Genomic DNA, 72,089 nt, shown 5'->3' with positions numbered 1-72,089 from the left:
GGCGAAACCTTGGGAACTAGTGATCACCAGTCAGTGTGGTTTAATATAAGAACTGTGAAAGAGTCCCACCACACAAAAACAAAAAAGTTTTAGATTTTAGAAAAACAGACTTTTCAAAAATGAAATTAGTCATAAATGAGTCCTTATCAGACTGGAACGGATTACATGGAGTCCAGGAGAAATGGGACTACTTAAAAGGTGCATTATTGAAGGCAACAGAAAATTGCATTAGACTTGTCAGTAAAAGCAAAAAAAGGAGGAGACCACTGTGGTACTCAGCAGAAGTGGCCCAAATCATTAAAAAAAAAAAAGCTAGCATTTTGTAATTATAAAAAAAACCAGAGCAATGAAGATAAGGAAATCTACAAGATTAGGCAGAGAGAGGCCAAGCAAGTTATAATAACTTCTAAAGCGCAGGCAGAAGAAAAACTAGCTCAGTCTTTGAAAAAAGGGGATAAGACATTCTTCAGATATATAAATGAAAAAAGGAAATTAAAACAAGGAATAACTAAATTAAAAACAAAGGACGGAAGGTATGTAGAAGAGAATAAAGGGCTAGCCGACTGCCTTAATGAATACTTCTGTTCAGTTTTTACAAAAGAAAAAGGAGAAGGACCTCCACTAGAAAGAATGACTAATAAATCGTTTGATGCATGTATCTTTACAGAGGAAGATGTTCTAAGTTTGCTGTCTAAGGTGAAGACAAATAAGTCACAGGGGCCTGATGAGATACACCCAAAATTATTAAAAGAGCTTAGTGGTGAGCTGGCAAAACCGTTAACAGATTTATTTAACCAATCATTAGTAACAGGAGTCGTCCCGGAAGATTGGAAATTGGCTAATGTCGTGCCCATTCACAAGAAAGGTAGTAGGGAGGAATCGAGCAACTATAGACCAGTGAGTCTGACATCAATAGTAGGCAAATTAATGGAAACCCTATTAAAGGATAGGATTGTGGAACATCTAAAATCCCATGGATTGCAAGATGAAAAACAACATGGGTTTACTTCAGGGAGATCATGTCAAACAAATCTTATAGATTTTTTTGACTGGGTGAATAAAATAATAGACGGTGGAGGTGCAGTAGACATCACATATCTAGATTTTAGTAAGGCTTTTGACACTGTCCCACATAGAAGACTTATCAATAAACTGCAGTCATTGAGCATGGACTCCCATATTGTTGAGTGGATTAGGCAGTGGCTGAGTGACAGACAACAGAGGGTGGTAGTCAATGGAGAACATTCAAAACAAGGTCATGTTAACAGTGGGGTTCCACAGGGATCTGTACTGGGACCGATTTTGTTTAATATCTTCATAAGTGATATTGCAAAAAGCCTCGCTGGTAAGGTTTGTCTTTTTGCTGATGACACAAAGATAGGTAACAGGGTTGATGTTCCTGGAGGGAAACGCCAAATGGAAAAGGATTTAGGAAAACTAGAAGAATGGTCAGAACTCTGGAAACTGAAATTTAATGTGGATAAGTGCAAGATAATGCACCTGGGGCGTAAAAACCCAAGGGCAGAATATAGAATATTTGACACAGTCCTGACCTCAGTATCTGAGGAAAGGGATTTAGGAGTAATTATTTCAGAAGACTTAAAGGTGGGAAGACAATGTAATAGCGCAGCACGAAATGCCAGCAGAATGCTTGGATGTATAGGGAGAGGTATAAGCAGTAGAAAGAGTGAAGTGCTTATGCCGCTGTACAGAACACTGGTGAGACCTCACTTTGAGTATTGTGCGCAGTACTGGAGGCCATATCTCCAGAAGGATATAGATACTCTAGAGAGAGTTCAGAGAAGAGCTACTAAACTAGTACATGGATTGCAGGATAAAACTTACCAGGAAAGGTTAAAGGACCTTAATATGTATAGCTTGGAAGAAAGAAGAGACAGAGGGGATATGATAGAAACTTTTAAATACATAAAGGGAATCAACTCGGTAAAGGAAGAGAGCATATTTAAAAGAAGAAAAACTACCACAAGAGGACAGTTTTAAATTAGAGGGGCAAAGGTTTAAAAGTAATATAAGGAAGTATTACTTTACTGAGAGAGTAGTGGATGCATGGAATAGCCTTCCTGCAGAAGTGGTAGCTGCAAATACAGTGAAGGGGTTTAAGCATGCATGGGATAGGCACAAGGCCATCCTTCATATAAGATAGGGCCGGGTGCTATCCATAGTATTCAGTATATTGGGCAGACTAGATGGGCCAAATGGTTCTTATCTGCCGACACATTCTATGTTTCTATGTTTCTAAATACAAGCTTTAAATACTGCAATTATATTCTGGGTTTGATAAAACACCCATTTTCTTTTGCAAGACCCAAAATCTGGGGCCTTTGTTGCATTTGCCACAGTGAAATACAAGCTTTAAATATTGCAATTATATTCTGGGTTTTATAAAACACCCATTTTTGCAGGATCCTACATCTAAGGCCTTTGCTGCATTTGTCACAGACAAATACAAGCGTTAGATACTGAAATTATGTTCTTTTATTTTAAAAAAATAATAATAATTTTTTGAGCAAGACCCTACATCTGGGGCCTTTGCTGCATTTGTCACAATCAAATACAAGCTTTAAATACTGCATTTATAATATGGGTTTAAAAAACACCCATTTTTTGCAAGACCCTACATCTGGGGTCTATGCTGCATTTGTCACAGTAAAATACAAGCTTTAAATAATGCTATTATATTCTGGGTTTTAAAAAAACACCTATTTTTTTGCCATTCCCTACATGTGGGGTCTATGCTGCATTTGTCACAGTGAAATACAGGCTTTAAATACTGCAATTATATTCTCTGTCTAAAAAAATACAAATTTTTTGCAAGGCCCTACATCTGGTGCCTTTGATGCATTTGTCACAGTAAAAAACAAGCTTTAACCACTTAAGGACCACAGGTCTATACCCCCCTAGTGACCAGGCCCTTTTTTTACAAATCGGCACTTCACAACTTTAACGGTTTATTGCTCAGTCATGCAACTTGGCACCCAAATGAATTTTACCTCCTTTTCTTCTCACAAATAAAGCTTTCTTTTGGTCGTTTTTGATTGCTGCTGAGATTTTTCATTTTTCTGATATTAATCAAAATAGACCACAATTTTCAAAAAAAAGAGTGTATTTTTAACTTTTTCTGGTAAAATTGTTCAAATATAATTACATTTCTATACAAGTTTGTGTCAGAATTTATTGTGCTACATGTCTTTGATCTAAAATCCAATAAGTGTATATTTACTGGTTTGCACAAAAGTTATAGCGTTTACGTCTGCATTTTTAAGCAGCTCTGACTTTCTGAGCACCTGCCATGTTTCTTGAGGTGCTAGAATGCCAGGATAGTATAAATATCAGAAAAAAGACACCCCAAAGTATTCGCGGAGGGGCATGGTGAGTTTATGTATGATTAAAAAAAAAATTCACAAGTTAGCGGAAAATGACACTTTGTGAGGAAAAAAAATAAATAATAAACTTTCCATTTCTGCTAACTTCTGGCAAAAAAAAAAACTCCCACGGACTCACTATGCCCCTCAGTGAATACCTTGGGGTGTCTACCTTCCAAAATGGGGTCATTTGTGAGGTGTGTTTACTGTTCTGACATTTTGGGCACGGATAAATTTTGAGCAACCCTGTAAAGCCTAAAGGTACTCGTTGGACTTTCGGCCCATTTACGCACCTAGGCTGCAAAAAGTGTCACACATGTGCTATCGCCGTACTCAGAAGAAGTAGGGCAATGTGTTTTGGGGTGTATTTTTACATATACCCATGCTAGGTGAGAGAAATATCTCTGTAAATTGACAACTTTGTATAAAATTTCTTAAAAAGTTGTCATTTACAGAGATATTTCTCACACACAGTATGGGTATATGTAAAAATACACCCCAAAACACATTGCCCTACTTCTTCTGAGTACGGAAATACCACATGTGTGACACTTTTTTGCAGCCTAGGTGCACAAAGGGGCCCAAATTCCAATGAGTACCTTTAGGATTTCACAGGGCATTTTTACGCATTTGGATTCCAAACTACTTCTCACGCTTTAGGGCGACTAAAATGCCAGGCACAAGTTAGCGGAAATTTTTTTTTTTTTTTTTACAAAGTCTCAGATTCCACTAACTTGTGACAAAAAATAACATTTTACATGAACTTACCACACCCCTCACGGAATACCTTGGGGTGTCTTCTTTCTAAAATGGGGTCACTTGTGGGGTATTTATTCTGCCCTGGCATTTTAGGGGCCCTAAAGCATGAGAAGTAGTTTGGAATCCAAATGCGTAAAAATGCTCTGTGAAATCCTAAAAGTACTCATTGGAATTTGGGCCCCTTTGCGCACCTAGGCTGCAAAAAAGTGTCACACATGTGGTATCACCGTACTCAGGAGAAGTTGGGCAATGTGTTTTGGGGTCTATTTTTACATATACCCATGCTGGGTGAGAGCAATATCTCTGTAAATTGACAACATTCTATAAAAAAATGGAAAAAGTTTTCATTTGCAGAGATATTTCTCACACACAGTATGGGTATATGTAAAAATACACCCCAAAACACATTGCCCTACTTCTCCTGAGTACGGCGATACCACATGAGTGACACTTTTTTGCAGCCAAGATGCGCAAAGGGGCCAATGAGTACCTTTTAGGAGGGCATTTTTAGGCATTTGGATTCCAGACTTCTTCTCACGCTTTAGGGCCCCTAAAATGCCAGGGCAGTATAAATACCCCACATGTGACCCATTTTGGAAATAAGACACCCCAAGGTATTCCGTGAGGGACATGGCGAGTTCATAGAAGATTATTTTTTTTGGCACAAGTTAGTGGAAATTGATTTTATTTTTATTTCTCACAAAGTCTCCCTTTCCGCTAACTTGTGACAAAAATTTCAATCTTTCATGGACTCAATATGCCCCTCAGCGAATACCTTGGGGTGTCTTCTTTCTAAAATGGCGTCATTTGTGGGGTGTTTGTACTGCCCTGGCATTTGAGGGTCTCCGCAATCATTACATGTATGGCAAGCAGTAGGAGTTTCTGCTATTCTGCTAGCCTCTGGGCTGAAAGAAAAAATGAACGGCACAGATTTCTTCATTCGCATCGATCAATGTGGATGAAAAAATCTCTGCCAAAAAATGTGCAAAAAAAAAAAAGAGGGGAAAGGACATAGGAGTGCTTGAGAAGTAAAGCTGCGATCGCTAATAAAGATCCAAAAAGCTCAAAAGTGATCTTTATAGCGGCGCAGCGATTTTACTGTGTTTTTGCTGTGATCAGAAAAAAAAATTCTGTCACTGCGGTGGGGCAGACGGAACGCAAGTGTGCGCACAAGATCAGGCCTGATCGGGCGAACACTGCGTTTTTTGTAGAGCCTAAGGTGACCCTAATGTAGTGATATAGATCTGATTGCGATCAGTCTTGATCACTTACAGATACTATATAGTACTAGTGCTGATTAGCGACAGCGATGATGCTAATCAGCGACTAATCAGTGACTGCGGTGCGGTGGGCTGGGCGCTAACTACCTAACAAGTAGCTAACTATCTGGCAGTGATAAGGGACCCTTAGGCCCCATTCACACGTCCGCAATTCTGTTCTAGATTTTGCGGAACGGAATTGCGGACCCATTCATTTCTATGGGGACAGACTTTGTCCCCTTTTTTTACAAATCGGCACTTCACAACTTTAACGGTTTATTGTTCGGTCATGCAACTTGGCACCCAAATGAATTTTACCTCTTTTTCTTCTCACAAATACAGCTTTCTTTTGGTGGTTTTTGATTGCTGCTGAGATTTTTTGTTTTTCTGATATTAATCAAAATAGACCGGAATTTTCAAAAAAAATGTGTATTCTTAACTTTTTCTGGTAAAATTGTTCAAATATAATTACATTTCTATACAAGTTTGTGTCAGAATTTATTGTGCTACATGTCTTTGATAAAAAAAAATCTAATAAGTGTATATTTATTGGTTTGTGCAAAAGTTATAGCATTTACAAACTATGGTACAAAAATGTGAATTTCCGCATTTTGAAGCAGCTCTGGCTTTCTGAGCACCTGCCATGTTTCTTGAGGTGCTAGAATGCCAGGATAGTATAAATACCCCCCAAATGACCCCATTTTAGAAAAAAGACACCCCAAAGTATTCGCGGAGGGGCATGGTGAGTTTATGTATGATAAAAATTTTTTTTCACAAGTTAGCGGTAAATGACACTCTGTGAGGAAAAAAATTAATAATAAAGTTTCCATTTCTGCTAACTTCTGGCAAAAAAAAATAAAAAATCTCCCATGGACTCACTATGCCCCTCAGTGAATACCTTGGGGTGTCTACTTTCCGAAATGGGGTCATTTGTGGGATGTGTTTACTGTTATGGCATTTTGGGTGGGGGTAAGTTGTGAGCAACCCTGTAAAGCCTAAAGGTACTCGTTGGACTTTCGGCCCCTTTACGCACCTAGGCTGCAAAAAGTGTCACACATGTGGTATCGCCGTACTCAGAAGAAGTAGGGCAATGTGTTTTGGGGTGTATTTTTTCATATACCTATGCTAGGTGAGAGAAATATCTCTGTAAATTGACAACTTTGTATAAAAAAATTAAAAAAGTTGTCATTTACAGAGATATTTCTCACACACAGTATGGGTATATGTAAAAATACACCCCAAAACACATTGCCCCACTTCTTCTGAGTACGGCAATACCACGTGTGACTTTTTTTGCAGCCTAGGTGCACAAAGGGGCCCAAATTCAAATGAGTACCTTTAGGATTTCACAGGGCATTTTTACGCATTTGGATTCCAAACTACGCTTTAGGGCCACTAAAATGCCAGGGCAGTATAAATACCCCACAAGTGACCCCATTTTGGAATGAAGACACCCCAAGATATTCCGTGAGGGGCATGGCAAGTTCATAGATTTTTTTTTTTGGCACAAGTTAGTTTTTTTCTTACAAAGTCTCATATTCCACTAACTTGTGACAAAAAATAAAATTTTACATGAACTTACCATACCCCTCACGGAATACCTTGGGGTGTCTTCTTTCTAAAATGGGGTCACTTGTGGGGTATTTATTCTGCCCTGGCATTTTAGGGGCCCTAAAGCGTGAGAAGTAGTTTGGAATCCAAATGCGTAAAAATGCACTGTGAAATCCTAAAAGTACTCATTGGAATTTGGGCCCCTTTGATAAGGGACCCTTAGGCCCCATTCACACGTCCGCAATTCTGTTCTACATTTTGCGGAACGGAATTGCGGACCCATTCATTTCTATGGGGACAGACTTTGTCCCGCTCGGACCCGGAATTGCGGATCTGCACTTCCGGGTCCGCACTTCCGTTCCGCAAAAATATAGAACATGTCCTATTCTTGTCCGCAATTGCGGACAAGAAAAGGCATTTTCTATATAGTTCTGGCAATGTGCGTATCCGCAAAACGTGGATCCGCAAAACACATACGGACGTCTGAACGGAGCCTTACAGGGGGGTGATAAATGACAGGGGAGTGACAGGGGGGTGATCAGGGGGTCTATATGGGGAGATCAGGGGTTAATAAGGGGTTAATAAGTGACAGGGTGTGTGTGTGTAGAGTAGTGTGGTGCTACTTACAGAGCTAGCTGTGTCCTCTGGTGGTGGATCCAAGCAAAAGGGAACACCAGAGGTAGCAGGTATATCAGACACTGTTAACAAAACAGCGTCTAATATACCTTTCTGATATTTTTTAAACATCTACAGCCTGCCAGCGAATGATCAGCGCTGGCAGGCTGTAGTTTAACTTCAGAGCTACGCGCCGCAGTGAACGCTCGCGCGCGTTCACGCGAAATCTCGGGTCTCAGGGAATGACGCCAATAGGCGTCGCTGAGACCTGAGAGTGCTGCCGTCCGGACGCCTATCGGCGTTACCGTCGCGGCAAGAGGTTAAATACTGCAATTATTATCTGGGTTTAACCGCCTCCAGACCGCCTAACGCAGGATCGCGTTCCGGAGGCGGCAGCCCTGCGCACAGTCACGCATATATGCGTAATCTCGCGAGACGCGAGATTTTCGCTCAAAGCCGGCCCGCGCATGCTCATCGCGGGTCGGCAAAAGTTAGAGGGGGGTCACGTCATCAGCTTGCCAGCCAATGATCGTTGCTGGCAAGCTGATGATTTTAAAAAAATCGAATCAGAAGGCAGATAACACATTATATTTGTAAATATGATGTGTTAAATGGCTTCTCTGCTCCTCTGCTGGTCCTTTTCGTCGGTTGGTTCCAGCAGAGGAGCAGACATCACAGTGAGTACACACAAACAGTACACTTAGCCCCAGATCACCCCCCATCACCCCAATTAACCCCTTGATCACCCCTTGCTCGCCCCTGTCAATCACCTAGTGAAAGGAAAAAAGTGATCAGTGTAAACTGTCACTTTTTTTTTTCACTGGTATTGACTGATAGGTTTTAGGATAGTTTAGGTCCCTTGGTTAGGTAGTTTAGCGATCGTTTAGCGCCCAGCCCACCGCACCGCAGTCACTGATTCGCTGATTAGCGTATCGCTAATCAGCATTTGTACTTTTATAGTATCTGTAAGTGATCAAAACTGATCACAGTGAGATCTATAATTGTATTAGTGTCACCTTAGTTCACCCTCCACCCAAAACGCAGTGTTTGCCCGATCAGGCCTGATCGGTCGCCCACACGTGCGTTCACCCACACCCGCCCCGCCGCAGTGACAAAAAATATATTTTTTTGATCACTGCACAATCACTTTCCAAGCTCTGCGGCGATAAAAAAATCTGTTTGATATTTTTTATCAATCGCAGCGGCCTCCGGTACTTCGCTAGCCTCCCATTTGTAAGACAGGCTTGCTTTTTTTCTTGGGTAGTCTCAGGGAATACCCCTAAATTTAGTAGTCCAAATGTCAAACAGGGGGTATTCTTCTGAAGAGGCCTACAGGCTTCTGACCCAGTCGGATGAGGAATTGGAACCCTCATCTGACGAATCTAGCGGGTCAGAATATGAACCTGTAGAAAGCAGTGGCAGTCTGACCCAAAGTTCGGACGAGGAGGTTGAGGTCCCTGATAGCACCAGGCGTACCCAGCCCCGTGTCGCTAGACCACAGGTTGCGCAGGATCCGCTTCAAGAGCAGCAGAGTGGGGCTGGCGCTGTCGGATCACGTGGTGAGGCATACACCAGCAGCGCAGCCTTCCCTGGACCTAGTACCAGCACTGCCGTACAACATGGTGAAGTGGCGAGCACCAGAAGGGCAGTTGAAGCTGGTACGGTGGCACGTGCAATAGTTACCCTGTCGCAGCCACCGCACAGACAGGCCCGTAGACCCCCTAGAGTCCCTGAGGTGCTGGCAAATCCTGATTGGCAGTCCCCAACTTCAGCCGCACCTGTAGTTCCCCCTTTCACCGCCCAGTCTGGAGTTCGGCTTGAGACAGCTCAGATCGGTTCGGCCCTGGGATTTTTTTGAGCTGTTCTTGACTGCGGAGCTCTTGGACTTAGTCGTGGCAGAAACAAATCGGTATGCCACTCAATTTATATCCGCCAACCCGGGAAGCTTTTATGCCCAGCCTTTCCGGTGGAAACCAGTCCAAGTTTCCGAATTAAAAAAATTTCTGGGCCTTCTCCTGAACATGGGTCTAACCAAAAAGCATGAATTGCAGTCATATTGGTACACGAACCCGATTCATCACATGCCCATGTTCTCTGCTGCTATGTCCAGGGCACAATTTGAGGCCATCCTGCATTTCCTGCACTTTAGCGACAACACCACCTCCCGTCCCAGAGGCCACCCAGCTTTTGACCGGCTCCACAAAATTCTGCCCCTCATAGACCACTTTAGCATCAAATTTGCAGATTTGTATACCCCTGAGCAAAACATCTGGATAGACGAGTCCCTTATACATTTTACCGGGCGCCTTGACTTCAAACAATACATCCCAAGCAAGCGCGCCCGGTATGGGGTCAAATTGTATAAGCTCTGTGAAAGGGCCACAGGCTATACGCATAAATTTCGAGTCTATGAGTTTAAAGATCAGACCCTGGAGTCGGTCGGTTGCCCTGACTACCTGGGGAGCAGTGGGAAGACAGTCTGGGACTTGGTGTCACCCTTATTTGGCAAGGGGTACCATCTTTATGTAAACAATTTCTACACAAGTGTGGCCCTCTTCAGGCATTTGTTCCTAGAACAGATTGGCTGCTGTGGCACCGCGCGAACTAGTCACGTGGGCTTCCCCCAATGGCTCGTTACCACCCGTCTTGCAAGGGGGGAGAGGGCTGCCTTGTGTAACGAAGAACTGCTCGCGGTGAAATGGAGAGACAAGCGTGACGTTTACATGTTCTCCTCCATTCACGCAGACACGACAATACAAATTGAGCAAGCAACCCATGTCATTGAAAAGCCCCTCTGTGTCCACGACTATAATTTGCTCATGGGAGGGGTGGACTTCAATGACGCTGGTATAAGAAGGTGTCTGTATATTTAATTCAATTGGCTGCATATAATAGTTTTGTTCTCTACAGTAAAGCTGGGAGAACACGATCCTTCCTCAAATTTCAGGAAGAGGTTCCGTGGCCCCATCCACCAGTGTAGTTAGCCGTCTACACGAGCGACATTTCCCCAATGTCGTTGCCGGTACCTCAACCCAACCATCACCCCGAAAAAGATGTTGTGTCTGTAGCAGGAGTGGAATAAGGCGTTACACCTGCTATTTCTGTCCTGACTGCCCTGACCACCCTGCCCTATGCTTTGGAGAGTATTTCCGGAAGTACCACACACAGGTACACTTAGCATAGGGATTGCATCTCACAGGACAGGCACACAGGGCTATTAGGGCCCTATCACTCACAGCTGCTGCAAATCTCTCCTTTCACCTGGGATAAAGTGCATAATGTACTTCGCCACATCTTTGGGCGATTTGCGCTTTGCACATTGTCCCACATTGTCCCATGGGAACGTTCAGTTCAAAAAGTTAAATAAAGTTTATATGTTCCATTCAAAAGTTATTATAAAGTTAATAAAACTTATTGCGTTGTGGCCTGGTTTTTTCTTTTTTGTTTTGTTTTTTTTACCTTCCAGGTGGACCAACCGATCGACTAGCTGCAGCACTGATGTGCATTCTGACAGAAGCATTGCGCTGCTGTCAGATTACACACAAGTCGGTGTATGCGGCGCTGCAAGACGAGATTTCTCCTCTGCAGTAAAAGATACGTTTGCCGAGGCATATGAGCTGAGAAGGCGGCGGTGTTCATATGCTTTGGCAAACACTTTGTATATATAAAAAAAAATCCCGGCAATGATTTATTCATCCACATCGATTGATGTAAATGGAGAAATCGGGTTTGCCAGGGCATACGAGCTAAGTGGGTATGGATGTTGGGCGGAGCTCCTATGTCCTGGCAGAAGCCTTTCCAATCCTTTTTTTTTTTGGGCAGAGATTTTTTAATCCACATTGATCGATGCGAATGAAGAAATCTGTGCCGTTCATTTTTTCTTTCAGCCCAGAGGCTGAATGAAAAAAATTAATCTCATTACCCGTATGCTCAATATAAGGAGAATAGCAGAAACTCCTAATGCTGGCCATACATGTAATGATTGCGGAGACCCTCAAATGCCAGGGCAGTACAAACACCCCACAAATAACACCATTTTGGAAATAAGACACCCCAAGGTATACGCTGAGGGGCATATTGAGTCCATGAAAGATTGAAATTTTTGTCTCAAGTTAGCGGAAAGGGAGACTTTGTGAGAAAAAACCCAAAAAATAAATTTCCGCCAAATTTTTTTTTTCTATGAACTCACCATGCCCCTCATTGAATACCTTGGGGTGTCTTCTTTCCAAAATGGGGTCACATGTGGGGTATTTATACTGCCCTGGCTTTTTAGGGGCCCTAAAGCGTGAGAAGAAGTCTGGGATCCAAATGTCTAAAAATGCCCTCCTAAAAGGAATTTGGGCACCTTTGCGCATCTAGGCTGCAAAAAAGTGTCACACATGTGGTATCGCCGTACTCAGGAGAAGTTGGGGAATGTGTTTTGGGGTGTCATTTTACATATACCCATGCTGGGTGAGATAAATATCTTGGTCAAATGCCAACTTTGTATAAAAAAATGGGAAAAGTTGTCTTTTGCCAAGATATTTCTCTCACCCAGCATGGGTATATGTAAAATGACACCCCAAAACACATTGCCCAACTTCTCCTGAGTACGGCAATACCACATGTGTGACACTTTTTTGCAGCCTAAGTGGGCAAAGGGGCCCACATTCCAAAGAGCACCTTTAGGATTTCACCGGCCATTTTTTACAGATTTTGATTTCAAACTACTTACCACACATTAGGGCCCCTAAAATGCCAGGGCAGTATAACTACCCCACAAGTGACCCCATTTTGGAAAGAAGACACCCCAAGGTATTTTGTGATGTGCATAGTGAGTTCATGGAAGTTTTTATTTTTTGTCACGAGTTAGTGGAATATGAGACTTTGTAAGAAAAAAAAAAACATTTTCCGCTAACATGTGACAAAAAATAAAAAGTTCTATGAACTCACTATGCCCATCAGCGAATACCTCAGGGTGTCTACTTTCCGAAATGGGGTCATTTGTGGGGTGTTTGTACTGTCTGGGCATTGTAGAACCTCAGGAAACATGACAGGTGCTCAGAAAGTCAGAGCTGCTTCAAAAAGCGGAAATTCACATTTTTGTACCATAGTTTGTAAACGCTATAACTTTTATCCAAACCGGTTTTTTTTTTACCCAATTTTTCTTTTACCAAAGACATGTAGAAAAATAAATTTAGAGAAAAATTTATATATGGATGTCGTTTTTTTTGCAAAATTTTACAACTGAAAGTGAAAAATTTCATTTTTTTGCAAAAAAATCGTTACATTTCGATTAATAACAAAAAAAGTAAAAATGTCAGCAGCAATGTAATACCACCAAATGAAAGCTCTATTAGTGAGAAGAAAAGGAGGTAAAATTCATTTGGGTGGTAAGTTGCATGACCGAGCAATAAACGGTGAAAATAGTGTAGTGCAGAAGTGTAAAAAGTGGCCTGGTCAATTTTTTTTCACAATTTTAAATCTTTGCTGCATTTGTTACAGTGGAATGCAAGCTTTAAATACTGCAATTATATTCTGGGTTTAAAAAAAAAATTTCTTTGCAAGACCCTACATCTGGGGCCTTTGCTGCATTTGCCAAAGTGAAATACAAGCTTTAAATACTGCAATTATATTCTGGGTTTAATAAAACACCCATTTTTGCAACACTCTACATCTGGGCCTTTGCTGCATTTGTCACAGTGAAATACAAGTGCTAGAAACTGCCATTATATTCTGGGTTTAATAAAACACCCATTTTTTGCAAGACCCTACATATGGGGATTTTGCTGCATTTGTCACAGTGAAATGCAAGCTTTAAATACTGTCATTATATTCTGGGTTTAAAAAAACACCTATTTTTTACAATACCCTATATCTGGGATCTTTGCTGCATTTGTCAGAGTGAAATACAAGCTTTGACTACTGCAATTACCGTATATTCTGGGTTTAAAAAAACACCAATTTTTTACAATACTCTATATCTGGGGATTTTGTTGCATTTGTCACAGTGAAATACAAGCTGTGAATACTGCAATTATTTTCTGGGCTTAAAAAAACACCAATTGTTTGCAAGACCCTATATCTGAGGCCTTTGCTGCATTTGTCACAGTGAAATACAAGCTTTAAATACTGCAATTATTTTCTGGGTTTAAAAAAACACAATTGTTTGCAAGACCCTACATCTGGGGTCTTTGCAGCATTTGTCACAGTGAAATGCCATCTTTAAATATTGCAATTATATTCTGGGTTGAAAAAACACCCTTTTTTTGCAAAACCCTACATCTGGGGTCTTTGATGCATTTGTCACAGTGAAATACAAGCTTTAAATACCGCATTTATAATCTGGGTTTAAAAAACACCCATTTTTTGCAAGACCCTACATCTGGGGCCTTTGCTACATTTGTCACAATCAAATACAAGCGTTAGATACTGTTATATTCTGGGTTTTAAAAAGAACAACCATTTTTTGCAATACGCTACATCTGGGGATTTTGCTGCATTTGTCACAGTGAAATGCAAGCTTTAAATAATGCAATTATATTCTGGGTTTAAAAAACACCCTTTTTTTGCAAAACCCTACATCTGGGGTCTTTGCTGCATTTGTCACAGGGAAATACACGCTTTAAATACTGCATTTATAATCTGGGTTTAAAAAACACCCATTTTTTGCAAGACCCTACATTTGGGGTCTATGCTGCGTTTGTCACAGGGAAATACAAGCTTTAAATAATGCTAATATATTCTGGGTTTAAAAATCACCTCTTTTTTTGCAAGACTCTACATCTGGGGTCTATGCTGCATTTGTCACAGTGAAATACAAGCTTTAAATACTGCAATTATATTCTGTGATTAAAAAAATAAAAAATTTTTGCAAGGCCCTACATCTGGTGCCTTTGCTGCATTTGTCACAGTGAAATACAAGCTTTAAATAATGCAATAATATTCTGGGTTTAAAAAACACCCTTTTTTTTTGCAAAACCCTACATCTGGGGTCTTTGCTGCATTTGTCACAGTGAAATACAAGATTTAAATACTGCATTTATAATCTGGGTTTAAAAAACACCCATTTTTTTGCAAGACCCTACATCTGGGGTCTTTGCTGCATTTGTCACAGTGAAATACAAGATTTAAATACTGCATTTATAATCTGGGTTTAAAAAACACCCATTTTTTACAAGACCCTACATCTGGGGTCTATGTTGCATTTGTCACAGGGAAATACAAGCTTTAAATAATGCTATTATATTTTGTGTTTTAAAAAATACAAATTTCTTGCAAGGCCCTACATCTAGTGCCTTTGCTACATTTGTCATAGTGAAATACAAGCTTTAAAAACTGCAATTATATTATAGGTTTAAAAAAAATTCAGTTTTTCTGCAATACCCTACATCTGGGGTCTTTGTTGAGTTTGTCACAGTGAAATACAAGCATTTAATACAAGCAATTATATTCTGGGTTTAATAAAACACCCATTTTTGCATGATCCTACATCTAAGGCCTTTGCTGCATTTGTCACAGACAAATACAAGCTTTAGATATTGAAATTATATTCTATTATAAAAAAAAAAAACATTTTGAGCAAGACCCTACATCTGATGGGGTCATTTGTGGGGTGTTTGTACTGTCTGGGCATTGTAGAACCTCAGGAAACATGACAGGTGCTCAGAAAGTCAGAGCTGCTTCAAAAAGCGGAAATTCACATTTTTGTACCATAGTTTGTAAACGCTATAACTTTTATCCAAACCGGTTTTTTTTTACCCAATTTTTCTTTTACCAAAGACATGTAGAAAAATAAATTTAGAGAAAAATTTATATATGGATGTCGTTTTTTTTGCAAAATTTTACAACTGAAAGTGAAAAATTTCATTTTTTTGCAAAAAAATCGTTACATTTCGATTAATAACAAAAAAAGTAAAAATGTCAGCAGCAATGTAATACCACCAAATGAAAGCTCTATTAGTGAGAAGAAAAGGAGGTAAAATTCATTTGGGTGGTAAGTTGCATGACCGAGCAATAAACGGTGAAAATAGTGTAGTGCAGAAGTGTAAAAAGTGGCCTGGTCAATTTTTTTTCACAATTTTAAATCTTTGCTGCATTTGTTACAGTGGAATGCAAGCTTTAAATACTGCAATTATATTCTGGGTTTAAAAAAAAAAATTCTTTGCAAGACCCTACATCTGGGGCCTTTGCTGCATTTGCCAAAGTGAAATACAAGCTTTAAATACTGCAATTATATTCTGGGTTTAATAAAACACCCATTTTTGCAACACTCTACATCTGGGCCTTTGCTGCATTTGTCACAGTGAAATACAAGTGCTAGAAACTGCCATTATATTCTGGGTTTAATAAAACACCCATTTTTTGCAAGACCCTACATATGGGGATTTTGCTGCATTTGTCACAGTGAAATGCAAGCTTTAAATACTGTCATTATATTCTGGGTTTAAAAAAACACCTATTTTTTACAATACCCTATATCTGGGATCTTTGCTGCATTTGTCAGAGTGAAATACAAGCTTTGACTACTGCAATTACCGTATATTCTGGGTTTAAAAAAACACCAATTTTTTACAATACTCTATATCTGGGGATTTTGTTGCATTTGTCACAGTGAAATACAAGCTGTGAATACTGCAATTATTTTCTGGGATTAAAAAAACACCAATTGTTTGCAAGACCCTATATCTGAGGCCTTTGCTGCATTTGTCACAGTGAAATACAAGCTTTAAATACTGCAATTATTTTCTGGGTTTAAAAAAACACAATTGTTTGCAAGACCCTACATCTGGGGTCTTTGCAGCATTTGTCACAGTGAAATGCCATCTTTAAATAATGCAATTATATTCTGGGTTGAAAAAACACCCTTTTTTTGCAAAACCCTACATCTGGGGTCTTTGATGCATTTGTCACAGTGAAATACAAGCTTTAAATACCGCATTTATAATCTGGGTTTAAAAAACACCCATTTTTTGCAAGACCCTACATCTGGGGCCTTTGCTACATTTGTCACAATCAAATACAAGCGTTAGATACTGTTATATTCTGGGTTTTAAAAAGAACAACCATTTTTTGCAATACGCTACATCTGGGGATTTTGCTGCATTTGTCACAGTGAAATGCAAGCTTTAAATAATGCAATTATATTCTGGGTTTAAAAAACACCCTTTTTTTGCAAAACCCTACATCTGGGGTCTTTGCTGCATTTGTCACAGGGAAATACACGCTTTAAATACTGCATTTATAATCTGGGTTTAAAAAACACCCATTTTTTGCAAGACCCTACATTTGGGGTCTATGCTGCGTTTGTCACAGGGAAATACAAGCTTTAAATAATGCTAATATATTCTGGGTTTAAAAATCACCTCTTTTTTTGCAAGACTCTACATCTGGGGTCTATGCTGCATTTGTCACAGTGAAATACAAGCTTTAAATACTGCAATTATATTCTGTGATTAAAAAAATAAAAAAATTTTGCAAGGCCCTACATCTGGTGCCTTTGCTGCATTTGTCACAGTGAAATACAAGCTTTAAATAATGCAATAATATTCTGGGTTTAAAAAACACCCTTTTTTTTTGCAAAACCCTACATCTGGGGTCTTTGCTGCATTTGTCACAGTGAAATACAAGATTTAAATACTGCATTTATAATCTGGGTTTAAAAAACACCCATTTTTTTGCAAGACCCTACATCTGGGGTCTTTGCTGCATTTGTCACAGTGAAATACAAGATTTAAATACTGCATTTATAATCTGGGTTTAAAAAACACCCATTTTTTACAAGACCCTACATCTGGGGTCTATGTTGCATTTGTCACAGGGAAATACAAGCTTTAAATAATGCTATTATATTTTGTGTTTTAAAAAATACAAATTTCTTGCAAGGCCCTACATCTAGTGCCTTTGCTACATTTGTCATAGTGAAATACAAGCTTTAAAAACTGCAATTATATTATAGGTTTAAAAAAAATTCAGTTTTTCTGCAATACCCTACATCTGGGGTCTTTGTTGAGTTTGTCACAGTGAAATACAAGCATTTAATACAAGCAATTATATTCTGGGTTTAATAAAACACCCATTTTTGCATGATCCTACATCTAAGGCCTTTGCTGCATTTGTCACAGACAAATACAAGCTTTAGATATTGAAATTATATTCTATTATAAAAAAAAAAAACATTTTGAGCAAGACCCTACATCTGGGGCCTTTGCTACATTTGTCACAATAAAATACAAGCGTTAGATACTGCTGTTATATTCTGGGTTTTAAAAAGAACACCCATTTTTTGCAATACGCTACATCTGGGGATTTTGCTGCATTTGTCACAGTGAAATGCAAGCTTTAAATAATGCAATTATATTCTGGGTTTAAAAAACACCCTTTTTTTTGCAAAACCCTACATCTGGGGTCTTTGCTGCATTTGTCACAGGGAAATACAAACTTTAAATACTGCATTTATAATCTGGGTTTAAAAACACCCATTTTTTGCAAGACCCTACATCTGGGGTCTATGCTGCGTTTGTCAAAGGGAAATACAAGCTTTAAATAATGCTAATATATTCTGGGTTTAAAAAACACCCATTTTTTGCAAGAACCTACATCTGGTGCCCTTGATGCATTTGTCACAGTGAAATACAAGCTTTAACTACTGCTCTTATATTCTGAGTTTAAAGAAACACCAATTTTTTGCAAGACTCTACATCTGGGGCCTTTGCTGTATTTGTCACAGTAAAATCTAAGCTTTAAATATTGCATTTATATTCTAGGTTTAAGAAAACACCCTTTTTTTTGCAAGACCCTACATCTGCGGCCTTTGCTGCATTTGTCACAGTGAAATACAAGCTTTAAATACTGCAATTATTTTCTGGGTTTAAAAAAACACCAATTGTTTGCAAGACCCTACTGTCACGGCTGAGGATGGGAAAAAACCTCAGCCGTGCGATGCCAGAAGATGTTAGTGGCTGCTCGGCCAGGACAACAGAATTAGGGAGCAGGTCACCTCCTATCGCGTCCCTAATCTAACCCTGACTCCTAACCATATGAGCCAACCCTGATGGTGGGAGGGCTCATACACCGGAACCTAATATTCCTACTCGCCCTCAGGATTGCCCTGAAACAAGGAGCACGGTAAGACGACCTGTTCCTTCTGGACACGGAGGAACAGGAGTCTCACTGGCCAAGCTGCAAGGAGATGGGGTACATAAACAGACTACTCTTGTTCACACCTACCTGCCCCAGCCTTGCTGACTGGATCCTGTGCTCACAAGCTGATGTCCAGACCAAACATAAATGGACATAGCAAACACACATGCACACACAGGAACCCAGATCCATACCTGCATTAAACATGAAAGGAAAACAACATCAACTTAACATCACATATAAACATTTATGACCACAAGGGTGGCTCTCACTGGCAGATGGTATAAGGGACCAGGAGGATGCCTCCAGCTTACAAACAAGGCTGGAGTACCCCTCGGACATCAGGTCTCAACTGAGGCTATATAGCCCAAAGTGGCCACACACACACAGACACACAGTGGAAAGGGAATTAACCCTTCCAACACCAAGGAGGGAAGTGAAACCACTTAAAGGGAAAGTGCATACATAACTAAACCTCATACACAACAAACTGGGAAAGTGCCCACATAAATATCACACCGCACCAGTTACCGCTGGCAACGGCATGCGTGGCGATCATGTCCTGGGAATCAGCCAGCAGGCCGAGACACTGCCACACACGCACACTATACTACACGTTGCCACGGGCAACCACACGTGACGTAAGGTGTAACAGTGCACACCATACAAACCAAACCAGGAGCTACCGCATGCACTTGGCAGCGAGCTGTCTAGCAACCGCTCAGGATGCTATACCGCCAAACACAATCTTGTTGCCAGTGGCAACCACACGTGAGGCAACAAACAAGTAGCTCTCACCATGTAGTTGACCACTACCAAACCGCAGGCAACCACATGCGGGTCCAGAGTCACGACCATGACCATGGTCGTGGCACCTACATCTGGGGTCTTTGCTGCATTTGTCACAGTGAAATGCATCTTTAAATAATGCAATTATATTCTGGGTTGAAAAAACACCCTTTTTTTTTTGCAAAACCCTACATCTGGGGTCTTTGCTACATTTGTCACAGTGAAATACAAGCTTTAAATACTGCATTTATAATCTGGGTTTAAAAAACACCAATTTTTTGCAAGACTTTACATCTGGAGTCTATGCTGCATTTGTCACAGGGAAATACAAGCTTTAAATAATGCAATTATATTCTGGGTTTAAAAAAATACCCTTTTTTTGCAAATCCCTATATCTGGCGTCTTTGCTGCATTTGTCACAGTGAAATACAAGCTTTAACTACTGAATTTATAATCTGGGTTTAAAAAACACTCATTTTTTGCAAGACCCTTCATCTGGGGGCTTTACTGCCTTTGTGACAGTCAAATACAAGCGTTAGACACTGCTGTTATATTCTGAGTTTAAAGAAACACTAATTTTTTGCAAGACTCTACATCTGGGGCCTTTGCTGTATTTGTCACAGTAAAATATAAGCTTTAAATACTGCATTTATATTCTAGGTTTAAGAAAACACCAATTTTTTTGCAAGACCCTACATCTGGGGCCGTTGCTGCATTTGTCACAGTGAAATACATGCATTAAATACTGCAATTATATTCTGGTTTTAAAAAAACACAAATTTTTTTGCAAGACCCTACATCTGGGGCCTTTGCTACATTTGTCATAGTGAAATACAAGCTTTAAAAACTGCAATTATATTATAGGTTTAAAAAAACACCAGTTTTTTGCAATACCCTACATCTGAGGTCTATGCTGCATTTGTCACAGGGAAATACAAGCTTTAAATAATGCTATTATATTCTGTGTTTTTAAAAATAAAATATTTTTGCAAGGCCCTACATCTGGTGCCTTTGCTACATTTGTCATAGTGAAATACAAGCTTTAAAAAGTGCAATTATATTATAGGTTTAAAAAATGCCGGTTTTTTGCAATACCCTACATCTGGGGTCTTTGTTGAATTTGTCACAGTGAAATACAAGCATTAACCGCTTCACATGCGCCCATAGGATATAAACGTCCTATGGGTGATCGTCTATCTCCTAATGCACGTTTTAAAACGTCTTTTAAGAAACAGCAGCTGCACGCTAATCGTGCAGCTGCTGATCGGGTTGCCCGCTGTCAGTGACAGCAGGGCAACCCTAAGACAAGGCAGGGACAGTTCCCAGGTGTCCCTGCCTTCACGATCGCTGCAGACACAGCGCTCACCGAGCGCTGGATTGCTGCTGTACAGCCTCTCTAGGGGTGCATTTGTCCTGTAACTGGGGCTACTATGTCAGCCCCAGTTACAGGAGAAATCAACAGTGAAAAAAAAATGAAAAAGTGAAGCAAATGTCCCCCAGAGGTCTTGTATGACCTTATGGGGGACGAAAAGTGTAAAATAAAAATAAAATAAAGGGTTGAAAAAATAAAATAAAAAAAAGTTTCACATGTAAAAAAAAAAAAAATCCCAAGTAAGGAATAAAAAAAAAAAAATTTAAAATAGAATAAAATAAAATAGACATATTTAGTATTGCCGCGTCCGTAAAAACCAGCTATATAAAAATATCACATGACCTAACCCCTCGGGTGAACACCGTAAAAAAAAAAAAAAAAAACTGTGTCAAAACAAGCAATTTTTGTCACCTTGCATCACAAAAGGTGCAACACCAAGTGATCAAAAACGCGTATGTCCCACAAAATGGTACCAATAAAACCGTCACCTCATCCCGCAAAAAATGAGCCCCTACATAAGAAAATCTCTCAAAAAATAAAAAAACTATAGCTCTCAGAACATGGACACATTAAAACATAATTTTTTGGTTTCAAAAATGCTATTATTGTGTAAAACTTTAATAAATGAGAAAAAGTATACATATTAGGTATCGCCACGTCCGTAACAATCTGCTCTATAAAAATGTCACTTGACTGAACCCCTCAGGTGAACGCTGTAAAAATAAATAAATTGAAACTGTGCTAAAACAACCAATTTTTTGGTCACCTTGCCCCATAAAGTGTTATAATGAATGATCAAAAAATCATATGTACCCAAAAATAGTACCAATAAAACTGGCACCTTATCCCCTAGTTTCCAAAATGGGGTCACTTCTTGGGAGTTTCTACTGTAAGGGTGCATCAGGGGGCTTCAAATGGGACATGGCATCTAAAAACCATGTGGAGTTCCTTTTCTTCTGCGCCCTGCCGTGTGCCCATACAGCAGTTTATGACCACATGTGGGGTGTTTCTGTAAACCGCAGAATCTGGGTAATAAATATTGAGTTTTGTTTGGCTGTTAACCATCGATGTGTTAAAGAAAAAAATTGATTAAAATGGAAAATCTGCCAAAAAAGTGAAATTTAAAAATTTGATCTCCATTTTCCTTTAATTCTTGTGGAACGCCTAAAGGGTTAACAAAGTTTGTAAATTCGGTTTTGAATACCTTGAGGGGTGTAGTTTCTACAATGGGGTCATTTATGGGGGTATCCACTATGTAGGCCCCACAAAGTGACTTCATACCTGAACTAGTCCTTAAAAAGTGGGTTTTGGCAATTTTCTTATAAATTTGAAGAATTGCTTCTAAACTTCTAAGCCTTCTAACGTCCTAAAAAAATAAAATGACATTTCCAAAATGATGCCAACATAAAGTAGACATATGTGGAATGTTAAATAATAAATATTTTATGAGGTATCACTTTCTGTTTTAAAAGCAGAGAAATTGAAATTTAGAAAATTGCGAATTTTTCAAATTTTTGGGTAAATTTGGGATTTTTTCATAAATAAAGGTAAAATATTTTGACTCAAATTTATGACTATCATGAAGTACAATGTGTCACGAGAAAACAATCTCTGAATGACTTGGATAAATAAAGGCGTTCCAAAGTTATTACCACATAAAGTGGGATATGTCAGTTTTGCAAAATTTGGCCTGGTCAGGAAGGGGGCAAAGGGCCCAGATGGGAAGTGGTTAAATTCTGCAATTAATAAATAAATTTCTGCAATTAATAAATACATTTTTGCATGATCCTACATTTAAGGCCTTTGCTGCATTTGTCACAGACAAATACAAGCGTTAGATGTTAGATACTGAAATTATATTCTATTATTAAAAAAAAAAACATTTTGAGCAAGACCCTACATCTGCAGCCTTTGCTACATTTGTCACAATCAAATACAAGCGTTAGATACTGCTGTTATATTCTGGGTTTTAAAAAGAACACCCATTTTTTGCAATACGCTACATCTGGGGATTTTGCTGCATTTGTCACAGTGAAATGCAAGCTTTAAATAATGCAATTATATTCTTGGTTTAAAAAACACCCTTTTTTTGCAAAACCCTACATCTGGGGTCTTTGCTGCATTTGTCACAGGGAAATACAAGCTTTAAATACTGCAATTATATTCTGTGATAAAAAAAAAAAAAAAAAAAAACAAGGCCCTACATCTGGTGCCCTTGCTGAATTTTTCACAGTGAAATACAACGTCACGGTCTCAGCATGGCAAGAGTCCTATCACAACGCTAACTATGGTGTGAACACGGTCTGAAGGTGATGAAATCCAGCTCACAGCCAAGCTTCCACACAACCGCATAGCAGGACAACTAATGTAATGTGAATAAAGCAAGACTGTAAGCCACACCCATATCAGACCGTGTGATGGAGGTTACCAGGTGCAAAAGAATGTTTAAATGCCAGGTAAAGGCACATGCAATACATATAAAATAAAATCACATAAATATAGTGGCAAATATGGGGGAACTGCTCAAACCCCAAACACTGTAGCGTGTTTCTCATTGGGGGAGCAGTCCCACCGCATGTGGACCGCAGCAAACGACCATCCCCAGCATGATGGGCTCCGATGTGTTCCTGACAGGAATATATTGGCAAAAGTCTCAGCTTTTAATATCTGCTTGTATGACTAGCTAGCATAGTCAGTTGCATATCCGTTTGGTGCATTTTTTTCTGTGATTGATATAATTATATTTTCATCCGCACAATGCTCCGTTTTGTGTAGGATGCCTTTGTGGTGCATGTGGACCGCGCTGGCATCCTCCATTGTACGCATTTTTTGCTGGGGATGGTCGTTTGCTGTGGTCCACATGCGGTGGGACTGCTCCCCCAATGAGAAACACGCTACAGTGTTTGGGGTTTGAGCAGTTCCCCCATATTTGCCACTATATTTCTGTGATTTTGTTTTATATGTATTGAATGTGCATTTACCTGGCATTTAAACATTCTTTTGCACCTGGTAACTTCCATCACACGTTCTGATATGGGTGTGGCTTACAGTCTTGCTTTATTCACATTACATTAGTTGCCCTGCTATGCGGTTGTGTGGAAGCTTGGCTGTGAGCTGGATTTCATCACCTTCAGACCGTGTTAACACCATAGTTAGCGTAGTGGTAGGACCCTTGCCATGCTGAGAGACCGTGACGTGGTGCATGATGGGCTCCGATGTGTTCCTGACAGGAATATATTGGCAAAAGTCTCAGCTTTTAATATCTGCTTGTATGACTAGCTAGTATAGTCAGTGGCACATCCGTTGGGTGCATTTTTTTCTGTGATTTATATAATTATATTTTCATCCGCACAATGCTCCGTTTTGTGTAGGATGCCTTTGTGGTGCATGTGGACCGCGCCGGCATCCTCCATTGTACGCATTTTTTGCTGGGGATGGTCGTTTGCTGTGGTCCACATGCGGTGGGACTGCTCCCCAATGAGAAACACGCTACAGTGTTTGGGGTTTGAGCAGTTCCCCCATATTTGCCACTATATTTCTGTGATTTTGTTTTATATGTATTGAATGTGCCTTTACTTGGCATTTAAACATTCTTTTGCACCTGGTAATCTCCATCACACGGTCTGATATGGGTGTGGCTTACAGTCTTGCTTTATTCACATTGCATTAGCTGTCCTGCTATGCGGTTGTGTGGAAGCTTGTCTGTGAGCTGGATTTCATCACGTTCAGACCGTGTTCACACCATAGTTAGCGTAGTGGTAGGACCCTTGCCATGTTGAGAGACCGTGACATGGTGCATGATGGGCTCTGATGTGTTCCTGACAGGAATATATTGGCAAAAGTCTCAGCTTTTAAAATCTGCTTGTATGACTAGCTAGTATAGTCAGTGGCATATCCGTTTGGTGCATTTTTTTCTGTGATTTATATAATTATATTTTCATCCGCACAATGCTCCGCTTTGTGTAGGATGCCTTTGTGGTGCATGTGGACCGCGCCGGCATCCTCCATTGTACACATTTTTTGCTGGGGATGGTCGTTTGCTGCGGTCCACATGTGGTGGGACTGCTCCCCCAATGAGAAACAAGCTACAGTGTTTGGGATTTCGCCCATATTTGCCAATATATTTCTGTGATTTTGTTTTATATACAGTGAAATACAAGCTTTAAATACTGCAATTATATTCTGGGTTTAAAAAACACCAATTTTTTGCAAGACCCTACATCTGGTGCCCTTGCTGTATTTGTCACAGTGAAATACAAGCTTTAAATATTGCAATTATATTCTGTTTTAAAAAAAACACCTATTTTTTGCAAGACCCTAAACTTGGGGTCTTTGCTGCATTTGTCATAGTGAAATAAAAGCTTTAACTACTGCATTTATAATCTGGGTTTAAAAAACACCATTTTTTTTGCAAGACCCTACATCTGGGGGCTTTGCTGCATTTGTCACAGTCAAATACAAGCGTTAGATACTGCTGTTATATTCTGAGTTTAAAGAAACACCAATTTTTTGCAAGACCCTACATCAGGGCCTTTGCTGCATTTGTCACAGTAAAATACAAGCTTTAAATACTGCATTTATATTCTAGGTTTAAGAAAACACCAGTTTTTTTGCAAGATTTTAAATCTGGGGCCTTTGCTATATTTCTCAAAGTGAAATACAAGCTTTAAATATTGCAATTATATTCTGGGTTTAAAAAAACACCTATTTTTTTGCAAGACCCTATATCTGGGGCCTTTGCTGCATTTGTCACAGTGAAATACAAGCTTTAAATATTGCAATTATATTCTGTTTTAAAAAAAACACCTATTTTTTGCAAGACCCTAAACTTGGGGTCTTTGCTGCATTTGTCATAGTGAAATAAAAGCTTTAACTACTGCATTTATAATCTGGGTTTAAAAAACACCATTTTTTTTGCAAGACCCTACATCTGGGGGCTTTGCTGCATTTGTCACAGTCAAATACAAGCGTTAGATACTGCTGTTATATTCTGAGTTTAAAGAAACACCAATTTTTTGCAAGACCCTACATCAGGGCCTTTGCTGCATTTGTCACAGTAAAATACAAGCTTTAAATACTGCATTTATATTCTAGGTTTAAGAAAACACCAGTTTTTTTGCAAGATTTTAAATCTGGGGCCTTTGCTATATTTCTCAAAGTGAAATACAAGCTTTAAATATTGCAATTATATTCTGGGTTTAAAAAAACACCTATTTTTTTGCAAGACCCTATATCTGGGGCCTTTGCTGCATTTGTCACAGTGAAATACAAGCTTTAACCACCTCAGCCCCTATAGCTTAAACACCCATAACCTCTTCACGACCGCAATCTGTATATATACGTGATAGCTGCACATACCCCGTGCAGCTACCACGTGTATAGACGTCATGGCAGCTCTTTAATCCAAGCGCTGCAAAGCGCTTGGATTAAAGCTTCTGCCCGTGTCCTGCTGCTGTCACGGACAGCATACAGTCTAGTAATGCCAGCAAGGGGCCAATCAGAGTGGCCCCTTGCCGGCAATCGATCCGATTGGTTAGTCTGTGCAGACTAACCAATCGGATCGCGGCAGTGTTAAAATGCCGGTTTTAGGCTCTGATCTGCGCTCTGCAGATCAGAGCCTGAAAGCCGATAGTGTTCCTCATGCCCCCCGATCTGTGCCCCTCCAAGCCCTTAGTGCCCCTCTGTGCCCCCCCATCTGTGCCCCGACGATCTGTGCCCCTCTCCTGCGCTGATGGCATGCGGTCCGCCCCCTGCATTAATTTTCTAGCCGCCCCTCCTGCCCCAGCCTTCCTCGATATTGTGGGCAGCCTCCCGAACCCCCCCTTTCCAGCGCTGCTCCCCCCCCCCCGATCCCCCTGCTGTGTGCGATGGCGGCGGCTCCATTACTGAGCCGCCGCCATCAGCAGAGAGTGTCAGCTCTATGCTGACACTCTCCTGTAACCCCTATAGATGCCGCGGTTGCGGCATCCATGGGGTTAACAGAGGGAGGGAGCTCCCTCTCTCCACCATCTGGGCTGCAGCGCTGTGATTGCAGCACCCGATGGTTGCCATGGCAACCGGACGCTTTGCAAAAGTGTCCGGTTGCCATGGCAAAGGCCTCCAGTGCTGCCACCTACAGGCAATCTGGAAGTACTATACTTTGGAATGCAAGAGCATTGCAAAGTATAGTACAACTATCAGCCCCACTGGATCTTCAAGATCCAAGAGGGAACTGATAAAAAAAAAGTGAAAATAATAAAAGTAAAAATAAATAAATAAAAATGTAAAATTAGAAAAAAGAAAATTGCCTTTTCCTATAAAAAAATGAAAAAATAAAATACACATATTAGGTGTCACCGCGTCCGTAACGACCATCTCTATAAATATATCACATGATAGACCCCGTCCGATAAACACCATAAAAATAAAATTAAAAAAACAGTGCCCAAAAAGCTATTTTTGTCACCTTACATCACAAAAAGTGCAACAGCAAGCGATCAAAAAGGCTTATGACCCCCAAAATAGTACCAATCAAACCGTCACCTCGTCCCGCAAAAAATGATACCCTATTTAAGACAATCGCCCAAAAAATAAAAAAGCTATGGCTCTCAGACTATAAAGACACTAAAACATCATTTTTGGGGTTTCAAAAATGCTATTATTGTGTAAAACTTAAATAAATAAGAAAAAGTATACATATTAGGTATTGCCACGTCCGTAACGATCTTCTCTATAAAACTATCACATGACCTAACTCCTCAGATGAATGCTGTAAAAATAAATAAATGAAAATTGTTCCAAAACAGCCAATTTTTGGGTCACCTTGCCCCATAAAGTGTAAAAATGAATGATCAAAAAATCCTATGTACCCAAAAATGGTACCAATAAAAACCTCAACACTTGCTGCAAAAAACTAGCCCCTGCACAAGACGATCGGCACAAAAATAAAAAACATATGGCGTTCAGAAAACCAATCCAGCACAATCTACCTTCCAAAAACCGTATGGCATTCCTTTCCTTCTGCGCCCTGCCGTGTGCCCGTACAGAAGTTTACGACCACATGTGGGGTGTTTCTGTAAACCGCGGAATCAGGGTAATAAATATTAAGTTTTGTTTGGCTGTTAACTCTCAATGTGTTAAAGAAAAAAAAATTATAAAATGGAAAATCTGCCAAAAAAGTGAAATTTAGAAATTTCATCTCCATTTTCCTTTAATTCTTGCGGAACGCCTAAAGGGTTAACAAAGTTTTTAAAATCAGTTTTGAGTAACTTGAGGGGTGTAGTTTCTACAATGGGGTCATTTATGGGGGTTTCCACTATGTAAGCCCCACAAAGTGACTTCAGACCTGAACTCGTCCTTAAAAAGTGGGTTTTGGAAATTTTCTTAAAAATTGCAAGAATGGCTTCTAAACTTCTAAGCCTTCTAACGTCCTAAAAAAATAAAATGACATTTCCAAAATGATGCAAACATAAAGTAGACATATGGGGAATGTTAAGTAATAAATATTTTATTAGGTATGACTTTCTGTTTTAGAAGCAGTGAAATTGAAATTTGGAAAATTGTGAATTTTTCCAAATTTTTGGTAAATTTGGGATTTTTTCATAAATAAAGGTGAAATATATTGACTCAAATATATGACTATCATGAAGTACAATGTGTCACGAGAAAACAATCTCAGAATGGCGTGGATAAGTAAAAGTGTTCCAAAGCTATTACCACATATAGTGACGCATGTCAGATTTGTAAATTTTGACCTGGACACTGGGGCATCAATGACCCTTGGTCATGAAAGGGTTAATGACCAGGCCACTTTTTACACTTCTGACCTACACTACTTTAACCGTTTATTGCTCGGTCATGCAACTTACCACCCAAATGAATTTTACCTCCTTTTCTTCTCACTAATAGAGCTTTCATTTGGTGGTATTTCATTGCTGCTGACATTTTTTGTTATTAATCGAAATTTAACGATTTTTTTGCAAAAAAATGACATTTTTCACTTTCAGTTGTAAAATTTTGCAAAAAAAAACGACATCCATATATACATTTTTCTCAAAATTTGTTGTTCTACATGTCTTTGATAAAAAAAAAATGTTTAGGTAAAAAAAAAAAGGTTTGGGTAAAAGTTATAGCGTTTACAAACTATGGTACAAAAATGTGAATTTCCGCTTATTGAAGCAGCTCTGACTTTCTGAGCACCTGTCATGTTTCCAGAGGTTCTACAATGCCCAGACAGTACAAACATAGTGAGTTCATAGAACTTTTTATTTTTTGTCACAAGTTAGCGGAAAATGATGATTTTTTTTTTCTTACAAAGTCTCATATTCCACTAACTTGTGACAAAAAATAAAAAGTTCTATGAACTCACCATGCCCATCAGCGAATACCTTGGGGTGTCTTCTTTCCAAAATGGGGTCACTTGTGGGGTAGTTATACTGCCCTGGCATTCTAGGGGCCCAAATGTGTGGAAAGGAGTTTGAAATCAAAATCTGTGAAAAATGGCCGGTGAAATCCGAAAGGTGCTCTTTGGAATGTGGGCCCCTTTGCCCACCTAGGCTGCAAAAAAGTGTCACACATGTGGTATCTCCGTACTCAGGAGAAGTTGGGGAATGTGTTTTGGGGTGTCATCTTACATATACCCATGCTGGGTGAGAGAAATATCTTGGTCAAATGCCAACTTTGTATAATGAAATGGGAAAAGTTGTCTTTTGCCAAGATATTTCTCTCACCCAGCATGGGTATATGTAAAATGACACCCCAAAACACATTGCCAACTTCTCCTGAGTACGGAGATACCAGATGTGTGACACTTTTTTGCAGCCTAGGTGGGCAAAGGGGCCCACATTCCAAAGAGCACCTTTCGGATTTCACCAGCCATTTTTTACAGATTTGGATTTCAAACTCCTTACCACACATTTGGGCCCCTAGAATGCCAGGGCAGTATAACTACCCCACAAGTGACCCCATTTTGGAAAGAAGACACCCCAAGGTATTCCGTGAGGGGCATGGCGAGTTCCTAGAATTTATTATTTTTTGTCACAAGTTAGCGGAAAATGATGATTTTTATTTATTATATTTTTTTCTTACAAAGTCTCATATTCCACTAACTTGTGACAAAAAATAAAAACTTCCATGAACTCACTACGCCCATCAGCGAATACCTTGGGGTGTCTTCTTTCCAAAATGGGGTCACTTGTGGAGTAGTCTTACTGCCCTGGCATTCTAGGGGCCCAAATGTGTGGTAAGGAGTTTGAAATCAAAATCTGTAAAAAATGGCCGGTGAAATCCGAAAGGTGCTCTTTGGAATGTGGGCCCCTTTGCCCACCTAGGCTGCAAAAAAGTGTCACACATGTGGTATCTCCGTACTCAGGAGAAGTTGGGGAATGTGTTTTGCGGTGTCATTTTACAGATACCCATGCTGGGTGAGAGAAATATCTTGGTCAAATGCCAACTTTGTATAAAAAAATGGGAAAAGTTGTCTTTTGCCAAGATATTTCTCTCACCCAGCATGGGTATATGTAAAATCACACCCCAAAACACATTGCCCAACTTCTCCTGAGTACGGAGATACCAGATGTGTGACACTTTTTTGCAGCCTAGGTGGGCAAAGGGGCCCACATTCCAAAGAGCACCTTTCGGATTTCAACGGCCATTTTTTACAGATTTTGATTTCAAACTCCTTACCACACATTTGGGCCCCTAGAATGCCAGGGCAGTATAACTACCCCACAAGTAACCCCATTTTGGAAAGAAGACACCCCAAGGTATTCGCTGATGGGCATAGTGAGTTCATGGAAGTTTTTATTTTTTGTCACAAGTTAGTGGAATATGAGACTTTGTAAGAAAAAAAAAAAAAAGAAAAAAAAAAATCATCATTTTCCGCTAACTTGTGACAAAAAATAATAAATTCTAGGAACTCGCCATGCCCCTCACGGAATACCTTGGGGTGTCTTCTTTCCAAAATGGGGTCACTTGTGGGGAAGTTATTCTGCCCTGGCATTCTAGGGGCCCTAATGTGTGATAAGTAGGTAAATGACTTGTGAATTCCGAAAGGTGCTCTTTGGAATGTGGGCCCCTTTGCCCACCTAGGCTGCAAAAAAGTGTCACACGTGCTATCTCCATACTCAGGAGAAGTTGGGCAATGTGTTTTGGGGTGTCATTTTACATATACCCATGCTGGGTGAGAGAAATATCTTGGCAAAAGACAACTTTTCCCATTTTTTTTATACGAAGTTGGCATTTGACCAAGATATTTCTCTCACCCAGCATGGGTATATGTAAAATGACACCCCAAAACACATTCCCCAACTTCTCATGAGTACGGCGATACCACATGTGTGACACTTTTTTTGCAGCCTAGATGCGCAAAGGGGCCCACATTCCTTTTAGGAGGGCATTTTTAGACATTTGGATACCAGACTTCTTCTCACGCTTTGGGGCCCCTAAAATGCCAGGGCAGTATAAATACCCCACATGTGACCCTATTTTGGAAAGAAGGCACCCCAAGGTATTCAATGAGGGGCATGGCGAGTTCCTAGAGTTTTTTTTTTTTGGCACAAGTTAGCGGAAATAGTTTTTTTTTTTGTTTTTTCGCACAAAGTCTCCCTTTTCGCTAACTTGGGACAAAAATTTAAATCTTTCATGGACTCAATATGCCCCTCAGCGAATACCTTGGGGTGTCTTCTTTCCAAAATGGGGTCATTTGTGGGGTGTTTGTACTGCCCTGGCATTTGAGGGTCTCCACAATCATTACATGTATGCCCAGCATTAGGAGTTTCTGCTATTCTCCTTATATTGAGCATACGGGTAATGAGAATTTTTTTTTCCGTTCAGCCTCTGGGCTGAAAGAAAAAATGAACGGCACAGATTTCTTCATTTGCATCGATCAATGTGGATGAAAAAATCTCTGCCAAAAAAAAAAAAATGGAGGGGAAAGGCGTCTGCCAGGACATAGGAGCTCCGCCCAACATCCATACCCACTTAGCTCGTATGCCCTGGCAAACCCGATTTCTCCATTCACATCAATCGATGTGAATGAATAAATCATTGCCGGGATTTTATTTCTTTTTTTATATACAAAGTGTTTGCCAAAGTATATGAACACCGCCACCTCCTCAGCTCATATGCCTCGGCAAACGTATCTTTTACTGCAGAGGAGAAATCTTGTCTTGCAGCGCCGCATACACCGACTTGTGTGTAATCTGACAGCAGCGCAATGCTTCTGTCAGAATGCACATCAGTGCTGCAGCTAGTCGATCGGTTGGTCCACCTGGAAGGTAAAAAAAACAAAAGAAAAAACCAGGCCGCAACGCAATAAATTTATTAACGTTATAATAACTTTTGAACATGACATATAAACTTTATTGAACTGAACGTTAACTTTTATACTTACCGGTGATTTTTTTTTTGTTTTCGTTTTTTTACCTTTATAGAACAAACCTCTCCTTCCCCATGGGACAATGTGCAAAGCGCAAATCGCCCAAAGATGTGGCGAAGTACGTTATGCACTTTATCCCAGGTGAAAGGAGAGGTTTGCAGCAGCTGTGAGAGAAAGGGCCCTAATAGCCCTGTGTGCCTGTCCTGTGAGATGCAATCCCTATGCTAAGTGTACCTGTGTGTGGTACTTCCGGAAACACTCTCCTAAGCATAGGGCAGGGTGGTCAGGACAGTCAGGACAGAAATAGCGGGTGTCACGCCTTATTCCACTCCTGCTACAGACACGACATTTTTTTCGGGGTGGCGGTTGGGTTGAGGTACCAGGAACGACACTGGGGAAATGTCGCTCGTGTAGACGGCTAACTACACTGGTGGTTGGGGCCACGGAACCTCCTGGATACAGGAGGTTCTCGATGATCTCTTCCTGAAATTTGAGGAAGGATCGTGTTCTCCCAGCCTTACTGTAGAGAACAAAACTATTATACAGAGCCAATTGAATTAAATATACAGACACCTTCTTATACCAGCGTCTGGTGCGTCGGGAAACTAAATAGGGAGCCAACATCTGGTCATTAAAGTCCACCCCTCCCATGAGCGCATTATAGTCGTGGACACAGAGGGGCTTTTCAATGACACGGGCTGCCCTTTCAATTTGTATTGTCTTGTCTGCGTGAATGGAGGAGAGCATGTACACGTCACGCTTGTCTCTCCATTTCACCGCGAGCAGTTCTTCGTTACACAAGGCAGCCCTCTCCACCCTTGCAAGACGGGTGGTAACGAGCCGTTGGGGGAAGCCCACGCGACTAGTTAGCGTGGTGCCACAGGCGCCAATCTGTTTTAGAAACAAATGCCTAAAGAGGGCCACACTTGTGTAAAAATTGTCCACATAAAGATGGTACCCCTTGCCGAATAAGGGTGACACCAAGTCCCAGACTGTCTTCCCACTGCTCCCCAGGTAGTCAGGGCAACCGACCGGCTCCAGGGTCTGATCTTTTCCCTCATAGACACAAAATTTGTGGGTATAGCCTGTGGCCCTTTCACAGATCTTATACAATTTGACCCTATACCGGGCACGCTTGCTTGGGATGTATTGTTTGAAGCCAAGGCGCCCGGTAAAATGTATTAGGGACTCGTCTACGCAGATGTTTTGCTCTGGGGTATACAAATCTGCAAATTTCTGGTTGAAATGGTCTATGAGGGGCCGAATTTTGTGGAGCTGGTCAAAAGCTAGGTGGCCTCTGGGACGGGAGGTGGTGTTGTCGCTAAAATGCAGGAAACGCAGGATGGTTTTAAATCGTGTCCTGGACATAGCAGCAGAGAACATGGGCATGTGATGAATTGGGTTCGTGGACCAATATGACCGCAATTCATGCTTTTTAATTAGACCCATGTTGAGGAGAAGGCCCAGAAAAAAATTTAATTCGGAAACTTGGACTGGTTTCCACCGGAAAGGCTGGGCATAATAGCTTCCCGGGTTGGCGGTTATAAATTGTGTGGCATACCGATTTGTTTCTGCCACGACTAAGTCCAAGAGCTCCGCAGTCAAGAACAGCTCAAAAAATCCCAGGGCCGAACCGATCTGAGCTGTCTCAACCCGAACTCCAGACTGGGCGGTGAAAGGGGGAACTAATGGTGCGGCTGAAGTTGAGACTGCCAATCAGGGTTTGCCAGCATCTCAGGGACTCTAGGGGGTCTACGGGCCCGTCTTTGCAGTGGCTGCGACGGGGTAACTACTGCACGTGCCACCGTATCAGCTTCAACTGCCCTTCTGGTGCTCGCTACTTCACCATGTTGTACGGCAGTGCTGGTACTAGGTCCAGGAAGGGCTGCGCTGCTGGTGTATGCCTCACCACGTGATCCGACAGCGCCAGCCCCACTCTGCTGCTCTTGAAGCGGATCCTGCGCAACCTGTGGTCTAGCGACACGGGGACGGGTACGCCTGGTTCTATCAGGGACCTCCACCTCCTCGTCCGAACTTTGGGTCAGAGAGCCACTGCTTTCTACAGGTTCATATTCTGACCCGCTAGATTCGTCAGATGAGGGTTCCCATTCCTCATCCGACTGGGTCAGAATCATGTAGGCCTCTTCAGAAGAATACCCCCTGTTTGACATTTGGGCAACTAAATTTAGGGGTATTCCCTGAGACTACCCAAGAAAAAAAGCAAGCCTGTCTTACAAAGGGGAGGCTAGCGAAGTACCGGAGGCCGCTGCGGTTGATAAAAAATATCAAAACTGGCGTGGGTGAACGCGCGTGGGTGAACGCACGTGTGGGCGACCGATCAGGCCTGATCGGGCAAACACTGCGTTTTGGGTGGAGGGCGAGCTAAGGTGACACTAATACAATTATAGATCTGACTGTGATCAGTTTTGATCACTTACAGATACTATAAAAGTACAAATGCTGATTAGCGATACGCTAATCAGCGAATAAAAGTGACTGCGGTGTGGTGCGGTGGGCGCTAACTGACGCTAACTACCTAACCAAGGGGCCTAAAACCTAACAGCCAATACTAGTGAAAAAAAATTGTGACAGTTTACACTGATCACTTTTTGTCTTTCACTAAGTGATTGACAGGGGGCGATCAAGGGGTTAATTTGGATGATGGGGGTGATGGAAGGTGATCTGGGGCTAAGGGCAGTGTTTGGTGGGTACTCACAGTTCAGTCTGCTCCTCTGCTGGATCCAACCGACGAAAAGGACCAGCAGAGGAGCAGACAAGCCATATAACAGATCATATTTACTAATATGATCTGTTATATGGCTTGTGATTCGTTTTTTTGAAAATCGCCAGCCTGCCAGCCAATGATCGTTGCTGGCAGGCTGGTGACGAACTTGTCCTTTAACTTTTGACGGCCCGCGATGCGCATGCGCGGGCCGGCTGTGACCGAAATCTCGTGTCTCGCGAGAGGACGCGCCGGCGCGTCCAGGAGGAAACAATCAACCACCTCCAGGACGCGTCGCTGCGTTCGGCGGTCCGGAGGTGGTTAAATACTGCAATTATATTCTGGGTTTAAAAAAATACAAAGTTTTTGCAACACCCTACATCTGGGGCCTTTGCTGCATTTGTCACAGTGAAATACAAGCTTTAAATACTGCAATTATTTTCTGGGTTTAAAAAAACACCAATTGTTTGCAAGACCCTACATCTGGGGTCTTTGCTGCATTTGTCACAGTAAAATGCCATCTTTAAATAATGCAATTATATTCTGGGTTGAAAAAACACCCTATTTTTGCAAAACCCTACATCTGGGGTCTTTGCTGCATTTGTCACAGTGAAATACAAGCTTTAAATACTGCATTTATAATCTGGGTTTAAAAAACACCCATTTTTTGCAAGACCCTATATCTGGAGTCTATGCTACATTTGTCACAGGGAAATACAAGCTTTAAATAATGCTATTATATTCAGTGTTTTAAAAAATACAAATTTTTTGCAAGGCCCTACATCTGGTGCCTTTGCTACTTTTGTCATAGTGAGCTTTAACCACCTCAGCCCCTATAGCTTAAACACCCTTAATGACCAGGCCACTTTTTACACTTCTGACCTACCCTACTTTAACCGTTTATTGCTCGGTCATGCAACTTACCACCCAAATGAATTTTACCTCCTTTTCTTCTCACTAATAGAGCTTTCATTTGGTGGTATTTCATTGCTGCTGACATTTTACTTGTGTTTTGGGGGTGTCATTTTACATATACCCATGCTGGGTGAGAGAAATATCTTGGCAAAAGACAACTTTTCCCATTTTTTTATACAAAGTTGGCATTTGACCAAGATATTTATCTCACCCAGCATGGGTATATGTAAAATGACACCCCAAAACACATTGCCCAACTTCTCCTGAGTACGGAGATACCACATGTGTGACACTTTTTTGCAGCCTAGGTGGGCAAAGGGGCTCACATTCCAAAGAGCACCTTTCGGATTTCACCGGCCATTTTTTACAGATTTTGATTTTAAACTACTTACCACACATTAGGGCCCCTAGAATGCCAGGGCAGTTTAACTACCCCACAAGTGACCCCATTTTGGAAAGAAGACACCCCCCGGTATTCGCTGATGGGCATAGTGAGTCCATGGAAGTTTTTATTTTTTGTCACAAGTTAGTGGAATATGAGACTTTGTAAGAAAAAAAAATAAAAAATCATCATTTTCCGCTAACTTGTGACAAAAATTATAAAATTCTAGGAACTCTCCATGCCCCTCACGGAATACCTTGGGGTGTCTTCTTTCCAAAATGGGGTCACTTGTGGGGTAGTTATACTGCCCTGGCATTTTCCAGGGGCCCTAATGTGTGGTAAGTAGGTAAATGACCTGTGAAATCCTAAAGGTGCTCTTTGGAATGTGGGCCCCTTTGCCCACCTAGGCTGCAAAAAAGTGTCACACATGTGGTATCGCCGTATTCAGGAGAAGTTGGGCAATGTGTTTTGGGGTGTCTTTTTACATATACTCATGCTGGGTGAGAGAAATATCTCGGCAAAAGACAACTTTTCCCATTTTTTTATACAAAGTTGGCATTTGACCAAGATATTTATCTCACCCAGCATGGGTATATGTAAAATGACACCCCAAAACACATTGCCCAACTTCTCCTGAGTACGGCGATACCAGATGTGTGACAATTTTTTGCAGCCTAGATGCGCAAAGGGGCCCACATTCCTTTTAGGAGGGCATTTTTAGACATTTGGATCCCAGACTTCTTCTCACGCTTTAGGGCCCCTAGAATGCCAGGGCAGTATAAATACCCCACATATGACCCCATTTTGGAAAGAAGACACCCCAAGGTATTCAATAAGGGGCATGGCGAGTTCATAGAAATTATTTTTTTTTGGCACAAGTTAGCGGAAATTGATTTTATTTTATTTTTTCTCACAAAGTCTCCCTTTCCGATAACTTGGGACAAAAATTTCAATCTTTCATGGACTCAATATGCCCCTCACGGAATACCTTGGAGTGTCTTCTTTCCGAAATGGGGTCACATGTGGGGTATTTATACTGCCCTGGCATTCTAGGGGCCCTAAAGCGTGAGAAGAAGTCTGGAATATAAATGTCTAAAACATTTTACGCATTTGGATTCCGTGAGGGGTATGGCGAGTTCATGTGAGATTTTATTTTTTGACACAAGTTAGTGGAATATGAGACTTAGTAAGAAAAAAAAAAAAAATTTCCGCTAACTTGGGCCAAAAAAATGTCTGAATGGAGCCTTACAGGGGGGTGATCAATGACAGGGGGGTGATCAATGACAGGGGGGTGATCAGGGAGTCTCTATGGGGTGATCACCCCCCTGTCATTGATCACCCCCCTATAAGGCTCCATTCAGATGTCCGTATGTGTTTTGCGGATCCGATCCATGTATCCGTGGATCCGTAAAAAACATACGGACATCTGAATGCAGCCTTACAGCGGGGTGATCAATGACAGGGGGGTGATCAGGGAGTCTATATGGGGTGATCACCCCCCTGTAAGGCTCCATTCAGATGTCCGTATGTGTTTTGCGCATCCGATCCATGTATCAGTGGATCCGTAAAAATCATACGGACATCTGAATGCAGCCTTACATGGGGGTGATCAATGACAGGGGGGTGATCAATGACAGGGGGGTGATCAGGGAGTCTATATGGGGTGATCAGCCCCCCCTGTAAGGCTCCATTCAGACGTCCGTATGCGTTTTGCGGATCCGATCCATGTATCAGTGGATCCGTAAAAATCATACGGACATCTGAATGGAGCCTTACAGGGGGGTAATCAATGACAGGGGGGTGATCAATGACAGGGGGGTGATCAGGGAGTCTCTATGGGGTGATCACCCCCCTGTCATTGATCACCCCCCTATAAGGCTCCATTCAGATGTCCGTATGTGTTTTGCGGATCTGATCCATGTATCCGTGGATCCGTAAAAAACATACGGACATCTGAATGCAGCCTTACAGCGGGGTGATCAATGACAGGGGGGTGATTAATGACAGGGGGGTGATTAGGGAGTCTATATGGGGTGATCACCCCCCTGTAAGGCTCCATTCAGATGTCCGTATGTGTTTTGAGCATCCGATCCATGTATCAGTGGATCCGTAAAAAACATACGGACATCTGAATGCAGCCTTACAGGGGGGTGATCAATGACAGGGGGGAAATCAGGGAGTCTATATGGGGTGATCACCCCCCTGTAAGGCTCCATTCAGACGCCTGTATGTGTTTTGCGGACCCGATCCATGTATCCGTGGATCCGTAAAAAACATACGGACATCTGAATGCAGCCTTACAGGGGGGTGATCAATGACAGGGGGGAGATCAGGGAGTCTATATGGGGTGATCACCCCCGTCATTGGTCACCCCCCTGTAAGGCTCCATTCAGACGTCCGTATGCGTTTTGCGGATCCGATCCATGTATCAGTGGATCCGTAAAAATCATACGGACATCTGAATGGAGCCTTACAGGGGGGTAATCAATGACAGGGGGGTGATCAATGACAGGGGGGTGATCAGGGAGTCTCTATGGGGTGATCACCCCCCTGTCATTGATCACCCCCCTATAAGGCTCCATTCAGATGTCCGTATGTGTTTTGCGGATCTGATCCATGTATCCGTGGATCCGTAAAAAACATACGGACATCTGAATGCAGCCTTACAGCGGGGTGATCAATGACAGGGGGGTGATTAATGACAGGGGGGTGATTAGGGAGTCTATATGGGGTGATCACCCCCCTGTAAGGCTCCATTCAGATGTCCGTATGTGTTTTGAGCATCCGATCCATGTATCAGTCGATCCGTAAAAATCATACGGACATCTGAATGCAGCCGTACAGGGGGGTGATCAATGACAGGGGGGTGATCAGGGAGTCTATATGGGGTGATCACCCCCCTGTAAGGCTCCATTCAGACGCCTGTATGTGTTTTGCGGATCCGATCCATGTATCCGTGGATCCGTAAAAAACATACGGACATCTGAATGCAGCCTTACAGGGGGGTGATCAATGACAGGGGGGTGATCAGGGAGTCTATATGGGGTGATCACCCCCGTCATTGGTCACCCCCCTGTAAGGCTCCATTCAGACGTCCGTATGCGTTTTGCGGATCCGATCCATGTATCAGTGGATCCGTAAAAATCATACGGACATCTGAATGGAGCCTTACAGGGGGGTAATCAATGACAAGGGGGTGATCAATGACAGGGGGGTGATCAGGGAGTCTCTATGGGGTGATCACCCCCCTGTCATTGATCACCCCCCTATAAGGCTCCATTCAGATGTCCGTATGTGTTTTGCGGATCCGATCCATGTATCCGTGGATCCGTAAAAAACATACGGACATCTGAATGCAGCCTTACAGCGGGGTGATCAATGACAGGGGGGTGATCAATGACAGGGGGGTGATCAATGACAGGGGGGTGATCAGGGAGTCTATATGGGGTGATCACCCCCCTGTAAGGCTCCATTCAGATGTCCGTATGTGTTTTGCGCATCCGATCCATGTATCAGTGGATCCGTAAAAATCATATGGACATCTGAATGCAGCCTTACAGGGGGGTGATCAATGACAGGGGGGTGATCAATGACAGGGGGGTGATCAATGACAGGGGGGTGATCAGGGAGTCTATATGGGGTGATCACCCCCCCCCTGTAAGGCTCCATTCAAATGTCCGTATGTGTTTTGCGGATCCGATCCATGTATCCGTGGATCCGTAAAAAACATACGGACATCTGAATGCAGCCTTACAGCGGGGTGATCAATGACAGGGGGGTGATCAATGACAGGGGGGTGATCAGGGAGTCTATATGGGGTGATCATTCCCCTGTAAGGCTCCATTCAGATGTCCGTATGTGTTTTGCGCATCCGATCCATGTATCAGTGAATCCGTAAAAATCATATGGACATCTGAATGCAGCCTTACAGGGGGGTGATCAATGACAGGGGGGTGATCAATGACAGGGGGGTGATCAATGACAGGGGGGTGATCAGGGAGTCTATATGGGGTGATCACCCCCCCCTGTAAGGCTCCATTCAGATGTCCGTATGTGTTTTGCGGATCCGATCCATGTATCAGTGGATCCGTAAAAATCATACGGACATCTGAATGCAGCCTTACAGGGGGGTGATCAATGACAGGGGGGTGATCAATGACAGAGGGGTGATCAGGGAGTCTATATGGGGTGATCACCCCCCTGTCATTGATCACCCCTTATAAGGCTCCATTCAGATGTCCGTATGTGTTTTGCGGATCCGATCCATGTATCAGTGGATCCGTAAAAATCATACGGACATCTGAATGCAGCCTTACAGGGGGGTGATCAATGACAGAGGGGTGATCAGGGAGTCTATATGGGGTGATCACCCCCCTGTAAAACTCCATTCAGACGCCTGTATGTGTTTTGCGGATCCGATCCATGTATCCGTGGATCCGTAAAAAACATACGGACATCTGAATGCAGCCTTACAGGGGGGTGATCAGGGAGTCTATATGGGGTGATCACCCCCGTCATTGATCACCCCCCTGTAAGGCTCCATTCAGACGTCCGTATGCGTTTTGCGGATCCGATCCATGTATCAGTGGATCCGTAAAAATCATACGGACATCTGAATGGAGCCTTACAGGGGGGTAATCAATGACAGGGGGGTGATCAATGACAGGGGGGTGATCAGGGAGTCTATATGGGGTGATCAGGGGTGAATAAGGGGTTAATAAGTGACAGGGGGGGTGTAGTGTAGTGTAGTGGTGTTTGGTGCTACTTTACTGAGCTACCTGTGTCCTCTGGTGGTAGATCCAAACAAAAGGGACCACCAGAGGACCAGGTAGCAGGTATATTAGACGCTGTTTTCAAAACAGCGTCTAATATACCTGTTAGGGGTTAAAAAAATCACATCTCCAGCCTGCCAGCGAACGATCGCCGCTGGCAGGCTGGAGATCCACTCGCTTACCTTCCGATCCTGTGAACGTGCGCGCCTGTGTGCGCGCGTTCACAGGAAATCTCGCGTCTCGCGAGATGACGCATATATGCGTGACTCTGCGCAGCGCTGCCACCTCCGGAACGCGATCCTGCGTTAGGCGGTCCGGAGGTGGTTAAAAACTGCAATTATATTATAGGTTTAAAAAAATGCCAGTTTTTTTCAAAACCCTAAATCTGGGGTCTTTGTTGAATTTGTCACAGTGAAATACAAGCATTAAATACTGCAATTATATTCTGGGTTTAATAAAACACCAATTTTTGCATGATCCTACATCTAAGGCCTTTGCTGCATTTGTCACAGACAAATACAAGTGTTGGATACTGAAATTATATTCTATTATAAAAAAAAAAAAAACATTTTGAGCAAGACCCTACATCTGGGGCCTTTGCTACATTTGTCACAATCAAATACAAGCATTAGATACTGCTGTTATATTCTGGGTTTTAAAAAGAACACCCATTTTTTGCAAAACCCTACATCTGGGGTCTTTGCTGCATTTGTCACAGGGAAATACAAGCTTTAAATACTGCATTTATAATCTGGGTTTAAAAATCACCTATTTTTTGCAAGACCCTACATCTGTGGTCTATGCTGCATTTGTCACAGTGAAATGCAAGCTTTAAATACTGCAATTATATTCTGTAATTAAAAAAAAATAATAATAATTGCAAGGCCCTACATCTGGTGCCCTTGCTGCATTTGTCACAGTGAAAAACAAACTTTACATGCTGCAATTATATTCTGGGTTTTAAAAAAACACCCATTTTTTGCAAGACCCTACATCTGGTGCCCTTGCTGTATTTGTCACAGTGAAATACAAGCTTTAAATATTGCAATTATATTCTGTTTTTGAAAAAACACCTATTTTTTGCAAGACCCTAAACTTGAGGTCTCTGCTGCATTTGTCATAGTGAAATAAAAGCTTTAACTACTGCATTTATAATCTGGGTTTAAAAAACACCATTTTTTTTGCAAGACCCTACATCTGGGGGATTTGCTGCATTTGTCACAGTCAAATACAAGCGTTAGATACTGCTGTTATATTCTGAGTTTAAAGAAACACAAATTTTTTGCAAGACCTCACATCTGGGGCCTTTGCTGCATTTGTCACAGTAAAATACAAGCTTTAAATACTGCATTTATATTCTAGGTTTAAGAAAACACCAGTTTTTTTGCAAAATTTTAAATCTGGGACCTTTTCTATATTTGTCAAAGTGAAATACAAGCTTTAAATATTGCAATTATATTCTGGGTTTAAAAAAACACCTATTGTTTGCAAGACCCTACATCTGGGGTCTTTGCTGCATTTGTCACAGTGAAATGCCATCTTTAAATAATGCAATTATATTCTGGGTTGAAAAAAACACCCTTTTTTTTGAAAAACCCTACATCTGGGGTCTTTGCTGCATTTGTCACAGTGAAATACAAGCTTTAAATACTGCATTTATCATCTGGGTTTAAAAAACACCCATTTTCTGCAAGACCCTATATCTGGAGTCTATGCTACATTTGTCACAGGGAAATACAAGCTTTAAATAATGCTATTATATTCAGTGTTTTAAAAAATACAAATTTTTTGCAAGGCCCTACATCTGGTGCTTTTGCTACATTTGTCACAATCAAATACAAGCATTAGATACTGCTGTTATATTCTGGGTTTTAAAAAGAACACTCATTTTTTGCAATACGCTACATCTGGGGATTTTGCTGCATTTGTTACAGTGAAATGCAAGCTTTAAATAATGCAATTATATTCTGGGTTTAAAAAACACCCTTTTTTTGCAAAACCTTACATCTGGGGTCTTTGCTGCATTTGTCACAGGGAAATACAAGCTTTAAATAATGCTAATATATTCTGGGTTTAAAAATCACCTATTTTTTGCAAGACCCTACATCTGTGGTCTATGCTCCATTTGTCACAGTGAAATACAAGCTTTAAATACTGCATTTATATTCTGTAATAAAAAAATAAAAATTGCAAGGCCCTACATCTGATGCCCTTGCTGCATTTGTCACAGTGAAATACAAACTTGAAATACTGCAATTATATTCTGGGTTTAAAAAAACACCCATTTTTTGCAAGACCCTACATCTGGTGCCCTTGCTGCATTTGTCATAGTGAAATAAAAGCTTTAAAGGGGTTATCCGAGTTATTTTTTTGTTCTTTCTATGTTCCTAACTAAGCAAATGTAACAGCTTTCCAATTCACTCACTTTATCTCCGGTGGCTGGTTTCTCAGATTTCACTGAGGGTCACATGACCTGTGATGTCAGCTTCTCTCCCTGCTCTGATAAAGGTCGTTTACAAGCCTGTAAACGAGACGTCACTGTGCTGGCCACGCCCCCCTTCATTGCCGTCTACTCTCTGCTAGGATTCTTAACCCCTTCAGCTGCACAGCTCTGCAGGCAGTGAGAGACAATTCTGGGCACATGATCTGACATACTAGAGTGAGCATTACACAAAAAGGTAGGGGGAAGATCCTGTGTGTATTAGCAGTGTCATAATACAGGTGGGACTTGTAGTTCTACACATACAACATGCTGCAGAGTCTCCCAGCACTCAGGGCAGCTCTTGTATCCACTCCCTTAGTAGTGTCATTATACAGCTGGGACTTGTAGTCCTACACATAAAACATGCTGCAGAGTCTCCCAGCAGGCAGACATGTCACACAGGGCAGCACTTGTATTCACTCCCTTAGCAGAGCAGGGGGAGGGGCATATATGTCACTCAGGGCAGCACTTGTATTCACTCCCTTAGCAGAGCAGGGGGAGGGGCAGAGATTGTTTTTATTGCATGTAAACAAAGGGCCAGAAAAGAACCAGGGAAATGAGGAAAAATTTTTTTTTTTTTTTGCATAAAACTTGCTTAGCTCAGTTATACAGTATATCAGATTTTCAGTGCTATATTATTTTTTTTCATAACTCGGACAACTACTGCATTTATAATCTGGGTTTAAAAAACACCCATTTTTTGCAAGACCCTACATCTGGTGCCCTTGCTGCATTTGTCACAGTGAAATACAAGCTTTAAATATTGCAATCATATTCTGTTTTTGAAAAAACACCTATTTTTTGCAAGACCCTAAACTTGGGGTCTTTGCTGCATTTGTCATAGTGAAATAAAAGCTTTATCTACTGCATTTATAATCTGGGTTTAAAAAAACACCCATTTTTTGCAAGACCCTACATCTGGGGGCTTTGCTGCATTTGTGACAGTCAAATACAAGCATTAGACACTGCTGTTATATTCTGAGTTTAAAGAAACACCAATTTTTTGCAAGACTCTACATCTGGGGCCTTTGCTGTATTTGTCACAGTAAAATATAAGCTTTAAATATTGCATTTATATTCTAGGTTTAAGAAAACACCCTTTTTTTTGCAAGACCCTATATCTGGGGCCTTTGCTGCATTTGTCACAGTAAAATACAAGCTTTAAATACTGCAATTATTTTCTGGGTTTAAAAAAACACCAATTGTTTGCAAAACCCTATATCTGGGGTCTTTGCTGCATTTGTCACAGTGAAATACAAGCTTTAAATACTGCATTTATAATCTGGGTTTAAAAAACACCCATTTTTTGCAAGACCCTACATCTGGGGTCTATGCTGCATTTGTCACAGGGAAATACAAGCTTTAAATAATGCTATTATATTCTGTGTTTTAAAAAATACAATTTTTTTGCAAGGCCCTACATCTGGTGCCTTTGCTACATTTGTCATAGTGAAATACAAGCTTTAAAAACTGCAATTATAGGTTTAAAAAAATGCCAGTTTTTTGCAATACCGTACATCTGGGGTCTTTGTTGAATTTTTCACAGTGAAATACAAGCATTAAATACTGCAATCATATTCTGTTTTTGAAAAAACACCTATTTTTTGCAAGACCCTAAACTTGGGGTCTTTGCTGCATTTGTCATAGTGAAATAAAAGCTTTATCTACTGCATTTATAATCTGGGTTTAAAAAAACAGGAGAAGGAGAAGCCGGGGTCAAATACCAGGAGAGTAGAGAAGTACAAGAGGAGTCCTAAGAGAGTAGTCAGGTGGGAGTCGAGGTCACAATACCAGGACGGATGCGCAGTACAGGAGGAGCAGGCAAAGGATCGTCAGGGAACGGAATCAGGTGAGTATTCAGTAGTCCAACAAATAGTCAGGAACCTAGAAAATAACAGGCAACCTGTGGCTAGCAGGCTGCCTGTATTTATAGTGGGGAGTGAGGGTCATGTGACGTGGCCAGCGTCACATGACCGACAGACCAACCAGTTGAGCACCGAGTGATCAGCTCGGCGCTCAAGGCAGACTTAGGAGCAGGGAACCACTCAGCAGTAAAGCCGCCATGGGAATGAGGTCAAACACAGATCCTCATTCCTAAAGCTAAGCAACAGGTCTGCGGGTAATGGGGGACCGAGTGCACCTTTGGAACCCCGTTACAACATGCTTTAAATACTGCATTTATAATCTGGGTTTAAAAAACACCCATCTTTTGCAAGACCCTACATCTGGGGCCTTTGCTGCATTTGTGACAATCAAATACAAGCGTTAGACACTGCTGTTATATTCTGAGTTTAACCCCTTAGGGACACAGCCTTATTTCACCTTAAGGACCAGGCCATTTTTTGCAAATCTGACCATTGTCACTTTAAGTGCTGATGACTTTAAAACGCTTCGACTTATCCAGGTCATTCTGAGATAGTTTTTTCGTCACATTTTTGCATAAAAAAATACCTAATTTACCAAAAATTTAGATTTTTTTTTTTCAGTTTCTCTACTACTGTAATACATAGTAATACCCCCCAAAATGTTGATTACTTTACATTCCCCATATGTCTACTTCATGTTTGAATTATTTTATTTATTACATAATAGAAACCACCCAGAAAATGACCCCATTCTATAAACTACACTCCTCAAGGTATTCAAAACTGATTTTACAAACTTCGTTAACCCTTTAGGTGTTGCACAAGAGTTATTGGCAAATGGGGATGACATTTGAGAATTTCATTTTTTGCCTAATTTTCAATTTTAACCCATTTTTTCCACTAACAAAGCAAGGGTTAACAGACAAACAAGACTGTATCTTTATTTCCCTGACTCTGCCGTTTACAGAAACACCCCATATGTGGCCGTAAACTACTGTACGGCCACACAGCGGAGCGTAGAGTGAAAGGTGCGCCGTTTGGTTTTTGGAAGGCAGATTTTGCTGGACTGTTTTATTTACACCATGTCCCATTTGAAGCCCGCCTGATGCACCCCTAGAGCAGAAACTCCCTAAAAGTGACCCCATCTAAGAAACTACACCCCTCAAGGTATTCAAAACTAATTTGACATACGTCCTTAACCCTTTAAGTGTTGCACAAGAGTTATTGGCAAATGGGGATGAAATTAGAAAATTTCATTTTTTTGCCTAATTTTCCATTTTAACCAATTTTTTCCACTAACAAAGCAAGGGTTAACATCCAAACTAGACTGTATCTATATTGCCCTGACTCTGCCATTTACAGAAACACCCAATATGTGGCCATACACTACTGTACGGCCACACAGCGGGGCATAGAGAGAAAGGTGCGCCGTTTGGTTTTTGGAGGGCTGATTCTTATGGACCGGTTTATTTACACCGTGTCCTGTTTCAACGCCCCTGATGCACCCCTGGAGTAGAAACTCCCTAAAAGTGACCCCATTTTGGAAACTTCGGGATAAGGTGACATTTTTTTGGGACTATGTTTAGGGTACATATGATTTTTGGTTGCTCTATATTACATTTTTGTGAGGCAAGGTTACCAAAAATTGAAATTCTGAAATTTCATCTCCATTTGCCATTAACTGTTGAGGAACACCTAAAGGGTTAATAAAGTTTGTATAATCAGTTTTAAATACCTTGAGGGGTGTAGTTTCTTAGATGGGGTCACTTTTAGGGAGTTTTTACTCTAGGGGGGGCATCAGGGGGGCTTCAAAAGGGACATGGTGTCAATAAAAAAGGCCATCAAAATCGGCCTTCCAGAAACCATGTCGGTCCTTTCCTTTTGCGGCCTCCCGTTTATTGATACAGCAGTTTACGACCACAAATGTGGTATTTCTGTAAACTGCAGTATCGGGGTAATAAATATTAACTTTTGTTTGGTTGTTAACCCTTGTTTTGTTACCGGAAAAAACGGATTGAAATGGAAAAGTGCCAAAAATAGCGGTTTTGGCACCGTTTTTTTTTGTTTTTGACCGTGTTAATCTGGGGGGTCAGGTCATGGGATATTTTTATAGAGAAGATTCTTACGGACGCGGCGATACCTAATAATTCTACTTTTTTACATTTATTTAGGTTTTACACTATATTATCCTTTTTGATACCCCAATTTTTTTTTTGTATCTCTAAAGTCTAAGAGTCATTTTTTTTATTTTTTTTTATCCGATTATCTTATGTGGGGGCTCATTTTTTGCGGGATGAGAGGACGGTTGTTTTATTGGCACTATTTTGGGGGCTATATGACTTTTTGATCGCTAGCTATTAAACTTTTTATTATGTAAGGTGACCAAAAAATTATTTTTGCAACTTATTTTTTTTTTTTCTGGACCGTGTTAATCTTTGGGGTTAGATCATGGGGTATTTTTATAGAGGAGATTATTACCGACGCGGCGATACCTAATATGTCTACTTTTAATAAATTATTTTAGTTTTGGGTGTCTCAAGTCTGAGTACCAGATTTTTTTTATCCGATGTCAGTGCTAAATTGGGATATAAATTTAGTACTCCATGGAAGTGTGATACTCCCTGAAGCAACCGTAAATGCAGAGGCCCGGATGATTGGGGCACGTGTCGCACTGAGTAGTGGTGTCCTTCCGTATCCCCCTCCTGCGACACACTCTGCACTTTTTTGGGGTTCGTCCCTTCTTTCCAGTATGGGGGACCACACCTGGAAAGTGTTGGCCAGGGACGATCCGGACGCCTATAGTTCCCGAGGTACTCCGGCCTGCTCTTTCCCGGTCCGAAAAGATCAGGGCCTTGAGGACTGCCTCATAGAACTGAAGGAATGTCCCTGTGTTGCAGGGCTCCAGGACAGCACAAAAGAGTTGTACATGGCAACCTGTACCAAGTAGACCGCAACTTTTTTGTACCATGCCCGGGTTTTGCGCATGGCGTTATATGGCTTGAGGACTTGATCAGAGAGATCAACTCCTCCCATATACCGATTGTAGTCGACGATACAATCGGGCTTGAGGACCGTTGCCGCGGTACCTCGCACAGGGACAGGGGTGATGCCGTTACCATGAATTGTGGACAGCATAAGGACATCCCTCTTGTCCTTATACCTGACCAGCAACAGGTTTCCTGTGGTAAGGGCACGGGTCTCACCCCTGGGGATAGGTACCTGGAGGGGGTGGGCAGGGAGGCCGCGTTGATTTTTCCGCACGGTCCCACAAGCGGACGTGGATCTGGCGGCAAGGGACTAGAACAAGGGGATACTGGTATAAAAGTTATCCACGTAAAGGTGGTAACCCTTACCTAGCAGTGGGTACATAAGGTCCCACACAAGTTTCCCGGTAACACCCAGAGTGGGGGGACATTCTGGGGGTTGAATCCGGGAATCTCGCCCCCCGTATACATGAAATTTGTAAGTGTACCCTGAGGTACTCTCACAAATTTTGTATAGCTTCACGCCATACCTCGCTTGCTTGGAGGGCACATACTGGCGGAAAATGAGTCTCCCCTTGAACGCAATAAGAGACTCATAAACCGCGACCTCCCTTCCAGGTACATAGGCCTCCATGAATTTGGCCCCAAAGTGATCGATGACCGGCCGTATCTTATACAGACGGTCATGGGCAGGATCACCTCGGGGGGGACATGCTGCATTATCTGAATAATGCAGACATTTCCGGATGGCCTCAAACCGGGAGCATGTCATGGCCGTACTGTAAAGTGGGGTCTGGTATAGGACGTCCCCACTCCAGTACAGCCTGACACTGGGTTTCTTAACCAGGCCCATATGCAGCACGAGGCCCCAAAATGTCCTCATTTCGGCTGCACTGACCGGCGTACAGCCACCGGGCCTGGCCAAAAACGAGCCCGGGTGTTGAGCAACGAACTGTTGGGCGTACAGGTTCGTCTGCTCCACCATCAGATTTACCAGTGGGTCACTGAAAAAATGGCAGCACCCCTGGGGGGTCTAGGGTCACACAGCTGTGCTGTGGACCCCAGACACCCTAACTTAGGGTGATGCAATAAAAGTTTATCAAACTAACTTTCCCTTTATTTTCCCTGCCTAACCCAAACTTTCCCTATGCTTTCCCTATGTACCTGCTGGATAGATGGGGAGTGCTGGGGCACAGATGGGGTGATGCTGGCACCGATGGACGACGACGTGCAGGCAGCTCCTCTCTCCTCCGGCTCCGGAACACAAAAGGAGGAGGAGGAGAGGAGCGCTTGCATCTTTTGAATCTCCAGCCGGCCCGCCCACCAACCAATCAGAGGCGATCCTGAGAGGTGATGTCACCTTCTAAATGTCCAAAAAATTTAAAAATGGAAACAGCACGTCCAAAAGGTGGATTTTAATTCCAGATGCAACGTTTCTGCTTAGTGATAGCCTTTGTCAAGCATGCATAAACACCAGAGGGTAGGGATTAAATACCCACATACAAAACATGTGAGGGGGAGTGACCTATGATACAATTAACTTCATTGATATCAGCAGGTAATACATCATACAGAACAATAGTGACATACCTTGTTTGTTGTGTGCAGGTGAGGGAGGGCGGGTACCCTGTGGTTCTGTGGCTATGAAAAACTGCCATGTGGGACGCCAGGCCATGTGAAATGCTAATGGAGCGCATCTGCGTTCTAGTACAGTGCTTCCGGGGACGTCACTTTCGGTGCCGGACTCTTGTGGAACGCATTTGCGGCACTTCCGGTTACGTCACATCCGGTTTACACAGAGCTCCCTAACAGCTGATGCATTGAGATCGCTGTATGCGCATGTGGGGCTGTGGGTTGGGTTTAGGCACGCGCAATGGTATGAAGCGCTTCTCTGTGAAAATACATGCATGCCTATGTGCAAATAGAGGGGCACATGTAGGTATCGCGAATATGCAAAGATAAAGCACAGAATACAGCCTAAAATCTGACAAAATGGAACACAAGGCATTTTGAACATGTCTAAAAGCGCTCCTACCCCAATAAGCAATGCAGATCATGCACAAACCTAAGCCACTACTGTCATAACATGTGTGTATAAGCTGGTACTGTGACATGACATGGCGAGGTCTATACAGTCAGGTCCATAAATATTGGGACATCGACACAGTTCTAACATTTTTGGCTCTATACACCACCACAATGGATTTGAAATAAAACTAACAAGATGTGCTTTAACCACCTCAGCCCCCATAGCTTAAACACCCTGAAAGACCAGGCCACTTTTTACACTTCTGACCTACCCTACTTTCACCGTTTATTGCTCGGTCATGCAACTTACCACCCAAATGAATTTTACCTCCTTTTCTTCTCACTAATAGAGCTTTCATTTGGTGGTATTTCATTGCTGCTGACATTTTTACTTTTCTTGTTATTAATCAAAATTTAACGATTTTTTTGCAAAAAAAAGACATTTTTCACTTTCAGTTGCAAAATTTTGCAAAAAAAACGAGATCCATATATACATTTTTCTCTAAATTTATTGTTCTACATGTCTTTGATAAAAAAAAAATGTTTGGGTAAAAAAAAAAAATGGTTTGGGTAAAAGTTATAGCGTTTACAAACTATGGTACAAAAATGTCAATTTCCGCTTTTTGAAGCAGCTCTGACTTTCTGAGCACCTGTCATGTTTCCTGAGGTTCTACAATGCCCAGACAGTACAAACACCCCACAAATAACCCCATTTCGGAAAGTAGACACCCTAAGGTATTCGCTGATGGGCATAGTGAGTTCATAGAACTTTTTATTTTTTGTCACAAGTTAGTGGAAAATGATGATTTATTTTTTTTTTCTTACAAAGTCTCATATTCCACTAACTTGTGACAAAAAATAAAAACTTCCATGAACTAACTATGCCCATCACGAAATACCTTGGGGTGTCTTCTTTCCAAAATGGGGTCACTTGTGGGGTAGTTATACTGCCCTGGCATTCTAGGGGCCCAAATGTGTGGTAAGAAGTTTGAAATCAAAATCTGTAAAAAATGACGGGTGAAATCCAAAAGGTGCTCTTTGGAATGTGCCCACCTAGGCTGCAAAAAAGTGTCACACATGTGGTATCTCCGTACTCAGGAGAAGTTGGGCAATGTGTTTTGGGGTGTCATTTTACATATACCCATGCTGGGTGAGATAAATATCTTGGTCAGATGCCAACTTTGTATAAAAAAATGGGAAAAGTTGTCTTTTGCCAAGATATTTCACTCACCCAGCATGGGTATATGTAAAATGACACCCCACAACACATTGCCCAACTTCTCCTGAGTACGGAGATACCAGATGTGTGACACTTTTTGCAGCCTAGGTGGGAAAAGGGGCCCACATTCCAAAGAGCACCTTTCGAATTTCACCGGTAATTTTTTACACATTTTGATTTCAAACTTCTTACCACACATTTGGGCCCCTAGAATGCCAGGGCAGTATAACTACCCCACAAGTGACCCCATTTTGGAAAGAAGACACCCCAAGGTATTCCGTGAGGGGCATGGCGAGTTCCTAGAATTTTTTATTTTTTGTCACAAGTTAGCGGAAAATGATGATTTTTTTTTTTTTGTCTTACAAAGTCTCATATTCCACTAACTTGTGACAAAAAATAAAAACTTCTATGAACTCACTATGCCCATCAGCGAATACCTTGGGGTGTCTTCTTTCCAAAATGGGGTCACTTGTGGGGTAGTTATACTGCCCTGGCATTCTAGGGGCCCAAATGTGTGGTAAGAAGTTTGAAATCAAAATGTGTAAAAAATGACCGGTAAAATCCGAAAGGTGCTCTTTGGAATGTGGGCCCCTTTGCCCACCTAGGCTGCAAAAAAGTGTCACACATCTGGTATCTCCGTATTCAGGAGAAGTTGGGCAATGTGTTTTGGGGTGTCATTTTACATATACCCATGCTGGGTGAGAGAAATATCTTGGCAAAAGACAACTTTTCCCATTTTTTTATACAAAGTTGGCATTTGACCAAGATATTTATTTTTGTCACAAGTTAGTGGAGACTTTGTAAGAAAAAAAAAAAATCATCATTTTCCGCTAATTTGTGACAAAAAATATAAAATTCTAGGAACTCTCCATGCCCCTCACGGAATACCTTGGGGTGTCTTCTTTCCAAAATGGGGTCACTTGTGGGGTAGTTATACTGCCCTGGCATTTTCCAGGGGCCCTAATGTGTGGTAAGTAGGTAAATGACCTGTGAAATCCTAAAGGTGCTCTTTGAAATGTGGGCCCTTTTGCCCACCTAGGCTGCAAAAAAGTGTCACACATGTGGTATCGCCGTATTCAGGAGAAGTTGGGCAATGTGTTTTGGGGTGTCTTTTTACATATACTCATGCTGGGTGAGAGAAATATCTCGGCAAAAGACAACTTTTCCCATTTTTTTATACAAAGTTGGCATTTGACCAAGATATTTATCTCACCCAGCATGGGTATATGTAAAATGACACCCCAAAACACATTGCCCAACTTCTCCTGAGTACGGCGATACCAGATGTGTGACACTTTTTTGCAGCCTAGATGCGCAAAGGGGCCCACATTCCTTTTATGAGGGCATTTTTAGACATTTGGATCCCAGACTTCTTCTCACGCTTTAGGGCCCCTAGAATGCCAGGGCAGTATAAATACCCTACATGTGACCCCATTTTGGAAAGAAGACACCCCAAGGTATTCAATGAGGGGCATGGCGAGTTCATAGAATTTTTTTTTTTTTGGCACGAGTTAGCGGAAATTGATTTTATTTATTTTTTTCTCACAAAGTCTCCCTTTCCGCTAACTTGGGACAAAAATTTCAATCTTTCATGGACTCAATATGCCCCTCACGGAATACCTGGGGGTGTCTTCTTTCCGAAATGGGGTCACATGTGGGGTATTTATACTGCCCTGGCCTTCTAGGGGCCCTAAAGCGTGAGAAGAAGTCTGGAATATAAATGTCTAAAAAATTTTACGCATTTGGATTCCGTGAGGGGTATGGTGAGTTCATGTGAGATTTTATTTTTTGACACAAGTTAGTGGAATATGAGACTTTGTAAGAAAAAAAATAAAATTCCGCTAACTTGGGCCCAAAAAATGTCTGAATGGAGCTTTACAGGGAAGTGATCAATGACAGGGGGTTGATCAATGACAGGGGGGTGATCAATGACAGGGGGGTGATCAGGGAGTCTATATGGGGTGATCACCCCCTGTCATTGATCACCCCCCTATAAGGCTCCATTCAGATGTCCGTATGTGTTTTGCGGATCCGATCCATGTATCCGTGGATCCGTAAAAATCATACGGACATCTGAATGCAGCCTTACAGGGGGGTGATCAGTGACAGGGGGGTGATCAATGACAGGGGGGTGATCAGGGAGTCTATATGGAATGATCACCACAGTCATTGATCACGCCCCTGTAAGGCTCCATTCAGACGTCCGTATGCGTTTTGCGGATCCTATCCATCTATCAGTGGATCCGTAAAAATCATGCGGACGTCTGAATGGAGCTTTACAGGGGGGTGATCAATGACAGGGGGGTAATCAATGACAGGGGGTTGATCAGGGAGTCTATATGGGGTGATCACCACCGTCATTGATCGCGCCCCTGTAAGGCTCCATTCAGACGTCCGTATGCGTTTTGCGGATCCGATCCATCTATCAGTGGATCCGTAAAAATCATGCGGACGTCTGAATGGATCTTACAGGGGGGTAATCAATGACAGGGGGGTGATCAGGGAGTCTATATGGGTTGATCACCACCGTCATTGATCACGCCCCTGTAAGGCTCCATTCAGACGTCCGTATGCGTTTTGCGGATCCGATCCATCTATCAGTGGATCCGTAAAAATCATGCGGACGTCTGAATGGATCTTACAGGGGGGTAATCAATGACAGGGGGGGGATCAGGGAGTCTATATGGGTTGATCACCACCGTCATTGATCACGCCCCTGTAAGGCTCCATTCAGACGTCCGTATGCGTTTTGCGGATCCGATCCATCTATCAGTGGATCCGTAAAAATCATGCGGACGTCTGAATGGATCTTACAGGGGTTATCAATGACAGGGGGGTGATCAGGGAGTCTATATGGGGTGATCACCACCGTCATTGATCACGCCCCTGTAAGGCTCCATTCAGACGTCCGTATGCGTTTTGCGGATCCGATCCATCTATCAGTGGATCCGTAAAAATCATGCGGACGTCTGAATGGATCTTACACGGGGGTAATCAATGACAGGGGGGTGATCAGGGAGTCTATATGGGGTGATCACCACCATCATTGATCACGCCCCTGTAAGGCTCTATTCAGACGTCCGTATGCGTTTTGCGGATCCGATCCATCTATCAGTGGATCCGTAAAAATCATGCGGACGTCTGAATAGATCTTACAGGGGGGTAATCAATGACAGGGGGGTGATCAGGGAGTCTATATGGGGTGATCACCATCGTCATTGATCACGCCCCTGTAAGGCTCCATTCAGACGCCGTATGCGTTTTGCGGATCCGATCCATCTATCAGTGGATACGTAAAAATCATGCGGACGTCTGAATGGAGCTTTACAGGGGGGTGATCAATGACAGGGGGGTAATCAATGACAGGGGGTGATCAGGGAGTCTATATGGGGTGATCAGGGGTGATCAGGGGCTAATAAGGGTTTAATAAGTGACAGGGGGGGTGTACTGTAGTGTGGTGCTTGGTGCTACATATTGCTGAGCTATCTGTGTCCTCTGGTGGTCGATCCAAACAAAAGGGACCACCAGAGGACCAGGTAGCAGGTATATTAGACGCTGTTATCAAAACAGCGTCTAATATACCTGTTACGGGTTAAAAAAATCACATCTCCAGCCTGCCAGCGAACGATCGCCGCTGGCAGGCTGGAGATCCACTCGCTTACCTTCCGATCCTGTGAACGCGCGCGCCTGTGTGCGTGCGTTCACAGGAAATCTCGCGTCTCGCGAGATGACGCGTATATGCGTGACTGTGCGCAGTGCTGCCACCTCCGGAACGCGATCCTGCGTTAGGCGGTCCGGAGGTGGTTAACTGCAGACTGTCAGCTTTAATTTGAGGGTATTTACATCCAAATCAGGTGAACGGTGTAGGAATTACAACAGTTTGCATATGTTCCTCCCACTTGTTAAAAGTAATGGGACAATTGGCTTCTCAGCTGTTCCATGGCCAGGTGTGTGTTATTCCCTCATTATCCCAATTACAATGAGCAGATAAAAGGTCCAGAGTTAATTTCAAGTCTCCTATTTGCATTTGGAATCTGTTGCTGTCAACTCTCAAGATGAGATCCAAATTGCTGTCACTATCAGTGAAGCAAGCCATCATTAGGCTGAAAAAAACACAACATACCCAACAGAGAGATAGCAAAAACATTAGGCATGGCCAAAACAACTGTTCGGAACATTCTTAAAAAGAAGGAACGCAGCGGTGAGTTCAGCAACACCAAAAGACCCGGAAGACCACGGAAAACAACTGTGGTGGATGACCGAAGAATTCTTTACCTGGTGAAGAAAACACCCTTCACAACAGTTGGCCAGATCAAGAACACTCTCCAGGAGGTAGGTGTATGTGTTTCAAAGTCAACAATCAAGAGAAGACTTCACCAGAGTGAATACAGAGGGTTCACCACAAGATGTAAACCATTGGTGAGCCTCAAAATCAGGAAGGCTAGATTAGAGTTTGCCAAATGACATCTAAAAAAGCCTTCACAGTTCTGGAACAACATCCTATGGACAGATGAGACCAAGATCCACTTGTACCAGAGTGATGGGAAGAGAAGAGTATGGAGAAGGAAAGGAACTGCTCATGATCCTAAGCATACCACCTCATCAGTGAAGCATGGTGGTGGTAGTGTCATGGCATGGGCATGTATGGCTGCCAATGGAACTGGTTCTCTTGTATTTATTGATGATGTGACTGCTGAAAAAAGCAGCAGGATGAATTCTGAAGTGTTTTGGGCAATATTATCTGCTCATATTTAGCCAAATGCTTCAGAACTCATTGGACGGCGCTTCACAGTGCAGATGGACAATGACCCAAAGCATACTGCAAAAGCAACCAAAGAGTTTTTTTTAAGGGAAAGAAGTGGAATGTTTTGCAATGCCCAAGTCAATCACCTTACCTGAATCCGATTGAGCATGCATTTCACTTGCTGAAGACAAAACTGAAGGGAAAATGCCCCAAGAACAAGCAGGAACTGAAGACAGTTGCAGTAGAGGCCTGGCAGAGTATCACCAGGGATGAAGCCCAGCGTCTGGTGATGTTTATGCGTTCCAGACTTCAGGCTGTAATTGACTGCAAAGGATTTGAAACCAAGTATTAAAAAGTGAAAGTTTGATTTATAATTATTATTCGGTCCCATTACTTTTGGTCCCTTAACAAGTGGGAGGCACATATGCAAACTGTTGTAATTCCTGCACCGTTCACCTGATTTGGATGTAAATACCCTCAAATTAAAGCTGACAGTTTGCAGTTAAAGCACATCTTGTTCGTTTCATTTCAAATCCATTGTGGTGGTGTATAGAGCCAAAAATTTTATAATTGTGTCCATGTCCCAATATTTATGGACCTGACTGTATATGTATATATAGATGTATATGTAAACATATATAGTTAGACAATTTTGTACTTATAGTCACCATCACCACTCAGGATCGCAGGATGGTGATTAGTGGGGTAAAATCACACCACCATCACCACCCTGTTCCGGGTTATCGGGTCTTCAGAGACCCGAATAACCCGGAAACGCAGAAAACCGCAGGTCTGAATTGACCTGCGGTTTTCAGCGATCGCATACATGGGGGGGTCACAGGACCCCCCAGCGCATTTGCCCCAGGTGCCTGCTCAATGATTTGAGCAGGCACGGGGTTCCGATCACCGCCCGCCGTGTGGCAGTGATCAAAAATACACAGGGCGTACATGTACGCCCTGTGTCCTTAAGTACCATGACATGAGGGTGTACCTGTACGCCCTGTGTCCGGAATAGGTTAAAGAAACACCAATTTTTTTTGCTGTATTTGTCACAGTGAAATACAAGCTTTAAATACTGCAATTATATTCTGGGTTTAAAAAAACACCCATTTTTTGCAAGACCCTACATCTGGGACCTTTACTGCATTTATCACAGTGAAATACAAGCTTGAAATACTGCAATTATATTCTGGGTAAAAAAAAAACACCCATTTTTTGCAAGACCCTACATCTGGGGCCGTTGCTACATTTGTCCTAGTGAAATACAAGCATTAAATACTGCAATTATATTCTGGGTTTAAAAAAACACCCATTTTTTGCAAGACCCTACATCTGGGGCCTTTGCTGCATTTATCACTGTGAAATACAAGCTTGAAATACTGCAATTATATTCTGGGTTAAAAAAACACCAATTTTTTGCAAGACCCTACATCTGGGGCCTTTGCTGCATTTATCACAGTGAAATACAAGCTTGAAATACTGCAATTATATTCTGGGTTAAAAAAAACACTAATTTTTTTTGCAAGACCCTACATCTGGGGCCGTTGCTACATTTGTCCTAGTGAAATACAAGCATTAAATACTGCAATTATATTCTGGGTTTAAAAAAACACCAATTTTTTGCAAGACCCTATATCTGGGGCCTTTGCTGCATTTGTCACAGTGAAATACAAGCTTTAAATACTGCAATTATATTATGGGATTAAAAAAATACAAAGTTTTTGCAAGACTCTACATCTGGGATCTTTGCTGCATTTGTCACAGTGAAATACAAGCTTTAAATACTGCATTTATATTCTAGGTTTAAGAAAACACCAATTTTTTGCAAGATCCTACATCTGGGGCCAATGTTACATTTGTCATAGTGAAATTTAAGCTTGAAATACTGCAATTATATTCTGGGTTTAAAAGAACACCAATTTTTTTAAAGACCCTACATCTAGGGCCTTTGCTGCATTTGCCACAGTGAAATACAAGCTTTAAATACTGCAATTATATTCTGGTTTTAAGAAAACACCCATTTTTGCAAGACCCTACATCTAGGGCCTTTGCTGTATTTGTCACAGACAAATACAAGCGTTAGATACAGCAATTATATTCTGTTATAAAAAAAAAACATCCATTTTGAGCAAGACCCTACAACAGTCAAATACAAATGTTAGATACTGCTGTTATATTCTGGAATTTAAAAAAACACTGAATTTTGGCAAGATAATACATTTGCGGCCTTTGCTACATTTCTGACAATTCAACACAAGCGTTAGTTACTGCTGTTATATTCTGGGTTTAAAAAAATACTTATTTTGTGCAAGACCCTACATCTGGGGTCTTTGCTGCATTTGTCACAGTGAAATACAAGCTTTAAATACTCCAATTATATTCTGGTTTTAAAAAAACACCAATTTTTTGCACGATTTTAAATCTGGGGCCTTTGCTGCATTTGTCACAGTGAAATGCAAGCTTTAAATACTGCAATTATATTCTGGGTTTAAAAAAACACAATTTTTTTTGTAAGACCCTACATCTGGGGCCTTTGCTGCATTTATCACAGTGAAATACAAGCTTTAAATACTGCAATTATTTTCTGGGTTTAAAAAAACACCAATTGTTTGCAAGATCCTACATCTGGTTCCTTTGCTGTATTTGTCACAGTGAATTACAAGCTTTAAATACTGCAATTATATTCTGGGTTAAAAAAAAACACCCATTTTTTGCAACACCCTACATCTGGGGCCTTTGCTGCATTTGTCATAGTGAAATACAAGCTTGAAATACTGCAATTATATTCTGGGTTTAAAAAACACCCATTTTTTGCAAGACCCTACATCTGGGGTCTTTGTTGAATTTGTCACAGTGAAATACAAGAATTAAATACTGCAATTATATTCTGGGTTTAATAAAATACATTTTTTTTGCAAGACCCTACATCTGGGGTCTTTTCTGCATTTGCCACAGTGAAATACAAGCTTTAAATACTGCAATTATATTCTGGGTTTAAAATAACACCACTTTTTTGAACAATTTTAAATCTGGGGCCTTTTCTGCATTTGTCACAGTGAAAAATAAGCTTTAACCACTTAAGGACCACAGGTTTATAGCCCCCTAGTGACCAGGCCCTTTTTTTTTACAAATCGGCACTTCACAACTTTAACGATTTATTGCTTGGTCATGCAACTTGGCACCCAAATTAATTTTACCTCCTTTTCTTCTCACAAATACAGCTTTCTTTTGGTGGTATTTGATTGCTCCTGAGATTTTTTGTTTTTCTGATATTAATCAAAAAGATCGCAATTCTCTCAAAAAAAAGTGTATTTTTAACTTTTTCTGGTAAAATTGTTCAAATATAATTACATTTCTATACAAGTTTGTGTCAGAATTTATTGTGCTACATGTCTTTGATAAAAAAAAAAATCCAATAAGTGTATATTTATTGGTTTGCGCAAAAGTTATAGCGTTTACAAACTATGGTACAAAAATTAGAATTTCCGCATTTTGAAGCAGCTCTGACTTTCTGAGCACCTGCCATGTTTCTTGAGGTGCTAGAATGCCAGGATAGTATAAATACCCCCCAAATGACCCCATTTTAGAAAGAAGACACGCCAAAGTATTCGCGGAGGGGCATGGTGAGTTTATGTTTGATTTTTAACAAAATTCACAAGTTAGTGGAAAATGACACTTTCTGAGGAAAAAAAAATAATATTAAAGTTTCCATTTCTGCTAACTTCTGGCAAAAAAGATAAAAAATCTCCCACGGACTCACTATGCCCCTCAGTGAATACCTTGGGGTGTCTACTTTCCGAAATGGTGTCATTTGTGGGGAGTGTTTACTGTTCTGGCATTTTGGGCGGGACTAAATTGTGAGCAACCCTGTAAAGCCTAAGGGTACTCATTGGACTTTCGGCCCCTTTACGCAACTAGGCTGCAAAAAAGTGTCACACATGTGGTATCGCCGTACTCAGAAGAAGTAGGGCAATGTGTTTTGGGGTGTATTTTTACATATACCCATGCTAGGTGAGAGAAATATCTCTGTAAATTGACAACTTTGTATAAAAAAAATTAAAAAGTTATCATTTACAGAGATATTTCTCACACACAGTATGGGTATATGTAAAAATACACCCCAAAACACATTGCCCTACTTCTTCTGAGTACGACAATACCACATGTGTGACACTTTTCTGCAGCCTAGGTGCACAAAGGGGCCCAAATTCCAATGAGCACCTTTAGGATTTCACAGGGCATTTTTACGCATTTGGATTCCAAACTACTTCTCATGCTTTAGGGCCCCTAAAATGCCAGGGCAGTATAAATACCCCACAAGTGACCCCATTTTGGAACGAAGACACCCCAAGGTATTCCGTGCGGGGCATGGCGAGTTCATAGAAGATTTTTTTTTTGGCACAAGTTAGCGGAAATAGATTTTTTTTTTCTTACAAAGTCTCATATTCCACTAACTTGTGACAAAAAATACAATTTTACATGAACTCACCATACCCCTCACAGAATACCTTGGGTGTCTTCTTTCTAAAATGGGGTCACTTGTGGCGTATTTATTCTGCCCTGGCATTTTAGGGGCCCTAAAGCGTGAGAAGTAGTTTGGAATCCAAATGCGTAAAAATGCCTTGTGAAATCTTAAAAGTACTCATTGGAATTTGGGCCCCTTTGCTCACCTAGGCTGCAAAAAAGTGTTACACATGTGGTATCACCGTTCTCAGGAGAAGTAGGGAAATGTGTTTTGGGGTGTATTTTTACATATACCCATGCTGGGTGAGAGCAATATCTCTGTAATCTGACAACGTAAAAAAATGGAAAAAGTTTTTATTTGCAGAGATATTTCTCACACACAGTATGGGTATATGTAAAAATACACCCCAAAACACATTGCCCTACTTCTCCTCAGTACGGCGATACCACATGAGTGACACTTTTTTGCAGCCAAGATGCGCATTTGGATTCCAGACTTCTTCTCACACTTTAGGGCCCTAAAATGCCAGGGCAGTATAAATACCCCACATGTGACCCCATTTTGGAAAGAAGACACCCCAAGGTATTCCGTGAGGGGTATGGCGAGTTCATAGAAGATTTTTTTTTTTTTTTATAAATTCTTAATTTTTCATTTTTATAGAGTTAAGCAACATAAATGCATTGATGTGACATAAGAAAAAGATGCATTTGTGATACATAATATATAGTCGTGTCTTAGCAATCAATACATGCTACTCAAGTACAAACATGGGTCTGGTTAATTGTCAAGAATAAAAATTGACTTCCTTCAACATTCTAGTACATGAGTAAGAGCGTAAACATTCTTCTCTTCAGAGTATCTAGGATGCCTCCTATTGAGACCCTGTTAGAGGAATAAAATAATAGATAAGATAGTTAAGAGAGATGAAGAAGAGAAGGGTAAAAGATTAAGATAAAAGTGAGGAACAGAGGGAAAAAGTGTGAGGTGGAGGGGGGGGGTTAGAGGGATATCACTATTCAGGTCCTAGTGTTAAAGTAAACGCCAGTCAGGGCTCAGGGCTCAAGGCTCACCTTCGCCAGAGATCTCCAAGGACTCCATAGTTTTGCGTATTTATCGTGCGTCCTTTCAATCCAGCTAGACATTTCCTCAAACCTATAAATTTGAGTCACTTTGGCTATCATTTCTTGCGTGGAAGGGGGGTTGACATCGAGCCAATGTAGAGGGATCAATGCTTTTGCTGCTGCTATAATATGTGAGACCAGATTCTTTTTAGAAGGGGAGTATTGAGAGGTTGGGAGTGCAAGTGCCACCATTTCCAAGGTGAGATTAAAACTGGGGGATACAAGTTTCCTGATTAGTGATTCTGTTTCACTCCAGTAAGTTTTAATTTTCGGACACTTCCACCAGATGTGAGAAAGGGAGCCAACCCCATCTCCACATCTCCAGCATTCTCTGGTAGGTGTCAGGCCCCTTTTGTATAGAAAATCAGGCGTTTTATACCACCTTGAAAGAAGCTTAAAATGGTTCTCCTGTAGTCGGGTGCAGCGGGAGAAACCATGAGAGCTTCTTAATATCTGCTTTACCTCTGCATCAGTTAACACTCTGTTCAGTTCCTTTTCCCAATCTTTGATGTATTGAGGTCTCGACTGTTCACCCTCGCCTCTGACCACTGGGTAAAGCTTCGACACTTTCTTTGCAGCAGAAAGAGGTGACAATGCTAGTTTCTCAAACTCAGTTAAGGATCTTTGGAGAGGGTACTTTACTGTCAACTCCCAACACACAGCTTTAATATGAGATTTCGCTAGGAAGAAACCTGGGGAATCAGTAATCGAGCGCGGGAGAGCTGTTAAGATGGACGTTTCTATGTTTGGAGTGGCTTCACCTAATTTTACTGATGTTAGGAAATTCCATATCTGAGGTTTTCCTAAGTTGTTATGATTTAGAAGGTCCGGTAGTAGGCTCACCGGGAGCAGAGGAGATGGGTCAGGGGCCAGTTTCTCTTTCATTTTTTTCCAGGTCTTACTGAGACTACACATCAAGGGATGCCATAAAAGTTTCTGAAAACACTTTCCTACACTATGACTACAAATTGCTTGAACATCTGGTTGTCTTTTGGGATCCACCATTTCAAGCCATCTATTAAGCTGTATCGCTTTATAGTATCTGGATATATCTGGCAGACCCAGTCCCCCTTTTTCTTTATGTCTAGTTAGGATTTCGTGTGATAGCCTAGGCCTTCTACCATTCCATAGGAACTTAGAGAACATACTCCTCATACTTTGTAAGCAGGACTTAGGAAGCCAGATCGGTACCAATTGCATGGTATAAAGGACTTTCGGCATAACATACGCTTTCAGGAGGTTTTTCCTTCCCATCCAAGAGAGATAGGGGAGGTTATAAGTGTGTAGCAAGCGCTGAATGTCCTTTATAAGTGGAATGTAGTTGTGTTGGTATAAGTCGTGAGTATTACTGGGGATCGAGATCTCTAAGTATTTAATTGGTCCATTGAAATGAAAGTCGGGCCTTCAAGGGGGTAATTTTGGAGTTGGGTAGAGAAACATTCATTATCTCTGATTTAGAGTGATTAACTTTGAAATCTGATAAAGAGCTGTATTCATCTATTTTCTCTATCAGCGGGGGTAGTCCCTTCTCCGGTTCCCTGATCAAAAATAATAAGTCATCTGCAAATGCAGTACATTTTAGTTCTCTCTCGCCATATTTAATCCCTAGGATTTCTGGGGTTTGAATAACTAGTTGTAGGAGTGATTCTGATTAGATTTTTTTTTTTTGGCACGAGTTAGTGGAAATTGATTTTTATTTAATTTTTCTCACAAAGTCTCCCTTTCCGCTAACTTGTGACAAAAAGTTCAATCTTTTATGGACTCAATATGCCCCTCAGCGAATACCTTGGAGTGTCTTCTTTCCAAAATGGGGTCATTTGTGGGGTATTTGTACTGCCCTGGCATTTGAGGGTCTCCGCAATCGTTACATGTAGGGCCAGCATTAGGAGTTTCTGCTATTCTCCTTATATTGAGCATACGGGTAATGAGATATTTTTTTTTCGTTCAGCCTCTGGGCTGAAAGAAAAAATGAACGGCACAGATTTCTTCATTCACATCGATCAATGTGGATGAAAAAATCTCTGCCAAAAAATGTGCAAAAAAAAAAAAAGAGGGGAAAGGACATAGGAGTGCTTGTGAAGTAAAGCTGCGATCGCTAATAAAGATCCAAAAAGCTCAAAAGTGATCTTTATAGTGGCGCAGCGATTTTATGGTGGTTTTGCAGTGATCAGAAAAAAAAAATTCTGTCACTGCAGTGGGGCGGACTGAACGCAAGTGTGCGCACAAGATCAGGCCTGATCGGGCGAACACTGCGTTTTTTGTAGAGCCTAAGGTGACCCTAATGTACTGATATAGATCTGATTGCGATCAGTCTTGATCACTTACAGATACTATATAGTACTAGTGCTGATTAGCGACAGTGATGACGCTAATCAGCGACTAATCAGTGACTACGGTGGGCTGGGCGCTAACTACCTAACAAGTAGGTAACTATCTGGCGGTGATAAGGGACCCTTAGGCCCCATTCACACGTCCGCAATTCTGTTCCGCATTTTGCGGAACGGAATTGCGGACCCATTCATTTCTATGGGGACAGACTTTGTCCCGCTCGGATCCGGAATTGCGGATCTGCACTTCCGAGTCCGCACTTCCGTTCCGCAAATATATAGAACATGTCCTATTCTTGTCTGCAATTGCGGACAAGAAAAGGCATTTTCTATATAGTTTTGGCAATGTGCGGATCCGCAAAATGCGGAAAGCACATTGCCGGTGTCCGTGTTTTGCGGATCTGCGGATGCGTAAAACACATACGGACGTCTGAATGGAGCCTTACACGGGGGTGATAAATGACAGGGGGGGGGACAGGGGGGTGATCAGGGGGTCTATATGGGGTGATCAGGGGTTCATAACGGGTTAATAAGTGACAGGGGGGGGTGTAGTGTAGTGTGGTGCTTGGTGCTACTTACAGAGCTGCCTCTGTCCTATGGTGGTGGATCCAAGCAAAAGGGACCACCAGAGGACCAGGTAGCAGGTATATCAGACGCTGTTAACAAAACAGCGTCTAATATACCTTTCTGATGCGATTTTTTAAACATCTACAGCCTGCCAGCGAATGATCAGCACTGGCAGGCTGTAGTTTAACTTCAGAGCTGCGCGCCGCTGTGAATGCGCGCGCATGAACGCGCACGTTCACGCAAAATCTCGGGTCTCACGAGATGACGCCAACAGGCGTCGCTGAGACCTGAGAGCGCTGCCGTCCAGGTGCCTATCGGTGTTACCGTGGCGGCAAGAGGTTAAACACTGCAATTATTTTCTGGGTTTAAAAAAAACACCAATTTTATGCACAATATTAAATCTGGGGCCTTTGCTGCATTTGTTACAGTGAAATGCAAGCTTTAAATACTGCAATTATATTCTGGATTTAATAAAACACCAATTTTTTTGCAAGACCCTACATCTGGGGCCTTTGCTGCATTTGCCACAGTGAAATACAAGCTTTAAATACTGCAATTATATTCTGGGTTTAATAAAACACCCATTTTTGCAGCACTCTACATCTGGGCCTTTGCTGCATTTGTCACAGTGAAATACTAGCGCTAGATACTGCCGTTATATTCTGGGTTTAAAAAAACACCTATTTCTTACAATACCCTATATCTGGGGTCTTTGCTGCATTTGTCAGAGTGAAATACAAGCTTTGAATACTGCAATTATATTCTGGGTTAAAAAAAACACCCATTTTTTGCAAGACTCTACATCTGGGGTCTATGCTGCATTTGTCACAGTGAAATACAAGCTTTAAATACTGCAATTATATTCTAAGTTTCAAAAAACACATATTTTCTGCAAAACCCTACATCTGGGGCCTTTGCTGCATTTGCCACATTCAAATCCAAGCTTTAGATATTGCTGTTATATTCTGGGTTTAAAAAAAAACACCCATTTTTTGCAAGACTCTATATCTGGGGATTTTGTTGCATTTGTCACAGTGAAATGCAAGCTTTAAATACTGCAATTATATTCTGGGTTTAAAAAAACACAAATTGTTTGCAAGACCCTATATCTGGGGCCTTTGCTTCATTTGTCACAGTGAAATACAAGTTTTAAATACTGCAATTATATTCTGGGTTTAAAGAAAATACAAAGTTTTTGCAAGACCCTACATCTGGGGCCTTTGCTGCATTTGTCACAGTATAATACAAGCTTTAAATACTGCAATTATTTTCTGGGTTTAAAAAAAACACCAATGGTTTGCAAGACCCTACATCTGGGGTCTTTGCTGCATTTGTCAAAGTGAAATGCAAGCTTTAAATAATGCAATTATATTCTGGGTTGAAAAAACACCCTTTTTTTTGCAAAACCCTACATCTGGGGTCTTTGCTGCATTTGTCACAGTGAAATACAAGCTTTAAATACTGCATTTATAATCTGGGTTTAAAAAACACCCATTTTTTGCAAGACCCTAAATCTGGGGTCTATGCTGCATTTGTCACAGGGAAATACAAGCTTTAAATAATGCTATTATATTCTGTGTTTTAAAAAACATTTTTATTTTTGCAAGGCCCTACATCTGGTGCCATTGCTACATTTGTGTCACGGCTGAGAGTGGGGGAAACCCTCAACCGTGCGATGTTATAGGAATAGGGAAGCTCCTAGGCCTGGACAACAGAATCAGGGAGCAGGTCACCTCCTAAAGCGTCCCTAACTCTGACCCTGACTCCTATCCATATGAGCCAACCCAGATGGTAGGAGGGCTCATACTCAGGAACCTCGGGTCCCTACTAGCCCTTAGGAAATCCCTGGACTAGGAGCAGGGTACGACGACCTGTTCCTCCTAGACACGGACGAACAGGAGTCTAAACTGGCCAAGCTGCAAGGAAAGGGAAACATATACAACATATGGATATGGCAGGTGAGTGAAACCACTTCCACACCTACCTGCCACAGACACACTGACTGGAACCTGTGCTCAAATGCTGCTGTCCACACCAAACATAAAGGGAGACAGCACACACACATTAAACACACAGGAACCAGATCTATAACTGCAATAAGGTGTTAAAGATGTGTGAATTTTATTCTATATTTTGTATCTCTAGGACTGTAATGAGTTAACTTTTTCTTTTTCAAGTGCTTCCCTCCCCCCTCTTTGTTTCAAGGCTGGAGAAGAGAGGGGGGGCAAAGAGCTGTGCTGTGAGAAGTGTCTGCTTTCTCATCCTTGTACAGGTGTCCCAAGGGAGGTATGTAGAGTGTGAAGGAATGCATAAGCCAATCATATGGCTTGATGATATGTATATATTATTCACTGCCTATAGAGAAGCACCTCTTTGAAGTGTCACATATGACGTATGCAGTATTATTGTTAGGATAACCGCCATTACAAAATGGCGACGGTAACCAGATATTTACATTATTTCACATTCCAAAGTAGTGCCCAGTGCGCAGATGCTGGTGTATTATCTCCTTTCTCTTATCTCTTCTTCCTTTTGAGCCAATTAAATAATGCCTGGGCCTCAGAAAGTACTGCCCTTTTCTGAGGATACATATACCACTTACTCTGTGTAATAAAAATTAGAGATTGCTTTGACCAGCTCCTGTGTCAGTGTCTAGTCTCTCAACCACGCGTGGATATTAACCCCCTGGGGGTACATTGATTTGGAGCACCAGAGTGTATGTCAAATGCTCTAATTTAGGGCTACTTCATCAAATGGCACCCCAGATGGGACTCTGAGTGAAGGTAGCATCCAACAGCTGACCAGACGAGCCCTGAGCTTGACGAACGGGAGAGGACCGCAGCCTTTAAAGAAAGGGGAGAAAACTTTTTTATCTCATCTGCCTTTCTGCTATTTACTTCGTCATGCTCAGATAGCTCAGTCTGCTGTGAGGTGGTACCGATGTAAGTATAGTAGTCGGCTGTAATGCTGAAAGCTTGGAGTCTATAGAACCAATATTCTGAACTTATAGATCACTCTGGTGTGTATATGTTTTGTGTGTGTCTGTGATTTATCTGAGGAGTGAGTTGAGCACAGACGGTAAGACCACAGACAAAGGGAGGGGACAGTAACCTCCTGGTTTGGAAGGGGGCGCTGTAGCACCGAGGTGTGGGACAAAGTAAACTCCGGCTGACCTGGCCAGGAAGACGCGTGGAGCCTCATGACCCAAAAGGGAAGACTGCAGAGATATTCTCCACCTTACCTGACCCCCAGGAAGATGCGTGCGGAGCCCGCCTGACCCCTGGAGAGGGGAAGACGTGCGGGGAGTCCCAGCTGACTAGTCAGACGTGATAGTCAGATTTGAGCAAACCAGGGGAGGGTGAATCCTTTGTCTGTGGAGGAAAGGGTTAAAGGTGCCTCTTTACTGCTCTGTTTTGTGTGTGTCAGTGTGAAATACTACTGTCAAAATGGGTCAGTCCCAGTATTATGAAGAAGGAAAAAATACAGCCCCTAGCTAGTAACGAGGGAAGAGGGAGATTATAGGATGTGATATTAATGGAGAATTGAAAGTTAAAACGTGAAAAAGAATGTTACAGAGCAGTGTTAGGATGTTAATTGATGGCACTAGCAAGAAGAAAGTGCCCCAGTGTCTGCAATCAGAAAGGCGCTTGTGTTAAATGTTCAGAACTGAACTGGTTAAGGTTTGTTACCCTAATGATGTGTGTGTGTTTAAATAGGGAAGATCCTAGCACTAGCATTAGAGATTACAGCAGTAAAAGATGGTCAGTTAATGGATAAGTATTGTATGTATCTAGTGTGAGCTACAGAGATTCACTTCCCCTGCCTTCACAAAAACATTCCTGAGATAAGGGAAGCGGTCAGGGAATCATGCAGAGTAAGTGATGTGTAATATATTATACAAGACGAAGAATTGTTCAATAATTTTCTTTCTTCTTTCCTAAGCAGTGTAATGTGGGAATCCAGCTTTTAACAAAATGACTGTATGATTATAACATGTATATTGTCTTCTTATAAGAGTTGATTAATCACAGAGTGAAGACCAGAAGACATTGGAAAATGCAGCACAAACAGTGACAGACCATCAGCAATTCTGGGTGTGGTGTGGATATCTGTTTCCAGGAAAGCTGTGTTTGTCTGTGCTGCAAGTTTTGGAATGTAACAAAGAAACTGTGTGACTGGATTGGAAGATACATGATTTAGTGGAATGTGAATGGGTGTGGCTTTGAGTTGTAGTGGAGTTGAAAATGTGTGAAGACTGATGGATGTTTTTAGCAGTGCTGTGAATGCATATTTTATGTATGAGGGCGAGGTTATGAGTTGTTTGTGAAAATGAGTACATGAAAATGTGAATGCGTATGGAGTACGATATTTGTTTTTAAATAATATGCGCATTGAGAATTTTATTTTATTTTATTTTTTCTTGGAAGATTTTAGTTTTTTTATTGGTGCCAACAGTGTTGATTGAGCTGTACATCTTTTTTTAAATTGAAGTCAATGAAAAGTGTCTTATGGGCCCTTTGTGTGTTCATGTCTGTATTGTCAGATCTGTTTGTTTCAATGTTTGAAGTTACGTGTTACATGTTAAGTGTTGTGCTTAAAGGGCTTCTGTCAGCCCACTAAACGTTTTTTTTTTTTTGTTTACTAATAATCCCTATACTGCGAGCTCTGCATACATAAGTTAAATAATCATTTTGGTTCAGTAGAATTTGATAAAAAGCTATTTTTAAAATATGCAAATTGCCTTGCTACCAGCAAGTAGGGCGGCTACTTGCTGGTAGCAGCCGCATCCTCCGATCCTAATGACGCCCCCTCCGCATTGTGATTGACAGGGCCAGGGAACGGAATCGTTCTCTGCTGGCCCTGCCTGTTAGCATTCAAAATCTGGTGCCTGCGCCGCGGCCGTACCTATCTTCAATCTGCGCAGGCGCACTGAGAGGCGGCCACTCGCTTGGCCGCTCCATCCTCAATGCGCCTGCGCCGATGACGTCACATCTACACCCGGTGCAGGCGCATTGAGGAGTGAGCGGCCGCCTCTCAGTGCGCCTGCGCAGATTGAAGATAGGTACGGCCGCGGCGCAGGCGCCAGATTTTGAATGCTAACAGGCAGGGCCAGCAGAGAACGATTCCGTTCCCTGGCCCTGTCAATCACAATGAGGAGGGGGCTTCATTAGGATCGGAGGATGCGGCTGCTACCAGCAAGTAGCCGCCCTACTTGCTGGTAGCAAGGTAATTTGCATATTTTAAAAATAGCTTTTTATCAAATTCTACTGAACGTAAATGATTATTTAACTTATGTATGCAGAGCTCGCAGTATAGGGATTATAAGTAAACAAAAAAAAACGGTTTAGTGGGCTGACAGAAGCCCTTTAACATCAGAGCTCTGTTCTTATGGATAGCTGGGACACTACTGACGGATAAAAGGAGGACCACAGCGTCTGACTGAAAGGGGTGGACTTAGATGACTCAGAGCGGAGGGAGGAGGATAGGAATGGACGTTACAGACAACGACAGCCCTTGTGACCATCCCCTAGTTATAAGACACTCCCATCGAAGATGAGAAGTCCTGTTTTCCAGTCTATTAATTCCGCGATAGGGAAAGTTGGATACTTCTGTAAGCCAAAATGCAGAGTAATAGAGTTGAGCGAACACCTGGATGTTCAGGTTCGAGAAGTTCGGCCGAACTCCCCGGAAATGTTCGGGTTCGGGATCCGAACCCGACCCGAACTTCGTCCCGAACCCCATTGAAGTCAATGGGGACCCGAACTTTTTGGCACTAAAAAGGCTGTAAAACAGCCCAGGAAAGGGCTAGAGGGCTGCAAAAGGCAGCAAAATGTAGTTAAATCCTCTGCAAACAAATGTGGATAGGGAAATGAATTAAAATTAAAATAAAATAAATAAAAATTAACCAATATCAATTGGAGAGAGGTCCCATAGCAGAGAATCTGGCTTCATGTCAGCAGAGAATCAGTCTTCATGTCATAGCAGAGAATCAGGCTTCACGTCACCCACCACTGTAACAGTCCATTGTCAGATATTTAGGCCCCGGCACCCAGACAGAGGAGAGAGGTCCCATAACATAGAATCTGGCTTCATGTCAGCAGAGAATCAGTCTTCATGTCATAGCAGAGAATCATGCTTCACGTCACCCAACATTGGAACAGTCCATTGTCATATAATTTAGGCCCCGGCACCCAGACAGAGGAGAGAGGTCCCATAACATAGAATCTGGCTTCATGTCAGCAGAGAATCAGTCTTCATGTCATAGCAGAGAATCAAGCTTCACGTCACCCACCACTGGAACAGTCCATTGTCAGATAGTTAGGCCCAGGCACCCAGGCAGAGGAGAGAGGTCCCATAGCAGAGAATCTGGCTTCATGTCAGCAGAGAATCAGTCTTCATGTCATAGCAGAGAATCAGGCTTCACGTCACCCACCACTGGAACAGTCCATTGTCAGATATTTAGGCCCCGGCACCCAGGCAGAGGAGAGAGGTCCCATAACAGAGATTCAGGCTTCATGTCAGCAGAGAATCAGTCTTCATGTCATAGCAGAGAATCATGCTTCACGTCACCCAACATTGGAACAGTCCATTGTCAGATATTTAGGCCCCGGCACCCAGGCAGAGGAGAGAGGTCCCATAACAGAGATTCAGGCTTCATGTCAGCAGAGAATCAGTCTTCATGTCATAGCAGAGAATCAGGCTTCATGTCACCCACCACTGGAACAGGCCGCTGTCAGATATTTTTAAGCCCCGGCACCCAGACAGAGGAGAGGTTCATTCAACTTTGGGTTGCCCTGCAATAAATTGGTAAAATGAAAATAAAAATAGGATTGAATGAGGAAGTGCCCTGGAGTACAATAATATATGGTTAAGGGGGAGGTAGTTAATGTCTAATCTGCACAAGGGATGGACAGGTCCTGTGTGATCCATGCCTGGTTCATTTTTATGAACGTCAGCTTGTCCACATTGGCTGTAGACAGGCGGCTGCGTTTGTCTGTAATGACGCCGCCTGCCGTGCTGAATACACGTTCAGACAAAACGCTGGCTGCCGGGCAGGCCAGCACCTCCAAGGCATAAAAGACTAGCTCTGGCCACGTGGACAATTTGGAGACCCAGAAGTTGAATGGGGCCGAACCATCAGTCAGTACGTGGAGGGGTGTGCACACGTACTGTTCCACCATGTTAGTGAAATGTTGTCTCCTGCTAACACGTTCCGTATCAGGTGGTGGTGCAGTTAGCTGTGGCGTGGTGACAAAACTTTTCCACATCTCTGCCATGCTAACCCTGCCCT

This window comes from Bufo bufo, chromosome 6 (genome assembly GCF_905171765.1).
Source record: "Bufo bufo chromosome 6, aBufBuf1.1, whole genome shotgun sequence".
Classification (NCBI taxonomy): domain Eukaryota; kingdom Metazoa; phylum Chordata; class Amphibia; order Anura; family Bufonidae; genus Bufo; species Bufo bufo.
This window is presented reverse-complemented; position numbering follows the sequence as displayed.